Source organism: Scyliorhinus torazame, chromosome 4 (genome assembly GCF_047496885.1).
Source record: "Scyliorhinus torazame isolate Kashiwa2021f chromosome 4, sScyTor2.1, whole genome shotgun sequence".
Taxonomy (NCBI): Eukaryota; Metazoa; Chordata; class Chondrichthyes; order Carcharhiniformes; family Scyliorhinidae; genus Scyliorhinus; species Scyliorhinus torazame.
In genome coordinates this window covers 28,759,496-28,831,584 of record NC_092710.1, presented here as the reverse complement: position 1 = coordinate 28,831,584, position 72,089 = coordinate 28,759,496, and the positions used below count along the sequence as shown (strand labels likewise).

At 44.4% G+C, this 72,089-nt stretch overlaps 1 protein-coding gene across 1 annotated transcript; it reads right to left on the bottom strand.

Moving 5' to 3' along the window:
• Positions 1-24,909: 24,909 nt before the first annotated feature.
• On the bottom strand, positions 24,910-46,194 carry LOC140410162 (NAD(P)(+)--arginine ADP-ribosyltransferase 2-like). The gene is made up of 3 exons (XM_072498124.1): positions 46,133-46,194; positions 33,259-33,448; positions 24,910-28,737 (listed from the first exon to the last, which is right to left on the bottom strand). The coding sequence occupies exons 2-3, from the start codon at positions 33,326-33,328 to the stop codon at positions 27,941-27,943; spliced, it is 867 nt and encodes a 288-aa protein (XP_072354225.1). The 5' UTR covers positions 33,329-33,448; positions 46,133-46,194; the 3' UTR covers positions 24,910-27,940.
• Positions 46,195-72,089: the final 25,895 nt, after the last annotated feature.

Below are 72,089 nucleotides of genomic sequence, written 5' to 3'. Positions count from 1 at the left end.
TGCAATATCAGATCGGCTCCCAGTACGAAAAAAATGAACAAAAAACAGCGCTGTTATGAATACCCCCTCCCCACCATCATATCCGGCATATTCCAGGTTAATCTCCACCCCCCCCCCCTCCCACCCAACCTTGAAATTACCATCGTAAGCGGTCATTGCATTGCCGTTGAATCCCAGGCCGCAGTATCTAATATGGCGCCCGTCCCACCTAAATCGTAAAGCAGAGAAAGATGATAACTGGTCACTCTCAGTTCGCGCCTTCCTCCAGTCAACAGACAGCCTATCGTATGTTCTAAACTCTTCCATTTCCCCAGAGCCAACGAGTTTAAACAAACCAGCCTTGTTCGTTTCAGACCCATCCCCCACTCACCGGTGAATTCGCTTACATTCTGGTGCTAGTGAGGCGACCACTCCACCCTTGGTCCCATATATTCCTTAACCATCGCCTTCACTTCTGCCCCAAGCTCGTCTGTACCCCGCTAATCCTGTTTCCCGCCTATAATAAACATAAGCCTTAAACTAAGGAAAGGCACCCCCCCCCCACCCCCGCCGTCCCAGCAACGACTAAGCCCGTAAAGAAGCATAATGAGACAAACGGAACAAAGGAAACGTTCCCATTCAAACAACTCCACCATCACCTCAACTCGTTACAACATGAACAATAAAACAATTAAATAGTAAAATCACAACCGTCCAACTACCCACCCGTATCCCTCAAAACGCTGACCAGATCCCTGATCTCTGACGAAGTCCTCAGCCTGCTATGGAGATTCGAAGTAGGAATCGTTGGAGTCAAACGTGACTCTTCGCTTTGCTGTGTACACACGCCCAAATTGCACTCCTCGATAGAGCAGAAGCAGGCCTTCAGGACGCACCACAACCCAGAAAAGGAAATGTAAGCCAAGATTCGTACGCATGAGTACGGCTTCAACCACGACCTTGGATTCATGCCTGACTATATTTAACTGCATTTATCCCCCCCAGCATCGGACCTGGGGTTTGTAAATACTACCATATGACCTGGCTTGAGACAATTCACACCGACTTAACCTCCGATTATCCCTCTCTCCAATCGCACCGTCTGGACCTGTAAAGCGTTAATTACCTGCAAAGTCTCACATTCAAAGTATCATCTCGCATCATTGGCTTTTCTTTATCTGCTATGTTTGTAACCTACCTCTTCACTCACCTGTTGAAGATCTGCGTTCGTAACACTAGTGAATCCAAGCAAATCTGTTGGACTTTAACCTGGAGTTGGCAGCTCTACAGAGTCCGGAGTCCCAAGAAAAGTGATCTAAGCAATCATTCTTGTTTTCCTGAGAACCCTAACTGCTCCAGTGAGTTGCAAAGATCAGATTCAGAAGTAAAACTTTCACAAACTGTTTATTTATAACAAGATTAAAAGATGAACGTATAATAGAAATAATTAGCACTATGGTCTACTAGACGATCTATTCCCAACCCCACCCCCTCCTCCACCGTCTACCCCAGGCACACACAAGGCAAACAGATGGCAAAGGAAGTATAAGAATTAATGTGGAGATGCCGGCGTTGGACTGGGGTGAGCACAGTGCGAAGTCTTACAACACCAGGTTAAAGTCCAACAGGTTTGTTTCGATGTCACTAGCTTTCGGAGCGCTGCTCCTTTCTCAGGTGAATGAAGAGGTATGTTCCAGAGACACATATATAGCCAGATTCAAAGATGCCAAACAATGCTTGGAATGCGACCATTAGCAGGTGATTAAATCTTTACAGATCCAGAGATGGGGTAACCCCAGGTTAAAGAGGTGTGAATTGTGTCAAGCCAGGACAGTTGGTAGGATTTCGCAGGCCAGATGGTGGGGGATGAATCCTCAGACGAGGAGGAGCGTAACAGACATCTACAGACGTTGAAAGATGCCCTCGTACGAACGGGATATGACACTCGAGTCATCGATCGACAGTTCCAACGCGCCATAGCGAAAAACCGCACCAACCTCCTCAGAAGACAAACATGGGACACATCCCCTATGGACAAGTGCTCCGTATACACAGGATCTGCTCAGACGAGGAGGAGCGTAACAGACATCTACAGACGTTGAAAGATGCCCTCGTACGAACGGGATATGACACTCGACTCATCGATCGACAGTTCCAACGCGCCACAGCGAAAAACCGCACCAACCTCCTCAGAAGATAAACATGGGACAAGTACTTCCCCGGAGCGGAGAAACTACGTCATCTTCTTCACAGCCTTCAACACGTCATTGATGACGATGAACATCTTGCCAAGTCACCCCCACACCCACAACTCAATACGGGGCAACTCAATACGGGGCAAACATGTGGCCCTGTAGGCCATTCACAGCAGCAGAATTGTACTCAGTTGCAATCTGCAATCTCATGGCCTGCAGTCCCAGACATCACCATTACCATCAGTCCAAGGGATCCACCCTAGCTCAGTGAAAACAGTCGGGGGAATGTGAGGAGCAACGTCAGGCATACCGAAAAATGAGGTGTCAAACTGGTGAAGCTACAACACAGGACGACGTGCATGCCATAAAAAATAAAGAGTAAGTACTACGAGCTAAGCGAACACACCGCCAACGGGCTAGATTGTATCTCGGAAGTCCTGCCACATCCAGTCGTGAATGGAGGCGGGAAAGTAAACAACTCACTGGAGAAATAGGTTCCGCAACAAACCCCATCTTAAATGATGAAGGGGATGAGCATATCTGTGCAAAACATAAGGCTGAAACATTCAGAGTAATCTTCAGCCAAAAGTGTGAATAGATGATCCATGTGGGTCTCCTCCCGATGTCCTGCGCATTAAAGGTGCAATTTTTCAGACAGTTCGATGCATCCCACCTGATATCTAGAAATGGCTGACGGCACTGGATACTGCAAGGCTATGGGTTCTGACAATATACCGGCAGTAGTAGTGAAGCCCTGTGATGCAGAACATGCTGTGCGCCTGCCAAGCTGTTCCGGTGCAGCGACAACACTGGCATCTACCCATCAGCTGAGAAGGTGGTGGCTGCGTTTTTGACTCGCCGCAGTCCATGTACAGCTACTATGCTATTAGGGAGGGAGTTCCAGGATTTGTACCCAGCGTCATCAAAGGGACAACGCTTTATTTATCAGTCAGATTGGAGAGTTACTTGGAGGGCACCATCCAAGTGTTGGTGTTCCCATGTATCTTCTGTCCTTGTTCTTCTAGGTGGCAATTACTTGCATTTGGAAGATGCTGCCCAAGGAGCCTTCGCGAACTGCTGCAGTGTATCTTGAAGATGGTACACACGGCTGCTACTATGCGCCAGTACTGGAGGAAGTGATATTTTTTTTGTCGAATTTGCGCTAATCGTGCGGGCTGTTCTGTGCAGAATGGTGTCGATCTTCTTGAGTTTCTTCGTATTTGCAGTCATGCAGTCTAGTGGAATTATCCATCGCACTCCTGACGTACTGTGTAGGTTTTGGGGAGTCAGGTGATGAGTTACTACCCTCCGACTTGATCTTGTAGCCACAGTATTTGTATGGTTAATCCAGATTAATTTCTGGTCAATTATAATCCCAGGATTTTGATGGAGGACGTTTCCGTGATCGTAATGACGTTGAATATAAAGGGACAATGGATTCATTCTCTCTAATTGCGTATGACAATTCCCTCGTTTGTGTTAATGTATGAAAAAGTCAATGTACCGTTCTGTGTGTTTTACCTTTCCCATAACAAGAACTACACATCGACCTTCCGCAGAACTCTTGTTTGTGCAATTTCAACATCCTCCTATTCTGCATATTAACCATTGCCTTAACTCAAAAGAGGCAGTTATAAACATTACTCCCTCATAAAGTAATTGTATTAAGAACACAATGTGAATCAAACAATAGAATGTCGCGATATGTTTCTTTGACCTGATTATAGTCTTGCAGGCACATAGATTAGATGACCTTTGAAATGGGTCTCTCGTGCCTCTCGCCAGTGAAATTCTGGGGATGTATTATATTTGCCTCTCTCAATGGTCAGTTCTGACGTTGCGAATTTACGATTCCACAGGGCGGGAAGATAAGGTACTAATTTTTGCATTGATTAATAGTATTTGGTGTCTCAATTGATTACATTTTGGAATTTTTCATTCGGACGAGTATCTGACTGGCAATTTTGTTTGTATTTCTGAAATGCACTGGGGTGTACCGTGCACTAACAGGGATACAACTATCTGAAACTATCAGAAAGCAACGCTTCAACGAGGTGAGTTGCACTTTCAAAGAACATATGTAGATTGTTCGACTGTTTTACCGGAGCTGTCGCTCTCAGAAAAAGGAATAAAATAAACACTGAAAACGAACCACTCGGTATAGCTGAACCTTGCTGTTTGTGAACTGTGTGGTTCTGTGCCAACACGTCAAGGAGATGTCACTCCAAAACTGCAATGAACAGATTCTAACGAACGCATCTTGACTGCTAAAAAAAACACTTCTGCCTCTACGTTTTGCATTTTTATGAAGTTTTGGGATGTGCACCCCCGTGCAACATGAAGAGTTAGCTTGCAGCGAGCAGTCAATCAGAACGACACATGGGAAGTTGGACTTTATTGCGAGGGTAGAGGAGTAACGAAAAAAAGGCATGCTGTCTTTGTCCAGCTATTTGTTGAGACCACGTGCACAGCACATTTCTCTGTTTTGGTCTCCATGTTTATGGACGAAAACATTAATGTTAGAATCGGCTACAATTCACTAGGTTGGGATCAAAGGGCTGCCCATGATCTGAGGCTTATTTTCATTAAGCTTAGAAGAATGTTAGGTGACATAATGTAGGGGCGACTTTGTGCTGTTACTATCGTTACTTGGCTGATAATCCTAAATCCCAGCGACGTGCTCTGTCGAGAGGGGTATGCATATTTCTGAACATTGAATTCCATAAAAATATGGAATTAAATGCAAAATGATGACCATGGAATCATGTGGATTCTCGTTTAAAAAAGAAGCACCTAGTCAGCACGGTGGCACAGTGGGTTAGCCCTGTTGCCTCACACGCTGATATCCCAGGTTCGATCTCAGCTCTGGGTCATTGTCCGTCTGGAGTGTGCACATTTTCCCCGTGTTTGTGTGGGATTCGCCCCCACAACCCAAAGATATGCAGGCTAGGTTGATTGGCCACGCTAAATTGCCCCTTAAATTGGAAAAAAATTAATTGGGTACTCGAAAAAAAAAATTGTAATCACCTGATTCAACAATGTCCGCCAGGGGAGAAAATCAATGGGCCTTTCCTGGTTTGGTTGACAGGTCACTCCAGATACACAGTAAATGGCATAGTGTCTTAAATCCCTTATCAAATGTCCTTTTAAGATATTTAGTTCAATGGCAATTAGGGGAATGCTATCAATGCTTGCGCGTGAAATAAAAAATAAATAAAACCAAAATTTACCAACTGCACGTATAGCGTTTGTTCCCCCAGGCTGGAGAACACCAGAACACGACGGGGCAACACCAGAACAGAGTGCTAATAATTACTGACTTCGATGAGGAGAAATTCTTTCATTGAAAAATGTTTGCATATTTTGAAATCTCTGCAGAGGGTTTTGAATGGTACACAGTTGACTGTATTTGAAGTTCAGATGGGCGCAGTGTGGCTTCTCGTGCAATCACGGCGATCTGTTGTGAAAGTGTGAAACCGAAGATAAGTCTAGATGATTTTAAATGGAGGAGTAGTTTCAACGGCCATCTATATATTCATGTACATATGCAACATGGTTGAGGCGAGGTTAAGGGGGCAATAATGACCATCTGGCGTGTCGAGATATTTCTTGAATCACCCTGGCATAATTTTTGGAGGTCTCATCAAACGATGGATTGCATGTTACAGCGTTCATTTTATCTTAGGCTGAAATGGCTGTTTTGTTCTTCCAGGGAATCAAGGGCCACTCAAGTTGTGTTGAAGCAAAGATTCACCGTGGACGAATTGAATGGAGAACGGTAGGTGGACCACTCATGATTATGTACATCATGATCTTACATTTTATTCGCTTGGAAACGTGTTGTGGCCTGAAACCGAGATTATTTGGGACACAAGTTCTGATCAGGCAGATTACTACCTGAATGTTTTAAATTGGGAAACGGGAGTATGCAGCGGGATCTGGCTGCCCTTGTGCACCAATGGCTGAAATACGAATGCAGGCGCAAAAAACGGCAAAGAAGGCAAATTGAATGTTGACCTTCATTGCGGGAGGTTTCGAGTACAGAAACAGGGATTTGTTGCTGAAATTACACAGGGCCTTAGTGAGGCCAAACCTAGAATACTGTGTGCAATTTTGGTCTCCCTTTCTGAGGAAGGATGTTCTTGTTCTTGCAGCGAAGGTTTACCAGACTAATTCCAGGGATAGCGGGACTGTCATATGAGAAGAGATTGGTTAGGTTAGGATTGTTCTCGCTGGAGTTCAGAAGAATGAGGGGAAATCTCACAGAGACTTATAAAATTGTAACGCGACTAGACAGGGTCAATGCAGGGAAGATGTTCCCAATGATGGGTGTGTCCAGAACCAAGGGACACAGTCTGAGGATTCAGGGTAAACCACTTAGGACAGAGGTGAGGAGACATTTCATCTCCCAGAGAGCGATGAGCCTGTGAAATTCATTACCACAGGAAGTAGTTGATGCTAAAATATTGGCTATATTCAAGATGCGTCTAGACATAGCACTTGGGGACAATGGGATCAAAGGCTATGGGAAGCATGAAGGACGAGGCGATTGAGTTGGATTGTCAGCCATGATCGTGATAAATGGCGCAGCAGGCTCGAAGGTCCAAAAGGCCTACTCATGCTCCTTTCTTCTATGTATCTATGTATATATGTTGTCTGCAACAATGATTGCGAAATACTTGGTGAATAGACATCCCATCTCTCTTGCCCTAAATTAAATTTATAATTTTGAGCTACCGTTTAGTCACCAGTTATGGATGTCAGACTGTAAGGGGGATTGGCCGGGGCCCGGTGGTGGGGGAGGGGACCGGGTGATGGGAGCGGGGGGAGAGGGACGGGACCGGGGGAGGGGCCGGGGCCCGGAGGAGGGGCCCCGGGACGGGGGGTAGGGCAGGGAGGGGGAAGGGCCGGGCCCTGGGGGAGGGGCCGAGGCCCGAGAGAGGTGGCAGGACCTGTGGGAAGGGGAAGGGAACTGGGCCGGGGCAGGGGACCTGGGGGGAGGGGATCGGAGTGGGGTCGGGGGTAGGGGCCGGTGTCCGTGGAAGGGGCCGGGGGGGAGGGTTGGTGCCAGGAGAGTGGACGGGGCCCGGGGACAGGGCCGGGGGAGGGGCAGTGGAACAGGAGGAGGCCCTTCGGCCCCTCGAGCTGCTCCCCATTCAGTGGGCTTTTTCTGATCCGACTTTCCTCACCTTTCCCCGTAACCCGCAATGCCATCTCTCCGTCTATCCGTCTATCTTCATCTATCCGTCTGTCTCTCCATCACTCTGTCTAGCTCTCCATCTATCCGTCGATCTCCATCTACCCGTCTATTACTCCATCTATCCGTCTATCTCTCCGTCTATCCGTCTATCTCTCTATCTATCCGTCCATCTCCATCTATCCGTCTATCTCCATTTATCCATCTATCTCCATTTATCCACCTATCTCTCCATCTATCCGTCTGTCTCCTTCTATCATAGAATTAGATTATCATAGAATTTACAGTGCAGAAGGAGGCCATTCGGCCCATCGAGTCTGCACCGGCTGTTCGAAGGAGCACCCTACGGAAGGTCAACACCTCCACCCTATCCCCACAACCCAATAACCCAACACTAAGGACAATTTTGGACACTAAGGGCAATTTATCCTGGCCAATCCACCTAACCTGCACATCTTTGGACTGTGGGAGGAAACTGGAGCACCCGGAGGAAACCCACGCACACACGGGGGGATGTGCAGACTCCGCACAGACAGTGATCCAAGCCAGAATCGAACCTGGGACCCTGGAGCTGTGAAGCAATTGTGCTATCCACAATGCTACCGTGCTGCCCGTCTATCCGTCTATCTCCATCTATCCATCTATCTCGATCTCTCCATCTGTCTCTCCATCTATCCGTCTATCTCCATCTATCCGTCAATCTCTCCATCTATCCGTCTATCTCTCCGTCTATCTGCCTATCACTCCGTCTATCCGTCTAAAAAAAAAATGAATGTCAGACTGTAGCTCAATGTTACGTTTCTCTAGAAATGTGTCCTTTAAAACATTAGGGACGCTTTATTTTGTTAAATTTGCAAACGCAAATGCAAATTGTTTGGTTGCACGCACCTATATTTTCCAATGCGGCAGGTGGGGACTGTAGCTCGCCCCAGTGCCTCACAGCGCCAAGCACATGGGTTCAATTGCAGCCTTGTGTCTCTCTGTCTGGAATTTTCACTTTCTCCCCGTTGACCCATGGGTTTCCATCGGGTGCTCAGCTTTCCTGCAGCGGTCCAGAGATGCACAGATTAGATGAAATTATCAAGCTAAAGTGGCTACGACAATTGGGAGGACCGGAACTGATGTCCTTGGGGATGGGGGTTGGAATAGTTGCTGGAGCGGTTGGGGAGCGTTAAAACTAAAATGGCAGTCGAATGGGGAACTGTGTGATGGTTCAGTGCAGGGGAAATCAAGAACAAGACAGAAAGGAGAATAAGGTGAGTGATAGGCAGAGAAAACAAGGGCCTTTATCAGATAATGTCACTGTAAAGTTAGGTGCGACGTGAGAAGGAACTCTAGAGGGATTCGCCTTAAAGTTTTTTACCTGGACGTATGGAGCTTTCGCAGTAGAATGGATGAATTAGTTGCACAGATAGATTTAAAGAAAGATGATGTAGTTGGGATTAGAGAGACATGGCTCCAAGTTTATCAAGAATGGAAACTGAACATTTAGCGCTATTCAGTGTTTAGGAAGAACAGACATAAATGAAAAGGTTGTGGAGTTGCATTGTTAATTAAGTGAGACATTGATACAATATTGAAGAAATATGTTAGTATAAGTGATGTGCATTCTGACTGAATCGAATTAAGAAACATCATGGGGGAAGCATTTTGGTAGGGTGGTCGACTCACCACCAAATTGTAGTGGCACTGTTGGGAATGCAGTTAGACAGGAAATCAGAGATGTGTATGATAAAGGAGCATCTATGATTATGGGTGACTTTAATCTGCACATAGATTGGGTGACTCAAAAGATCCTCAGTACAAAATAGGAGGAATTTCTGGAGTGTATATGGGTTGTTTTCCTGGAGCAAAAGTTTGAGGAACCATTAAGGGAATAGGCCATTTTGGACTGGGTGTTGTGCAATGGGAAAAGAATAGTTGTCAATCATATTGGTGAGAGAACCGTTGGGATGAGTGAACATAATATGGTAGAATTATTTATTAAGGTGAACAGTGAAGTAATTGATTTTGAAACCAGGGTCCTGAACTTCAGTAAATGTAACTATGATCGTAATGGGCATGAGCTGGCTACAACGGACCAGGAAACATGGCTGAAAGGAAGGACTGCAGGCAGGCAACGACAGGCTTTCAAGGAACTAATATATGAACTTTTAATGTTGTTTTTTCCTATTTGGCGCAAGAGTAGAAAGGGAACTGTGTCTAAACCGTGGCTTACAAGAGAAATTAGAGATAAAATAAGATTTAAAGAAGAGGCATACAGCCAAATAAGAAAGAACAATAGTTTTGAGGAGTAGAAACAGTTTAAAATTGGCAAAGGAAGACCAATGGATTGTTTACAAAGGGTCAAATATAATTTGAAATTAAGCAAGCAGGGAACATAAAAATTGACTAACATTGTCTATAGGTATGTCAAGAGAAGAACACTGATAACATCTAATGTACGCTCTTACAGTTAGAAACGGGATAATTCCTAACAGGGACCAAATAAATGGATGATAAACCAAAGTTGTACTTTGCTTCTCTCTTCAGAAAGAAAGACATAAATAATGCACCTGAAGTTCTGTAAAATTCAAGTTTTAGTGAGGAGCTGAAGGAAATCATATTTAGCAAATAAATGGTTTGGTGGAAATCAATGGGATTAAAGACGGATTAATCTCCAGGGACTGATAATCTTCATCGTAGCGTACTTAAGATATTGGCCCAGAAATAGTAGATACATTGGTGGTCATTTTCCAAATTTATTTGGGCTCTGGAATCTTTCTTACAGATCAGGGGCGAATGTAACCCCACTGCTGATAAAGGGAAGCAGACCAAATACAGGGAAGTTGAGACCAGTGAACCTAACATTGGCAGTGACGAAGTTGCAAGGATTTCATGGCACAGCATTTTGAAATCAGTGACATCATCAGACAAAGCTAGCATGGATTTACGGAAGGAAAATCAGACTTGACGAATCAACTAGAACTTTTGAAGATGTAACTAGTAGAGTTGACTAGGGAGAACCGGTGCCTTGGTTTATTTAGATTTCCAGAAGGCTGTCGACAAGATTAACATAACAGATTAATATGTAAAGTTAAAGCACATGGGACTACGTGCAGTGTCTTGAGATGGATAGCAATCTCGTTATCAGTCGGGAAGGAAACGTTTGGAATAAATAGGTGTTTTTCCTGATTGGCAGACGGGAGCTAGTGGGTTAACACAGGGATCTGTGCTAAGGCCCCAACTGTTCACATTATATACTAATGATTGGACGACGAAGCTAAATGTATTATGTCTAAATTCGCAGATGATACAAAGTTGGGTGGGAAGGTGGGCTTTGAGAAGAATGTAGAGGTGCTTCATTACGATTTGGATAGACTGATTGGGTTGGTATATGCATGGCAGATGTAGTATAGTGTAAATAAATGTGAGGCTATCAACTTCGGTAGAACAAATATGAAAGCAGATTATGATTTTAATGGATGTAAATTGAGAGAGGTGGATACTCAGGGAGACGTTAGTGTCCTTGTTCATCAGTCGTTGAAGGTATGCGTGCAGTTACAGCAGGCATTAAAGTACGGAAATGGCATGTTGGCCTTAATAGCGACAGGATTTGAGTATAGGAATAGGGATATTTTACTTCAATTGTATAGGGTGTTGGTCAGGTCACACCTGGCGTATCGTGTGCAGTTTCGGTGTCCTTATATGAGGATAGATATTCTTGCTGTGGAGGGAGTGCAGCAAACGTTTACCAGCCTGTTTCCTTGGATACTGGGACTGTCAAATGAGGAGCGACTAAGTCGGTTGGGCCTATATTAATTGCAGTTTTGAAGAGTGAGAGAAGATCTCATGGAAACTTGCAAAATTCTAACAGGTTTGGACAGTGTAGATTCAGAAAGAATGTTCCCGATAGCGAGGGAGTCTAGAACTAGGAGTCATACTTTGAGCATAAGGGGTAAACCTTTTTGGACTGAGGTGAGGGGAAATTTATTCACCCAGATTGTGTTGAACCTGTCGAAATCGCTACCACAGAAAAGGGTTGAGGCCAAAACGTTGTGTAATTTCAAGAAGGAATTAGATATAGCGCTTCGGGCTATGGGGTCAAGGTACATTGGGGAAAGACATATCGGAGTATTGAACTTGATTATCAACCATGATCATAATGAATGGTGGAGCAGGCGTGAAGTGCGGAATGGCCTCCTGTTACTATTTTTTCTGTGTCTATGCTTCTATGTCCCTTTGTGTCTAAATATATGCAGGTTTGGTGAGGTTACAAGAATCGGGTGGGGAGGAGTGGGCCTCTAGTTGAAGTTGGCGGGTCCGTGCAGACTCGATGGGCTCACGGCCTATTTCTACACTGTCGGCAATGTGTGAATTTATGATCTCTTCCCTCATCTACTTTTATTTCTTCTATCGTTCTTAAACGTTCTCTTTGTTTCCTCTTTATAGTTTTTTTCCGATCACTTCATCTTCCTCTGCCCCTTTATTTTCTATCTTTCTTCTTCATTTTGTTTTCATTGTAATCTCGATCCTTCCTTCCCTCCTTCTCCTTCCTTACACTCCTTATCCTTCCTCTTCCTCATTCACACCCTTTTCTCCTGTTGTCTCTTTCAATTCCTCCTCTTTCTCTCTCGTTTGCCCTGGCAATCTTTCCTGGTCTTCTGCCTTTTCTTCGCTAGTTCCTCTCTATTCTTGCATGTTCCTTCTTTACCACTGTCTTCATTGCTTTGCACACTTCAGCTTCCTCAATTGCTTTCTCACTCACGCTATTTTATTTTCAATCTCTTTTGTTCTCACTTGATACACGCTCTTCATTTATCTGCCAGTTACCATTCCACCCTTCATGAGTCGCTTCTTTGAAATAAGATAATGTGGATCTCGAAGGCGAGTGTTCCATTTTCATCGATGATTCGATATTAACAAATGTTCCGACATGATTGCACACGAGATGGTGCTTGTTATTGGATCATTGTATGTTAAAGTGAAATGAGAGGCACACGTTTCATCTTACGCAGCTCAAGGTTCACATTCCACATATTGTTAAATCAAGGTTCAACGTTGATCTTGTCCTTGGCTATTGGGAACACAAAGAGATGAGAATCGAAATTAAGAGTGGGAGCTCAGAATCAGTCTCCTCCAAATGGACAAAGGAAATCGCTACCTCTACGTCTACTCTTCAACTCATCCATCTGTGTTTTCCCTTTATCCATTCAAACAGGTGGTTGAAAATCCTTTCAATTCCAGGTCATATAAAGCCGATCTTCCTGTTTATAGCTCCCATGTCATTCCGGGATTTATCAGTGGAAATCAACACATACAAATGAATTTATTGACCACTTCCTTTCACAATTTATGTAGCATTGCTGGCAGTGCCTGTACCTCAGTTCCGGTATGTCGTAAATGCACTTCAACTGAAAAGCGGGATACTGCAGATCTTGTTCACTGTCCTCAGCACTGCTCATTTTAGGCATTTAGGAAGTTCTACGTTGTTAAAAATCGACTTCAATAGAAGATTTATTCATGTATTATTTTGCTTTTCAACTTGTCTTCATTCGTAGTGCATCTCTCTCCCAGTCTCATGCTCTTTCCCCAACACTCCTCGCTATCCCACTTTCCACACTAACCAATTTATTATTTAGAACTAATCTTTCTCTTTAATTTCCCCTCTCATTTTAACTCTCTCCCACCTTTGAATCCTGTGTCCTTACATCCCCCTTGACTACCTCTCAATTTTCTCCGCCTGCCGTCTGTGTTATGGCATCTGACATCATATACCCGCTCTCTCGCTCATTCGGTCTGTCATTTTTCTTTCCCTGACTATGTCTACTTCAAAAAGGGCGACAGTACAAGGTACAGTGATTGAGGGGAGCTCTGTGAATAGGCCCAGTAATACTAAAAGGAATAAAATGGGAAGTCAAATCATAAATGGAAAGCAACGCAGCAGTTGTTACATGAAGATTTGTGTTCAATGACAAGGAAATGTTAAGAGGAAAAATAACTTAGGAGAGGTTACTCATCAAGATGTTAAGATTCAAAACAGCGTATAAAAGCCAACAGAAGTGTACTTTACCCGAATGCTCGTAGTATTCGGAATAAAGTAAATGAGTTGATGGTGCAAATCATCGTAAATGACTATGATTTAGGGGTCATTACTGAAACATGATTAAAGGATGGTCACGACTGAGAGTTAAATATCCAAGGGTATCAAATTATTCGGCAGGACAGAGTGGATGGTAAGGGAGGTGGTGTAGCTCTGTTATTTAAGGATGACATCCAAGCAATAGTAAGGAATGACATCGGTTCCTATGGAGGAGAAGGTTGAATCCATGTGGGTGGAAATCAGGAATAGTAAGGCGAAAAAGTCACAGATAGGAGTAGTCTATAGGCCACCAAATAGTAACATTATGGTGGGACAGGCAATAAACAAAGAAATAACCGATGCATGTAGAAATGGTATAGCAGTTATCATGGGGGATTTTAATCTACAAGTCGGTTGGTTTAACCAGGTCGGTAAAGGCAGCCTTGAGGAGGAGTTTATAGAATGTATCCACGATAGTTTCCTAGAACAGTATGTAATGGAACCTACGAGAGAACAAGCGGTCCTAGATCTGGTCCTGTGTAATGACACAGGAATGATTAATGATCTCATAGTTAGGGATCCTCTCGGAAGGAGCGAACACAATATGATGGAACTTAAAATACAGATGGACGGTGAGAAGGTAAAATCAAACACTAGTATTTTGTGCTTAAACAAAGGAGATTACAATGGGATGAGAGAAGAACTAGCTAAGGTAGACTGGGAGCAAAGACATTATGGTGAAACAGGTGAGGAACAGTGGATAATCTCCCAAGCGACATTTCACAGTGCTCAGCAAAGGTTTTTACAACAAAAAGGAAGGACAGTAGAAAGAGCGAAAATCGACAGTGGATATCTAAGGAAATACTGGAGAATATCAAATTGAAAAAAAAAACATACAACTTGTCAAAGATTAGTGGGAGACTAGAGGACTGGGAAATATTTAGGGGGCAACAGAAAGGTACTAGAAAGCTATAAAGAAGAGTAAGATAGATTATGAAATTAAACTTGCTCAGAATATAAAGAGAGATAATTAAAGTTTCGACAAATCGATAAAACCAAAAAGAATGGCTAAGGTAAATATTGGTCCTTTGGTGGGTGAGAAGGGAGATTTAATAATGGGAGATGAGGAAATGGCTGAGGAACTGAACAGGTGTTTTGGGTTGGTCTTCACAGTGGGAGACATAAATAACATTCCAGTGACTGTTGGAAATGAGGCTATGACAGGTGAGGACCTTGAGATTATTGTTATCACTAAGGAGGTAGTGATCGCAACATAATGAGGCTAAAGGTAGACAAGTCTCCTGGCCCTGATGGAATGCATCCCAGAGTGCGAAAAGGGATGGCTAGGGAAATTGGAAATGCACTAGTCATAATTTACCGAAATTCACTAGACTCGTGATCCCGGCGGATTGGAAATTAGCAAACGTGATACCACTGTTTAAAAAAGGAGGTAGGCAGAAAGCGGGTAATTGTAGGCCAGTTAGCTTAACTTCGGTAGCATGGAAGATGCTGGAATCTATCATCAAGGAAGAAATAGCGAGACAGCTGGATGGAAATTGTTCCATTGGGCAGACGCACCATGGGTTCATAAAGGGCAGGTCGAGCCTAACTAATTTAGTGAATGTTTTTGAGCACATCAGTGCGTTAGATAACGGGGAGCCAATGGATTTGGCATATCTGGTTTTCCAGAAAGCTTTTGACAAGGTTTCACACAAAAGGTTGCTGCATCAGATAAAGATGCACATGGTATTAAGGGTAAAGTAGTAGAACGGATAGAGGATTGGTTAATTAACAGAAGGCAAAGAGTGGGGATTAATGTTGTTTCTCTGGTTGGCAATCAATAGCTAGTGGTCTCCCTCAGGGATCAGTATTGGGCCCATAATTGTTCACTATTCACATCGATGATTTGGAGTTGGGGACCATGTGCAATGTGTCCCAATTTGCAGACGACACTAAGATGAATGGTCAAGCAAAAAGTGCAGAGGGTACCGGAAGTCTGCAGAGTGATTTGGATAGGTTAATTGAATAGGCTAGGATCTGGCTGATGAGATACAATGTTGAGAAATGTGAGGTTATCCATTTTGGTAGGAACAACAGGAAAAGGGATTATTATTTAAACAATGAATATTAAAACATGCTGCTGTGCAGAGAGACCTGGATGTACCATTGCATGAGTCGCAAAAGGTTGGTTTACAGGTGCAACATGTGATTAAGAAGGCAAAGGGAGTTTTGTCCTTCATTACTCGAGGGATGGAGTTTAAGACTTGGGAGATTATGCTGCAATTGTATAAGGTGTTACTGAGGCCACGCCTGGAGTATTGTGTTCAGTTTTGGTCTCTTTACCTGAGAAAGAACGTAGTGGCGCTGGAGGGTGTGCGGAGGAGATTCACTAGGTTAATCCGAGAGCTGACTGGTTTGGATTACGAGGAGAGGTTGAGAAGACTGGGACTGTACTTGTTGGAATTTAGAAGGGTGTTTGGGGATCTTATAGAAACGTATAGAATTATGAAGGGAATAGATAGGATAGATGCGGGCAGGTTGGTTCTACTGGCGGGTGAAAGCAGAGCTAGGGGGCATAGCCTCAAAATAAGTGGAAGTAGATTTAGGACTGAGCTTAAGAGGAACTTTGTCACCCAAAGGGTTGTGAACCTATGGAATTCCTTGCCCAGAAAAGCAGTTGAGGCTCATTCATTCAATGTTTTTCAGATAAAAATAGATAATTTTTTGAAGAATAAATGGATTAAGGGTTATGGTGTCAGGGCCAGAAAGTGGAGCTGACTTCACAAAAGATTAGCCATGATCCCATTGAATGGTGGAGCCGGCTCGACGGGCCAGATGGCCTACTCCTGTTCCTAGTTCTTATGTTCTTATGTACTTCAGACAGTTGTTGTTTTCTCTGTATCTTGTATTATCGAGCGCACTTCCTGTTGTCTCTCATTGAGTCTCCCATTTCCCCTTCTTTTCCTGTTTTCCTCTCAGTTTATACTGCCTCTTTTGCCGTCTCTTTCCTGTACTCTAGGCCTCTTACTCTGAAATCCCTCATTTACCCCCTCGTCTTCATTCATATACTCGCATAAAGTTCAATGTAATTAGCATAATCCCGGCAGCCATAAATGCAGTATAAAAAGCCAAATGCCCATGTAAATATTAGGTTTAGTACGATTGTTGAAATGTCCTGTAGATACAAATGAATTTAAAATTAACTATGAATTTTCACCGAATCGACAGAATTAACCATTTGACAAATATCCCTGTTTTAAATCTTTTAATTTAACAAACATGGCAAACTAAAGGTTAATTAAATCTCGATATGCCAACTTCTACATTCGGCTTCACAAAACGTTATTTTCCATTAACATGTGATCACCTCCAAAAAAAGATATCCACTGTGTGATGAAGCAACGCTCTCAGTAGATATATAACCAGCAAATTAAGTTCAACACTTTTACAGTTTTTCCAGGAAACTCCCCTGCCTGCCTTGCGAGAGTCCACCTGCCTGTGTCGTTTCAAAATCTCTCATTCAGTCTCCTGGCGCGATGCCCACTCTCGTGACGCTGTGTTGCTTAATTATATATCTCCTTAGTTTCCTTCATTCCAAACGGAACAAAAATTGCTCCCAAAGCAGAATCTTCACCCAAAAGAATAACTCCCTCTCTCCCTGCATTGTGCTTCGACTCTGAGAGTCAGTTGTCCAGGAATTCCACTTTCCCCATAGAATAATATACCTTTATTATTGTCACAAGTCGGCGATCATTAACACACTGCAATTTAGATTCTGTGAAAATCCCCCAGTCGCCACACTCCGGCGCCTGTTCGGGAAGACATTGGGAGAATTCAGAATGGCTAAATTACCTAGCAGCATGTCTTTCCAGACTTGTGGGAGGAAACCGGAGCACCCGGTGGAAACCCACGGAGACATGGGGAGAACGTGCAGAATCCTTGCAGACAAAGACTCTAACCTGGAAGCGAACTTGAGACGCTAACGTTGTGAAACAGCACTGCTCACCAATCTGCCACCATGCTGTCCATATTGTGTGAAGGTAGGAAAACATACATTTCATTCCCCGTCTGATTTTACTTTTGCCGGTTTGCCGAAACAAGCATTGAACAGAGGGCAATAGGAACAGGAGGAGGCCATTGAGCCCCTCAGGCCTGTCCCGCCATCTAATGGTATCATGACTGATCTGTTTACTAACTCGATCTACCTGCCTTGGGCACAGATCCCTTAATATCTTTGATGAACATACATCTGTCTATCTCAGATTTAAAAGTAACAACTGTTGTGGCTTCAACTGCTGTTTGTGCGAGATCATTCCAAACCTCTGCCACCACTTGTGTGAAGAAGTGTAAGTTAACATCACTTCAGAACACTCTGGCGCTCATTGTTCGACGATGCCCCCTAGTTTCAGAATCTCCAACCAGTGGACAGTGTGTCTTAATCTATTATGTATTTTCCTGTTAATACTTTGAATATTTCGATTAGATCACCCGTTAACTTTGTAAATTCCAGCGAAAACAAGTCTAATTTGTGTAATCTCTTGTCGTAACTTAACCCCGTGAACCACGTATCATTGTTGTGAGCTTACGTTGAACATCCTCCAAGACCAGTAGACCGTTACTACTGTGGTGCCCAAGCCTGCTCCCAGTACTATACTTGGAGTCTAACTAGGGATTTATATAGCTACAGCATAACTTATCCGACTTTATTTTCCAGTCCTCTTGTATAATGGCTAGCATGCCTTTGTCATTATTTTCTGCACGTGTTGATGGAATTTTATCGATGTCTAAAGCTAAACCTCAAGTATCTGGACATCCACTGTACATAATCTCTTCCCAGTTAGAAAGTAAGCTGCTCTTTCGTATTTTGGTCCAAAATGGATAACCTCACAATTCTTTACATTGAATTGCATATGCCACAAATTTGCCAATACTTCTGTCAATATTTATTTGCAATTTTATGCTATCAACTAGACTATATACAATGCCGTATAACGTTGTACAATCAGCCAATGTGGATATTTGCCTTTCTATGCAAGTTGATCCGAGTTGATAATGAATAATGCAACTATTTGAGGCCGATACCTGTGCTACACGTAGTGCCAATCAGAGTATTTACCCATTACCCCCACTCTGTCGCCTGCCAAGAAACCAATTTCCTGATCATGTCAATAATGTTCAATCGACTCCGTGCACTTCTATCTGAGTTAACTATCTTCATTTGGGGCTTTATCAAATGCCTTGTTGAAGTGTCCATATAACGAGAATCCATAGACATTCGACTGTCCACTACAGTATCATTCTTAAAAATATGCAATGCTGTTTGTCAGGCATGACCTTCCATTGAAAAAACAATGTTGGCGCTTCCTGATCGACCAAGATTTTACGAGGTGTTCAGTTACCTTACCTCTGATTATAGACTTCAGCAATTTCCCCGCCGTGGATGTTAGCATAACGTGGCTGTAATTTCCTGGTTTCCAGATTTCGAGCTTCTTACAAAGTAGAATAACATGTGCACTTTTCCAATCCAAAGCGTCTACTCCTTAATATAGGGAAATCTGAACGAGGATTATAGTTAAGGCATCTACAATGTGTTCATCTCCTTCCTTTAACATCCTTAGATGGAAATCATCAGTTTCTGGGGATTCGTCGCTACTCTGTTTCCTTAATTTTCTTCTTACTGATGCTAAATAATGCTTAACATAAGTTAAATGTGTTACGTTCCTGTCCTCTATCGACTATTAAATTTCTCGGAAGTTCTGGACATTTATCTTCCATTTAAACTGACAGTACTGAGCCAAAATAATTGTTGAACATGTCTGCCACTTCCCCCTTATCGAATCAGTATTTCCATTTTCAGCTTTGAGTGGGCTTACATCGCTCTTGCCCACCGGATTTTCCTTTAGAACATTTCTACACATTGATCTTGATGTCTCTTACGATTTTCCTTTCATACTCCCTTAGTAGCTGATATACATTGCTTTGTAGCCTTTTGCTGATCTTTCTATCTGTCCCTCTCGTCCTTATCTGTGCTGAGTTTCGCTTTTTTTGTAAGCTTTTTCTTTGTGTTTCATGCTGCACCTAATCTCCTTATTGTCCTTGGCTGTTGCCTTTTTCTGAAGTGGAGTATTTTCTTCTCGGGCACATGTGTGGTCGCTCTGTATTTCGGAAATGATTTTTATACATTCGCCATTATTCTTCAGTCATTTGACCAAACAGCAGATCCTGCTTGTTTACCGTGGACAGCCTCTGTCTCATTCCGTTAGAGTCAGCTTGATCCAAGTCTAAGATTCTACAAGCTGATTCGTGCTTTTCACGTTCAAATGCGATATTGAATTTGATCGCTATTTGATCAATATTCAGACACGGTTGGGCTGCTCATTAGAACATAGAACATGCAGTGCAGAAGGAGGTCCTTCGACCCATTAAGCCTGAATCGACCCACTTAAGCCCTCACTTCCACCCTATCGCCGTAACCCAATAACCCCTCCTAACCTTTTTTGGTCCCGAAGGGCAATTTGTCATGGCCAATCCACCTAACCTGCACGTCTTTGAACTGTGGGAGGAAAGCGGAGCTCCCGGAGGAAACCCACGCAGACACGCGGAGAACCTGTAGACTCCGCACAGACAATGGCCCAGCAGGGAATTGAACCTGGGATCTTGGCGCTGTGAAGCGACTGTGCTAGCCACTTGTACTACCGTGCTGCCCGATATTTTTTAAGATACATAGAACATACAGTGCAGAAGGAGGCTTGACGGCCCATCAAGTCTGTACCGACCGACTTAAGCCCTCAATTCCATCGTATCCCCGTAACCCAATAACCACTCTTATTCTTTTTTTGCTCACTATGGGCAATTTATCATGGCCAATCCACCTAACCTGCACATCTTTGGACTGTGGGAGGAAACCGGAGCGTCCGGAGGAAACCCACGAAGACACGTGGAGAACGTGCAGACTCCTCACAGACAGTGACCCAGCAGCGAATCGAACCTGGGACCCTGGCGCTGGGAAGCCATAGTGCTATCCACTTGTAATTCGTGCTGCCAGATAACTATTTGGCTCAGTACTCATATAGAATTCTAATAGCGCCTGTCCCCTTGTTGCATTTGAACATATTTATGTTGGAAACTATACCGGACACATTCCAGAATTTCAACTTCTGCCAAGTGCTCGCCTGCCTCTCCCATTCTATGTGTAGTTAAACACTAATACTCCTCAGTGCCACACTTGTGTAATTTCTGAATTGATAAAATCTCACACATCAGAACTGCTACCAGGTGATCGATACACAACACCTATTACTGTTTTATTTCCTTTTCTGTTCCACAGCTTCACCCAAATGGACTCTGTTGGATGCTTTCCCCTCATGAAAACTTCCTTCGCCGTTGAGATGGTATTTCTGATCAGATAGTTTACTTCACCCAATGTATCATCTTCCCTCTCCCTCCTGTAAACGTTATAACCAGATATATTTAGTTATTTTCCCCTCACTACCCTTCAGCTATGTCACAGGACAATCTGCTGCATCATAATCTTCCATTCGAATTTGAATTTACAGTTTGAAACGAAATCAAATAGGTCTGCAAATGGAAACAGTTTCGTACGAATTTGGAAACGGCATTCCAGGTCATTCTATTTCAGCCTAGTTAAAATAGAGAGTCACTGACACGATAACCACATGAAGCCTTCCATGGGCAAAATGTTGTGAAGAAACACATACTACGTATCAGCATGATGTTGTGTGCTGCATGTCACGTTCACCTTGAGTGAAATCATAGGGAGCATTTCCTGCTTGATTCTTAGATCACCAATCAGAGAAATTACAGATTTTAAATTCCTTGGGGCGAGAGGATAAGGATCCTCCTTGGTTGATCAGGAATCATTTTCCTCTCCAAATTGGCAAATTTTAGAGTTTGGCGGACATTCCTGTGCCTGCGTTGGCAATATAGTTTACATTTCAGAAGTGTATTGAGGAAGGCACATCACAATCAGATGTATAACTGTCTAATTAGCAATGAAAGCTGTATTTCCTCGAGTTGAAACACGGTATTTCAAGTCAAAGAAATTAACGAGTTGTCCAAAAGATTTTTTTCGATTTTTACCCCTTACCGTAGGCATAACCTCAAACTAAGCAGTAGCAGATTTAGGACTGATTTCAGGAAGACGTTATTCATCCAAATGGTTGTGATTCTGTGCAATTCCGTGCCCAGTGACGCAGTGGTGGCTTCTTCGATCAACGTTTCTCAGGGAAAGATAGATACAATTTTGAACAGTAACGCAATTAAGCGTTATGGTGATCAGGCGGCTAGGTGGACCTCAGTCCACAAAAATATCAGCCATGATCTCATTGAATAGTGCTTAGGCTCGAGGGGCCAGTGGCCTACTCCTGCTCCTGGTTCTTATGTCCAGAAATTGAACTTAACAAAACAAACTTTGAAACCACACCACTGTGTTGTCGTGGAATATTGTTGTCATACAATTGCATGGACATCTGCCTGATATGTAACTGGAAGTATCTGAAAATGTGGCAGCAATTTTGTTCGGTCGCACGACACTTCTCTGAATAAACACAAAATCTGATTTCCACGGGGTATCTTTCCAAGTAATTGTTGTGTACTCACATAAGGAGCACAACGTAAGGAAACTTCCTGTTGGCAGCCAGACGCCATAGACTGCCGACTTTGGAATAGAAACGTGTGCACTAAGCTGCACTCCGATGTTAGAATGAACCATCCTCTTTGTTCGGCAGCCTGGGGACTGCAGCGCCCCGGTATGTTGAGACTCCTTCGCGTCACGAAGGAGTCCAGCCCCACCCAGTTTTGACGCGACCAGCTTGGGTACGCCAATTGGGGCAGGCATTTAAACAATAGATTTAGGTTCAAAACATCAGGCAACTATTTTATCAAGTGTTGTAAAACTATGTAAACTTTTTGTCACAGTTTTGCGTTTTTTTTTTCAAACTGGTATTATTATTGTTGCTGACTCTTTCAAAATAATTTTCAAGTTTATTGTTTTATGCTTATTTGTAAGTGAACATCGGTAAGGCCATTTGTTTCAAATCTGTGAAACGATGTAAATCTATACGATAGTTTTGTATAATTTTCCGTGTGGCATGGTTAGAACTGTTCGGGCGTTTTAATTTAGATTATGATCATACGATTTTAAATATGCCCCAGGGCTTTTTTTCTGTCCCTGTCCTTATAACATCCGATGTTTTTGTGGTCGTGTTTATAGAATCACTGAAACACAGAAGAAACCCTTAAGGCCCATAATGCCTGCACTGACACTCTGAAAGTGTACCCTACCCAGGCCCATCACCACGCCCTATCCCCATAACCTCACCTAGACTTTAGACCCGAAGGGACAATTTAGCAAGGCTACCCAACAAACATGCACATTTTTGGAATATCGGATTAAACCGAAGCCTCCAGAGGAAACGGCGACAGCACGATGGCACAGTGTATGGCACTGCTGCCTCACAACGCCAGGGAACTGGGTTCAATTATGGCCTTCTGTGGCTATCTGTGTGGACTTTGTACGTTCTCCCCCTGTCTGCGGTTTCCTCCGGGCGCAGTGGTGTCCTCCCACATTCCAAAGGTGCATTGGCCATGTTAAGTTGTCCATTAGTGTCTAGGGATGTTGAGGTTCAGTTTCCAGGATAGGGCAGCGAAGTGAAGTAAGGGAGAACACCCTCAGAGGTCGGGGAAGGCATCATGAGCTGAATTGCATCCTTCGGCGCTCTATGAATTATGTTGTTCTGTTCTATTGTTTAGGACGGTACACACATCACAGAGTCACCCAAGGTGCGAATTGAACGTGGGTCCCTGGTGTTGTGTCGCAGCCGTGCTAACTATTGTGCTACCGTGTTAAACATGTCTCTCTGCCTCGTTAACTTCAATTATGTACTTCATTTCATAGTACCTCAATTAATCGTTGTGTTCTGCTGTAAGACATGTGTTGACACTTGTAACGTTTAATGCAAAACTTTAATAATGAAAATGATTTTAGAAATGCAAAACGTCGAAACCAGTTAGCATTGGTCTTCAGCTGCTTCATCAATGACCTGCCTTCCAACAAAAGGTCAGCAGAGGGGATGGTCGCAGATGACTGCACAATGTTCAGCACAACTCGAGACTCCTCAGATAATGAAGCCGTCCATGTCCAAATGCAGGAAGACCTGGACCAGGGCCAATGTTATACTGACGAGTGTCAAGCGACATTCGCGCCACACAAGTGTCAGGCAATGACCATTTCCTCCAAGAGAAGATTTTATTATCGCTACTTGACATTCAATGGAATTATCATAGAATTTACAGATTCACAGAATTTACAGTGCAGAAGGAGGCAATTCGGCCCATCTAGTCTGCACCGGTTTTTGGAAAGAGCACCTTACTCAAGCCCACACCTCCACCCTATCCCTGTAACCCAGTAACCCCACTTAAGCTTTTTGGACACTAAGGGCAATTTAGCATTGCCAATCCACCTAACCCGAACATCTTTGGACTGTGGGAGGAAACCGGAGCACCCGGAAGAAACACATGCACAGACGGGATGAACGTGCAAACTCCACACAGACAGTGACACAAGCCGGGAATCGAACCTGGGACCTATCGTGGGGGTTACAATTCAGCAGAAGATGAACTGGACTAGCCATATTAATACTGTGGTTACCAGGCAGATGAAAGGTTAGGCATGCTCCGGGTTGTAACTCACCTCCTGATTCCCCAAAGGTTACTTAGACAACACGTTCCAAACCCCCGACCGCGTCCATCTAGAAGTGCAAGACAACAGATAACTGTGAACCCCACCGCCTGGAAGTTTCCCTCCATGGTACCCACCATTACTTGGAAAGATGTCCCCATTAGTCCATTGTCGCTGGTGCAAAAACCTGGAGCACCCTACATAACAGAACTTTCCGTGAACCTACCCATCAGGGACTCACCCCCATCTTCTGACGTACAACTAGGAATGAACAATAGATGCTGACCCAAATAGCAACGCCCAGATCCCTTAAATGAATTAAAAATAAACAAACCAACTCCCGCACTATCTCACCCTACCTACAACCATATTCCCCGCTGCCTCCTCCACTCCAATCAACACCCACCCACACCCACCCATCCCCATTCGCTTGACTCGAGGAGTTCTGCAATCAATTCTGTGGAAAGAGTATACGATTCTCAGAGGAGAATGAATGCTCCTATCTTCAGGACTTTCCTGATACCGATCTATTTGTGCATCACAGGTGCAATCAATTTCAATGATGCTCGGGGAAATCTTGCAGTATATGGTATGCGCCCATTAGTGACAACGAACAATATTATGTATGGATTGTATATGCTGCAGCTCATTTACGTTTAGCGTGCTCATTGTTGAGCGAAATAAATCATTCTTCATTTTTGAAGATACGCTCAGAATATTGGGGTATGTTCATTCTCAATACAAAACAAAAATATCATGACACGGAATATCAGTGGGATTGTGCTTAAAATCATTTAATGCATAGGTTCCGACCAATCTACTTTTTGTTGTCTTTTTAATGAGTAACAGCATCATGAAGCGTATTGCAAACTTATAATATTCGATATAATTCCCTGTAATTACGCAAGCACGATAATGTAAAAGGTACAATTATAACGTTTTTCCAAAGCTGACTGCTCATGTGTACAGGTTGTCGTTGACATGATATTCTCATAATTCAAGTTAAATATGTACTGAATCATCGGTTTCCTAAAGATTGTCAGCGATTAGTAAATATAGGAAGTGATGATGAAACGGTATAAAACATTGCTTTGAAGTATTGCATCTAGACTGGGCAGCATACTGTAGGAAGGGTGTGAACACTTTAGAATGGGTGTGGAAATGAACTCGAGAATGTTTTATTGGATAATACAGCTCGCTTGGCGTGGTCGTGCTGCGTTCTCCCGTTTGAACCGGACTATTTGTTTCACGTCTTGCTCCAAGGCGTCGTGCCTGAACTGTCAAACTCTCTCGTCCTTTTGTAGGTTCCACCTGTGCTATGAACGCGCGCGTAAGTGTCTAAATCAGACACAACAATGCAGTATCCGCTGAACAAATTCCTTCTCATGTCAACGAGCTCTCGAGCAATCACCAGTTGATATGGTAGAGTCGTATCAGTGCATTTTGACCGGGGTGTATTATGCACATTAATGACATTGTGATTGGATATTTGACGTTTGATTTTTGAGTTTGTTTTGTGTATGCGGTGGCCCTTATAAGTACCTGTTCTTTCTATTTGCCTCTTTGTTTGTTGACTTTAGTTTGTTTACCTGGTTACGAAAAAAAAATATCTCGGTTTGAAGGTACCGGGCACATGAAAGGGCTGAAGAAGGCGGCTTTGTTCCTCCTAGAGAGTAAATTGGTGGAATCTTCCAATTTATGATGTGGCTGACCAGAATAAATAGGGAGAAGAGGTGACTCTGTTGCAGTTTGCAGGTTTTCCCGTGTCGACATGGGTTTCCTCCAGATGCTCCGCTTTCCTCCCACATTTCAAATATGTGCCTGTTAGGTACATTAATCATGGGATTTTATGGACTCAACAACTGTTTCTAACCGTAATGCACTGAATGCCTTTTGGTGGCCTTAGGTTCAATCATGGCATTCAAAGGGACACTCGACAAGGGCACTATGAAAGAAGTGTCAGTGAAATTAGCCACCGAGGCTTGTACGGCGCCAGCAACGACACGACTCCCCGTATGGTCCATTTCGATAATCTAATCATTCTATGACATGTTTCCCAGAATTTTTACACGAGTTCTGAAACATAATTCAGTTCCAATATATTCGAACTGGAGACACACAATAGGAAAGGCTGCCTAATGAAGGGCCCGGCAAGAGAAAAATAAGACCAGTACATGTGTTTTGCAGATCAGCCCCAACAAGCTACCTTTCCATGGCAGGATAAGCGATTTGTGCAATTGGATAGATATATTTGCCATCTATTTCAGATATCCGAAATTCAATTATTATCAACAGGCATCAAACATCTTAAGTGCCGTGGAGCAAACCATCTGTTTTGAAAATATTTGTCATCTGATCAGGAATATTTCGAAGAGCTCGGGATCTGTTAGAATTTAAAGTTTAGGATGAAATCCTGATGCAGTTATACATCGACCATAAGACATCGGGGCAGGATGAGGCCACTCGGCCCATCGACGCTGCTGCGCCTTTCAATCATGGCTGATACTTTTCTCATTCCCATTCTCCTGCCTTCTCCATATACGCCCTGATCCCCTTAGTAATCAACAGCCTATCCATCTGTGTCTCAAAGACACTCAGTGATTAGGACTCCACAACTTTCAGCAGCAAAGAAATCCACAGGTTCACCACCTTCTGGCTGAAGAAACTCGATTGAGTGAATCCATGAAACATTGAACATGTTTCGTTCTCTGTCGCTTTCCTGTTCCTGCAGCAAGTTAATCATACATTTTTTCATCTCTATTTCGTTCTCGATATTTCAATCTTTCTTTCTCTATCCATCGCTCTCCATTTCTCACTTCTCCATCACTCTCTCATTTTCCATATGTCTTCCTCTCTTTTTATCAATGTCACTGTTTCTCTATCTCTTCTTCTCTTTATATTTATCTCTCTTTCGTTTCCAACTCTAGCACTCATCTCTCTGAATTCATCCTGACATGCTATTTCCCTTTATCTTGCCGGTCTCTTTGCGTACATGGCAGGCAGAGGAGAAAATTCTGGAATCTACCTAAACGCACAAGAACAAGCACACACATGCACAGAAAACGTAGACAGAAAAAAATGAGCCATATATTGACACAGACACATGGCCGTGTAAGAAGGATAGAGAATCACACGTGGAAGTTAGGGACACGCGTTCACATGTACACACAACATGAGGGACTGTATTGGCATATGCAGTAAAATCAAAGGAAGTAGAATTACATACTCAAGGGACGGTGCTGGCATAGGGGGACCAATACTGTCAGCTATGGGAACAATAGGTGTCTTTCCCTGACATCAAGAACGACAGATTGGAATATGTACAATCATGCAGCAAAAGGCCTAGTACCAGGCGACGTCTTACACGGGATTATTTGCGACGGTTACAAAGGAACGTAGGGCCAGGTATTGGGATGCACACTACAGGTGCTTGCACAGAGAGATACTGGGATGCACAAGACAGGTGCTGGCACAGAGAAATCCTGGGATGCACATTGAAGCGGCTGGCAGTCAAAGCGACAGAATGATTCATTTATTGGAATGCAAACGGCGAAATGCGAAGAGATGATTGCATAAACAGTAAGCTGGGCAATGCCATGCCAAGCATGGGAGAATAGTGACGTTCGCATGTCGATGAGGGACAGGAGGAGATACACACAATGACAAATTATCTTATGCACAGGGAGAATCATCAAGCATGCATTATCGATTATCATGCATATTTTACAAATTTTGAAACGTATGGTATCAATTATTAGCTGCGATTGATGGTTAGCAAAGCGTATGCGCTTGTTAGGCCGCAATAGCTTTTAGGCCGCAAAGCATTTGCAAAAGATGGGGCACTTTTGTTTTTCGCGTTTCACCACAAATTTACCTTTCTGCATTCTTACGGTCACAGCCTTTCCCTGGCACCCTGCAGCTTCCAGATGCATGACCCGGTAGTGCTTATGGCTGGTCTTATCCACTTTTGCGACCTTAAAAACCTCAATAGGTGGGATTAGAACCTCGTCTTCATTTGGGAGGGCGGAGTATTTACTAATTGAGACCCCAAATTTCGTTTTTATTTCGAATAGCGTATTATTCGGTGAATTGCCGTTCAGGAATCCGATCGCTACTGCCTTATTAATTGTGCTTGACGAGAATTGTCCTAGCCGTACATTTGTTTTCTCCTTGGCGTTGAATAGACGCGAAGCTCCTCTATAGGTGCTGAACATTGTATTCTGTCTTAGATTTGCCAAGGCGACAGATATTAGGTAATGAAAACTTTTGAAGTGGAACTTTTTCTTGTAGACAGAATCTGTTTTGCCATAAAGTCTGGTTGCTTCGTTAAAGTCCAGGTACAATTGAGAGACTTGAGTATATGCGTGAATGGCCATTAAGTGCTCTCTTCGCAATCCGAAAGGAATTGTAGTGTTGCGTCCGACACTTATCCGTGCCTCATTCCAAACGGCGAGGTAAAGTGGTTTCTTAGCCCATTCCGTTGTAATGAAATCAATCGCAGCCCTGTCGGCTTCTGGGGTCTGAAAGAATATGTAAGCGGCTGACTTAACGGCCATGTCCAGTTGGATGTCTTTTCCTCCATTTCTAAAAGCTAGCGTTCCCGGATCTGTGGATATGAATAGGGTGGTTATGTCAACTCAGAAACACTGGAGGCAGTGCATCACATCGCTATGCGATTTTCCACAGCCTTCTAACCTCGATCACAAAGAAGCGCAAAATCGGTAAATGCAGAGGAAGTCATCTGGCAGCCGGACGTGGAATAACACAACCGGTTTTTAAGAAAGGTCCTGCCTAATATCATTACATTATCTGTCCAAAGTCTGCAAGTTCAAGAGAATGCACAATATCGTATGTTCAGTACTGATACATCACCGTGTGTCTAATTCGCCTTCAAATGCCTCCATGACGTTACCATCACCAGGACCACTATTAATTTACAGGGTTCATATAGATTAAGGGTAATGATATTGCTAAAAAATGCTAGTCAAGACGAGCGAATGAACATTATGAAAATTACACAATTCAATTTGAGAGCTAAATAGCGTAGTGTGTAAAAACAGCGTGGAAGAGCTTCATAAAGGATCACTAATAGGACAGGTCCATTCCTTCCAAATTCAGGTAGCCCAAAATATCAGAGCGAATAAGGAGATTAAAGCGGCGTTAAGGAAACACATTGGATTTGTACTTGCAGTTGAGTCGCGAAATAGAGCCCATGATTACTTGGGAAACAGGGGAGAAATGAGCATTATAGGCCGAAATTAATTAATCTCAGTCGTGGGAAAGTATCCAAAATACGAATTGTGGTGACGGCCAGCAATCCAGTGGAGTTGACACAGTAGATCATGTACTTTGAAATAAACTGGCGGCAGATATATGGCGTACATTGGTTCTGATCACCGAATTCACCTGACAGTTTAAAATTGTCAAACGTGGTTGGAAATGTACAGCCGCCATTCAGAAGAGGAGAAGACGGTGAAGCTAACTCGACCATAGTTTTCTTGCCATCGTTAGTCGCTTAAATGTTGAAACCGATTTTCAAGCACGTATTTGAACAATCGAAATATGTTTAGGTAGAGTGTTTGTGGATTTAGTTAAGGCAAATTCTGTGTGAAGAATTTATTGAAATATGTTTGGATGTAACGAAAAGGTTAGATAATTTGAACAAGTAATATTATTGGATTGCAAAAAGAAAATCGACCAGGCGCCAATTATGTGCATCAAAGAACAAATGGGTTCTTGTGTTGAACAATACTTTATTTGCATGGATAGATAATTGGTGAAAAAGCGAAAATGGAAAGTGCACATTTAAAACTGACATTTTAAAGTTGATAGCTTCTACCCAGTGGAGTGATGCAACGATCAGTGCTCGGCACCAACTATTCGCAAACTATATTTATGACATAAAAGCGGTGCTTAGTATGATTTTGTCCCTGTTTGGCGACCATATGAAACGAGGTAGGAAAGAGAGTGGTGAGAAGGACGCAATGGCAATGCACTGGGCGAACGAAATGAACGAAAGGGTAACAGATAAGTTTGAGTGGGCCAAACCCAAGATGATTCGAAAAGCAGAGCTTTGTTTCACTGATAACATATTTCAAATTTTAATGTTCAGAGAGATTTAGATGTGGTATGCAAGAAGATTTGCACAGCGACACTTAATGCAACGGGGCTGAATAACACAGTCAGGAAACATTATTGGAACTATACACGGCCCCACCTGCACTACCGTGTACGATTTGGGCATATTTACGCAGAACAGGACAAATGTGCCTTGGGAGTAGTGTGGACTGATTGCTGCGATGCAAATTGGATGATTATTTGAATCATAACCATGGGACGTTTCATTGGGAAAAAGCACAATGATGGCACTTCAAATCGCAACTTAGCTTATAGGAAATGTTTTATGCGGCTTTTGCATCTTGACCTCGGCAGCAGACTCCCAGGATAAGACTAATTGTTCGAGACTGGGCTGAGGAGCAAGTTATTCAATCAGAAAGGTGTAAGTATTTGGTACACTAGCGCTGTGGGTTCCCATTCTTTGAACACATTGGAACGGGCGACACTGTGGCACAGTAGTCAGCACCACTGCCTCACAGAACGGGGTTCCATTCAAAGAACAAAGAACAAAGAAACTTACAGCACAGGAACAGGCCCTTCGGCCCACCAAGCCCGTGCCGATCATGCTGCCCGACTAAACTACAAGCTTCTACACTTCATGGGTCCGTATCGCTCTATTCCCACCCTATTCATGTATTTGTCAAGATGCCCCTTAAATATCACTATCGTCCCTGCTTCCACCATCACCTCCGGCAGCGAGTTCCAGTCACCCACTACCCTGTGTGTAAAAGACTTGCCTCGTGCATCTCGTCTAAACCTTGCCCCTCGCACCTTAAACCTATGCCCCCAAGTAATTGACCCCTCTACCCAGGGGAAAAGCCTCTGACTATCCACTCTATCTATGCCCCTCATAATTTGTAGACCTCTATCAGGTCGCCCCTCAACCGCCGTCGTTCCAGTGAGAATAAACCAACTTTATTCAACCGCTCCTCATAGTAAAATGCCCTCCATAGAAGGCAACATTCTGGTAAATCTCTTCTGCACCCTATCTAAAGCCTCCACATCCTTCTGGTAGTGTGGCGACCAGAATTGAACACTATACTCCAAGTGTGGCCTAACTAAGGTTCAATACAGCTGCAACATGACTTTCCAATTCTTATCCTCAATGCCCCGGCCAATGAAGACAAGCATGCTGTATGCCTTCTTGACTACCTTCTCCACCTGCGTTGCCCCTTTCAGTGACCTGTGGACTGGTACACCTAGATCTCTCTGACTTTCAATACTCTTGAGTGTTCTACCATTCACTGTATATTCCCTACCTGCATTAGACCTTCCAAAATGCATTACCTCACATTTGTCCGCATTAAACTCCATCTGCCATCTCTCCGCCCAAGTCTCCAAACAATCTAAATCCTGCTGTATCCTCTGACAGTCCTAACCGCTATCCGCAATTCCACCAACTTTGTGTCGTCTGCTGCAAACTTCCTAATCAGAGCAGTTACATTTTCCTCCAAATCATTTATATATACTACAAACAGCAAAGGTCCCCGCACTGATTCCTGCGGAACACCACTAGCCACAGCCCTCCAATTAGAAAGGCATCGTTCCATTGCTACTCTCTGCCTTCTATGACCTAGCCTGTTATGTATCCACGTTGCCAGCTCACCCCTGATCCCGTGTAACTTCACCTTTTGTACTAGTCTACCATGAGGGCCCTTGTCAATCGCCTTACTGAAGTCCATATAGACAACATCCGCTGCCCTACCTGCATCAATCATCTTTGTTACCTCTTCGAAAAACTCTATCAAGTTAGAGAGATAAGACCTCCCCTTCACAAAACCATGCTGCCTCTCACTAATACGTCCATTTGCTTCCAAGAATTCTTTCCAGTAATTTCCCTACCGCTGACGTAAGGCTCACCGGCCTGTAGTTCACTGGATTAACCTTGCTACCCTTCTTAAACAACGGAACAACATTGGGGACTTATCTACCTTAATATTTTTCAAGACGCCAAACACCTCGTCTTTTTGGATCTCAATGTGCCCCAGGCTATCTGCACACCCTTCACCAGACTCAACATCCACCAATTCCTTGTCTTTGGTGAAGGAGTTGGTGGATGTTGGATTCGGACCTAGGTTGACTATCTGTGTTGAGTTTTCACATTCTCCTCGTATCTATATGGGTGCTCTGGTTTCCTCCTACAGTCAAAACATGTCCAGATTAGTTGGATTGCCCATTAATGTCCAGAGGTTAGGTGGGGCTACAATGATAGCGCAGGGGAATGGGCCTCAGTGGGGTTCTCCTTCGGACGCTCGGTACAGGCTCGATGATTCGAATTGTTTTCTACAAGTTGTATCAATTGATCGTTCGACTCCAGATGAACGATTGGAATCAGGGTACCAAGGGTAACACAGATCCAATTTCAAAAGTAAATACTTTCCATTTCAGGAATAATCTATGGTTGAAAAAATTCTATAGATCGGGAATGCTATTTATGTTTGTTGCTTTTTGATTTTATCAAGTTTAGAACAGAATACTATTGAGGACAAATTGAAACAATGGAGTATATATCTCAGTGCATAGCAAGCTTGACCGGCAGAATTACCGCTTCTTTATGTAAAATTCTGAAGTAATCCAGTCGTCTACTACTGACCCAAAGCAGCAGATTTAGGGATGAGCAAATTAGCCTCTTTCCATCAAAATCCAGACGACAATTAAGTTGTCTTTCATTTCTACTTCCAAAGCAGCAGATTGAGGGATGAGCAAATTAGCCTCTTTCCATCAAAATCCAGACGACAATTAAGTTGTCTTTCATTTCTACTTCCATGATGTGGAGATGCCGGCGTTGGACTGGGGATGTCAAAGTAAGAAGCTTTATAGCACCAGGTTAATGTCCAACAGGTTTATTTGGAATCAAGAGCTTTTAGAGCACAGCTCTATTAGGCTTCAACCTGGTGTTGTATGATTTGTACTTCCAATTGCGGCTGCAGAATAAGAATTACATGAAATCAAAAATGTACATTAAGGAGTAACGTTCCTATTGGTGAAAATGCAGAACTAAAATACTTACTATCCACAGACAGCGTAAGAATCACAATATAAACCAACAGGTTTATTGGTTTGTCATTCTGGCAACTCATGGCGGAATCTTTCAACCAGATTTGTTCCGGTTCAGGTTTTGGCGCTGTAGGTTTATTTCACTGTGGTGTTAACCCGCAGTTTGAACACGTGAGTTCCGTAATCAATGGATCCAAGTGACGCTGAAAGAAAATAAACAAGTACATCGGGTTTTCCATTGGCTGAGATAGAATCATGAAAATGTGGCACAGAAGGTGGCCATTCGAGTGCTGCTGTTCTTTCAGAGCTATGGGGACTTTTCCACATCTCCCCTGTTAATTGCTATATTCTGGTATTAATATCTTCTTTTAAGTATTTTATAATATACTTGTCAATCTACTTGTGGAACTTTCCATAATCCTTCCAATTCATGGATCCCAGATCACAATCAGTCACTGTGCAACGACATACTTCTGTCCTGACACATTTGACATTTTAGCCAGTTGTCTTCAACCCCTGTCCTTTCCTTTTCGATACTTTTGCCAACGGATCGATTTTTTTTCTCTCTAACTCCAACAAAGCACATCTCCCTTCATCGTTTCTGACATTCGAAAATTAAATCTATGTGCCCTCCTCACAACACATGTTCCCGCAAATCCATGGATCTAAAGCAAAGTTCGCTGCAATACATACCAGTCGCAAAGAACATGCCAGTGATATAGATTGTCAAAAGGCCATTGCATTTTTAACTATGACATTCCTCCAGTTCCAATTTACAATATAAACACGATCATCTAGCATGACTCCCGTGTCCTTTTAGCTAACCAATCCTCTGCCCATGCTGACATCATGAACTCTGATATTATGCTCTAACCTTTTGTGTGGCAACTTAGCAAATGCCTTCTGGAAATCCAAGTCTTGACAGTTACTGGCTCTTATTTACCGATCCAAATTATTCAATACTCAAATAAATATAACATGCTTATCCTTTAAATGTGACTTCTCTTCAATTAAATGTTGAACTGTGCCTAATTGGATTCCGATTTTCTAAATTTCTTACTACTTCTTCCTCACTAATAGGATACAGATTTTTAGCAACGACAATTGTCGGGTTAACTAGCCGAAAGCTTCCTGGTGTCTGTCTCCCCCATTTCAGTATAGAAATGGCACATGTGCCTGCTTTGTCAATTCGCGGTGGGGTTTCCCGATTACAAGATTACAAATGCTGTTTCTCATAAGTTTGCCGCCATTATATTGGACACCCAGGATGCAGCCCAACAGGTCCGAGAGGCTGTTCAGCCATTACTCTTTTTAGATTTCACAGTAATGTTATTTTTTCATGCAGTGACAGTACAAAGAACAAAGAACAAAGAACAAAGAAATGTACAGCACAGGAACAGGCCCTTCGGCCCTCCAAGCCCGTGCCGACCATACTGCCCGACTAAACTACAATCTTCTACACTTCCTGGGTCCGTATCCTTCTATTCCCATCCTATTCATATATTTGTCAAGATGCCCCTTAAATGTCCCTATCGTCCCTGCCTCCACTACCTCCTCCGGTAGTGAGTTCCAGGCACCCACTACCCTCTGCGTAAAAAACTTGCCTCGTACATCTACTCTAAACTTTGCCCCTCTCACCTTAAACCTATGCCCCCTAGTAATTGACCCCTCTACCCTGGGGAAAAGCCTCTGACTATCCACTCTGTCTATGCCCCTCATAATTTTGTATACCTCTATCAGGTCGCCCCTCAACCTCCTTCGTTCCAGTGAGAACAAACCGAGTTTATTCAATCGCTCCTCATAGCTTATGCCCTCCATACCAGGCAACATTCTGGTAAATCTCTTCTGCACCCTCTCTAAAGCCTCCACATCCTTCTGGTAGTGTGGCGACCAGAATTGAACACTATACTCCAAGTGTGGCCTAACTAAGGTTCTATACAGCTGCAACATGACTTGCCAATTCTTATACTCAATGCCCCGGCCAATGAAGGCAAGCATGCCGTATGCCTTCTTGACTACCTTCTCCACCTGTGTAGCCCCTTTCAGTGATCTGTGGACCTGTAAAGTTTCCTGCATTTCCTATTGGCATTCTTGTGTCTTGGTTTTCTAAGACTTCTGGGATGATTTCTGTTCGTTCTGTTGCTACAACATTTGCAAAATACATATTCACCGTTTCTGTCATGACCATGTTGACCATTGCAACAGCCTCAGAACTCGTCTATAACAAACCAACGCCTATTTTAACTCCCTTTCCTTGTATATGTTGCTGTGGATTTTTGTAGTTCTTGCCAGTTTACTCTCATACTTTGAATTCATTCCCTTTAATATCTTCACCGAATTATCTGTACCACTATAATCATCCCTGCATTGTACATGTATCTTTAATGCCGTACCATTCATGACCAGCGATTAGCCACGGAGGATGCACCATTGGCCGGGATTCACTTGTGGACTGAATATTTTGTTGACAAAGGATTGATAAATCCTCTAAGCTGCCGACCACTGCATCTCTATTTTTTGACCTTTTAAAATTTGTCTCCTCTCCTTTATAGCCAACTTTGTTTCCCATAATTGTTATTGTAATTTATCAGATTAGGGAACTTATTTGGGACCAAGATGTCTCACCCTCAAACTGATTGCAGCATTGCAAACAGTGCTGTGTTAAATTTGCCAAACGAGTTGTTGTTTGTGTAATTGAAATGTACAATATAATTTTATTCAAACTTGAATAGGTGGTGAGTGCTGCATATCAGTTATTATTAAAAATCGGTGAAGGAGATAGCAACATCGGCACATAAAGTGGTAAATAATGCTAGCCAATCATCAGGGGAGGAAATGGTTTCGGCGATACTGATATGTGTTGAAGATTTAATGGAAAATCGAGGGAATACAATGATATCAAGTGAAAAAAACAACGCAGAAGCCACTGGTATGAATAGTGCGTAGGTTTGCTCAGAATGACTTACATAGATATGTAAGCCCAAGGCTGAGTAAATATATCAATTCTACCACAATTTAGGTAAGGTATCAAGACCTTCGAGATTGTGCAGATTTGATCTACGTGACTGTCAGAAATGAGACATCAGTTATTTTGAAATGATTGGAGGGATCTTCATGCTGGGGCAGAGTATGCTAGCAGAAATTGTGACACAGGGTTCAAAATCATGAACGATTTTGATGGGAGAAAATAACGAGCAAGTGTTTCCTGCGGCCGAAGTGGCAGGAACAAAAGAACAAAGATGGAAGGCAATGAGCGAAAACAATCAGAGGAAACATCATAAGAAGAAACATGCGGGAAGTAATTGAGAGATGGAAAGTGCTGGAATATTTTCACAGGTGATTTCGATGTCTGTGTGAGGGGAAAACACATGAAGAGATCTGAGACGATAGCAGACCTAACCAGTAAAATAGCTATAACACGGCTGTGGTTTGTAGAACGGAATGGACTTCATAGGATTATTGAATTTCAAGTGCAGAAGGAGGCCATTCGGCCCATCGAGTCTGCACCGGCCCTTGGAATGAGTGCGCTACATAAGCCCACACCTCCACCCTTTGGCCATAACCATGTAATCCCACGTAACCAAAGGGCAATTTAGCACGACCAATCCACCTAACCGGCACATCTTTGGACTGTGGGAGGAAATTTGAGAACCCTGAGGAAACCCACGCAGACACGGCGAGAACGTGCAGACTCCACACAGACAGTGACCCAAGTAGAAATCTAACCTGGGACCCGGGAGCTGTGAAGCAACTGTGATAACCACAGTGCTACCGTGCTGCCCACAACATGAAAGTTCTTGAATTATGAAATAGTGCAGCAAACGACCCGTGTGCCGGTGTTGGCATTTTCGTGGGAACAATGCATTGCCTCCTGACAACTTTGTGGGAATCTCTGTCGATCAGCATAGAATGCAATTTCAACATTCACCGGAATATTTCTGAATTAAAAACTATAATACGGCAAAGGATGTACAACTGACAATGAGTGCCTTTAACCAGAGATTCGTTTCAGGACGACCCATTTCAATTGGAAATGAGGGCCTGCAATCTGTTTATTTGCAAGCTGATTACGAACGACATTGGGAAATGACGACCAAATTATGATTTGAAGAATTAGATATCGAAGTTCCTGTGTGGCTTTTGCTTTTCTTTTAAGCTTCTTTCAGGGTCTCGCTCTTCCAGATTCTGCTATATAACCAGTCCTGCAAGGCTCCATGGCACCATAGAATTACGCCAGGCCATTCATCCCATCGGGTTTGCACGTACGCACTGAAAGAGCAACCTGATTAGGCCCATCCCCCCCCCCCCCCGCCGTATGCTCGTAACCCCACCTAAGCTGCATATTGTGGACACTAAGGGACAGTTTCACTTGACCAATCCACCGACGCTGCACAACATTTGAACTGTGGGAGAAAATCTGAGCACCCGGAGGAAACCCTCGCGGACACAGTGAGAAAGTGCAAACTCCACACAGTTAGCCTGAGCCGCAATAGAACCCGGGTTTCTGGCACTGTGGCGCAGCAGTGCTAAACATTGTGCCGGCAGAAGTCAATAGGCTCCTATACTTTTAGGATGTTAATGAAGCCACTGGTTTTCACCACAGCATCATTGGTTCTACAATCCCCTGACTCAGCATGTACTTGTCTCCACCGTTTAGCCGGGGATGACTTTGATCGCATTTCTAATCACCTCACCTAATATGTCCTGATAAGATATTGCCAAATCTTGTCTAAGTAATGCACCTGCGAAACTGCTTTGCACGATTGACTATCTTGGACTGCAACAAAAATGCGAGTTATTCATTTTGCCAATCCACTTGAACCACTTTAACCACTTTCAGCTGCTCTGAATAACAAATTTACTAATGTAATTTCCCCCATGTGGCCTCCTCTCTCGCTCTCTCTCTCTGAAATGCAATCCCTTCTTCAGTCTTGCCCACCATGCTATAGGTATCACCATTTTCTTGGACCACCAAGATCCACTTTACATTCCCCTATACCTGAGGAAGTAAATCTCTGCACTGTTGAACGATTATTATTTTTTTTAAATATGAAGTATACCCAATTGATTTTTTTCCAATTAAGGGGCAATGTCGCATGGCCAGTCCACCTACCTTGATCATCTTTGGGTTGTGAGGGCGAAACCCACGCAAACACGTGGAGAATGTGCAAACGCGACACTGAGTGTGACCCAGAGCCGGTATCAAGCCTGGGATCTTGGCGCCGTGGGGCAGCAATACTAACCACTGCGCCACCGTGCTGCTCACTGTTGAAAGATTAGTGACCTGAAAGTTTCGCTCTGCTTCTCTCTCCATAGATATATGGGTGTCGGGCATTGTTTGATCCGATTTCTACTTCCACGCGTTGCCAGATGGAAATCTAAGATATCCTGGTTGAGTACATTGTGAACTTACGGGAAATTGAGAGTGAATTTCGCGCGGCTGCTAAGTCAAATAGAAGGGAGGTTCTCCCAATGTTAACATAATGCATAGAATCCCAAAACCTCAGAAGGTGGTTTTGGCGTGTGAAAGGAAAGCGCAACACCAACGGTATCTCTCGCATACCTGCAAAATTTGCAAAATCTACACACATCCAAGACCCGAACTGTACCCGGGTCTCTGGCACAAAGAAATAGCAGTGATGACCACAGTGCCACCCTGCCGTATGTATGTGTGTGTATGTGTGTGTGTGTTTTTGTGCTTCGGTTTAGATCTGCTGCTGTTAAACTTGAAGACAGTGAACGATCCCAGGCAATGAAAAGAAAAATGCATAAGTCACTCTTTTAGCAAAATCTACGCGTATACCTGACTTTTACATTGATGGAGCTTTTGCGCAATGCTCTCCAGCTCCATACCGTACTATGATTGCGCGGCCTTTGCTACTGACTCTGTTAAATTTATGTTTTTTATTGACAGGCAGTTAATTTCCCTGTGTGGATCGTCAAATAAGAATTATGCGGCTCAGAAGCAATTAGTCTCAAATTTTCTGAGGGGATGTGATTAACTGTGGTTCGTGTGTAAGTGTCAATGATCCAGCAGCGCCAGGTGTCAGGAAAATGATCATCAACGGTTATGCGTTCGCAGTCGAGAACTTTGCAATAATTCAGTGTTTCCTAAAATACAGAACGTTAGTGAAATAATATTTATTTAAGATCAATTAGCACACCACAGGGATTTTAAAGATATCATCAGAACGAATGCTGCATGGCGTCCCTTTGAAGGTACACATGCGTAGGAATAGGATAACCGCATTTCGCGTGGAATACGTCCAACGTTTGAATTACCATAGCTGACCAGAATGCTTACTTTCTCGATCGCACCTCTGACCGATATCTCCAGTCGCATTGCCTAACAAAAATGCATTCTCACATTTGAAGAACTTCAACTCTCAGACACTTCCACATACCTTCGTTTGGCCATCACCACGGACTATCAGTCCATCGATTTCCACGACCCCCTCATCTTCAAGATCTTCAGACCGTAACTTACAACCTCATATTTCCTCAATACGCGTCTACCTCCTAGCAATACGTCACAAACGTGTCTATCCTGATTAGCCCATTTTATCATTCTGCGCCAGGACCCGCCGAACTCATTTCGGCCTTACTTGATAGCATTCTCAGTTTTCTTGTCCAGAATCATCTGTCCTACATTCGCAATTCCTCTAATGCCCTATGTCACCTAAATAATTTATACTTTCCCAGATCTAACCCCCTGCACTTCAAGATGGAAATCCAATCTATCCACAGCCCCATTCTCATAAGGAGGATGTCAACCTCGAGCAGATGCCCGAAAAATTCCCGTCTGCCACTATTCTCCTACGACGAGCCTGAACTTGCTTTCCCAATTAAAAATGTATCCTTCAACTTGTCTAACTGACTACACATAAATGGCGTGGCAATGGGTATTAAGACCATAAGACCATAAGACATAGGAGCGGAAGTAAGGTCATTCGGCCCATCGAGTCTACTCCATCATTCAATCATGGCTGATTTCAATTCTATTTACCCGCTCTCTCTCCATAGCACTTAATTCCTCGAGAAATCAAGAATTTATCAACTTCAGTCTTAAAGGCACTCAACGTCCAGGCCTCCACCGCCCTCTGTGGCAATGAATTCCACAGACCCACCACTCTTTGGCTGAAGAAATGTCTCCTCATCTCTGTTCTAAAGTGACTCCCTTTTATTCTAAGGCTGTATCCCCGGGTCCTTGCCTCCCCTGCTAATAGAAACAACTTCCCTACGTCCACCCTATCTAAGCCATTCATTATTGAGTAAATCTCTATTAGATTTCCCCTCAACCTCCTAAACTCCAATGGATATAACCGCAGGATCCTCAGACGTTCATTGTATGTTAGGCCTACCATTCCTGGGATCATCCGTGTGAATCTCCGCTGGACCCGCTCCAGTGCCAGTATGTCCTCCCTGAGATGTGGGGCCCAAAATTGCTCACAGTATTCTAAATGGGGCCTCACTCGTGCTTTATAAAGCTTCAGAAGTACTTCCCTGCTTTTATATTCCAAGCCTCTTGAGATAATTGACAACATTGATTTTGCTTTCTTAACTACGGACTCAACCTGCAAGTTTGCCTTCATAGAATCCTGAACTATGACTCCCAAGTCCCTTTGCACTTCAACATTATGAATTTTGTCACCGTTTAGAAAATAGTCCATGCCTCGATTCTTTTTTCCAAAGTGCAAGACCTCGCACTTGCCCACGTTGAATTTCATCAGCCATTTCTTGGACCACTCTCCTGAACTGTCTAAATCTTTCTGCAGCCTCCCACCTCCTCAATACTACCTGCCCCTCCATCTAATTTTGTATCATCGGCAAACTTATCCATAATGCCCCCAGTCCCCTCATCTAGATCGTTCATATATATAAAGAGAACAGCTGTGGCCCCAACACTGAACCCTGCGGGACACCACTCGTCACCGGTTTCCATTCCGGAAAAGAACCTTTTATCCCAACTCTCTGCCTTCTGCCTGACAGCCAATCGTCAATCTATGTTAGTACCTTGCCTCGAATACTATGGGCCCAGCAGTCTCCCGTGAGGCACCTTATCAAAGGTCTATTGAAAGTCATGATAGATAACATCCATTGGCTCTCCTTGGTCTAACCTATTTGTTATCTCTTCAAAGACATGGGCTCCAGTTATCTCTGTGTTTTTGTGCGGAATGAGCAACATTTCTTGCTTCAGTCCTACTCAGGCTCTCTACCACAACTGTTTCTCCATTGCATTGATTACCATATCTGTGCCGCTTCAAACTCTAATCTGGATCTGCAAATATTTATACATATCGCTTCCAGTCCCACCCAGTCCTTTCTTTTTAAACTTGGCGTACGCAATTCATGTTTTCCAATTAAGGTACAATTTGGTGAGGCCAATCCACCTAGCCTACACATCTTTGGGTTGTGGGGATGAAATCCATCCAAACACAGGAATGTGCAAACTCCACACGGAATTCACCCAGAGGCGGGATCGAACGTGGGACATCGGCGCCCTGAGGCAGCAGTGCTAACCACTGCACTGCCGTGCTGCCCTTCCACTCAGTTCTAACATTCACACGGACTCTTTCAGGCAGACCACTTCCCTTCCTTATCTCTGTCTATATTTCTAGCGACGGATCGAAAATTAATATTCATTATTATCCCATCGACTCCGAAAGCTAGATGAAATACAAGCCCTTAAACTCCACAATCTCAGATGATTCTCTTCCATGCTCCTAATTGCGTTGTCACATCTTTTTTGATGATATCAACTGCGAATAAAGCATTTTGGAAAGTCTATATTTTCTCTGAACCTAGCTCCCTCCACCCCCATCCACCCCTCTCCCGCTGTTTTACACTCGACACTCAAAACAGTCCGAACGATCTCCGGCACGTCTGCCCTCAGCCCTCCCACTACCTCCCGGAATCGTAACGGGGTCGTTCTTGTCTGCACATTTCAGCACACTGGTCTCTGCATTCAAATGACCATTCTCCACAATCTCCACCAAATCCATCATGATGCCAACATGAAACACCTCTTCCCCTGAACTCACTGTAAGCTTTCTGCATGAGAACACTGAATCCACGACACCCTGGTCTAATTCTCCATGGTCACAACCCTGACCCGAATCCCACGGCACCTTGATTTGCAATCACAGATGGTGCAACACCTGCGTCTCGAGATTGTCCCTCCTCATTGGCCTCTTTTCGGTGAAGCAGCATTTGCTTGCATCTTAATTGAAGTCGACTGCAGTTGCGGTCTCTACTGCATTCGGGAGACGAAATGCAGTCTGGGTGAAAATGTTCTTGAACACACTCACTGCGTCTGCAAACATGACACCCAATTTGAGGTCAGTTACCATTTGAACACATCCCCTTGTCACATGTCCGTCTTTGGTCTACTGAAATGCGTCATTGGTATACAAGTCAAAAGATAATGACGGCACCTCATATGAAGAGTAAACGATTGAGGAAGGCAAAAGTAGGTCCATTACAGTCAGAAACAGTAGAATGTATACTTGGGAAGAAAGAAATAGCTGAGCAACTAAACACATACTTTATTGTGTCTTCAGAAATGATGACACAAATCAGACACCAGATATGTTGGTGAACACAGGGTTGTGTGAGAGGAAGGAACTGCAGATCAATATTAGTCGTGAAATTATGTTGGGGGAAATTGGTTGAGTTGAAGGCTGATTAATACCGAGGTCGTGGTAATCTACATCCTGGAGTACTTAAGGAATGGCCGCGAGAAATAGTGGATGCGTTGCTTGTCATCTTCCCGGATTCCATGGACACTGAATCAGCTCTTGCAGATTGAAGGGTAGCTAATGTAACGCCACTAGTTAAAAAGGGGGGGGGGGCAGAGAGAACACAGGAACGAGAGATCACGAAGCTTGACGTCGGTAGTGGGAAAAAAAAACCAAAATTCAGTGTCATAGATTTCACAGCAGAGCACTTAGAAAATAGTGGCAGATCGGACAGAGACAGCATGGATTCATGAAGCGGAAAACATATTGGCAATTCTGCTGGAATTCTTCGAGTGTGTAACCAGTAGAATTGCTGACTGGGAGCCAGTGGATGTGGAATATTTAGATTTTCTGAAGGCTTTTGACAAAGGTAAGCACAAGGGATTAGTGTGTAATTTTGAAGTGCGTGGGATAAGGCATAGTTTACTGAGATGCATTTGAAGCTGTTTGGCAGACAGGCAACAAAGAGTAGGAATTAATGTGTCTTTGCTTTTAATTGGCTGGCGGTGACTAGTGGGGTACTTCAGGCATTGGTTCTTCGGTTCACCAATATATATTAACGATTTAGATGATGGAACAAAATGTAATGTCTCCAAGTTTGCAGATGACACGAGTTGGGTGGGAGGGTAAGCTGTGAGGAGGTTGCAAAGGTCCTTTCGTGTGATTTGGGCAAGCTGAAAATGAATGGCAGATGCAGTATAATTTCTAAAATGCGAGGTTATCCACTTTGGTAGGAAAAACGAGAATGGCCAAAAATTATCACAATGGCAATAAATTAGAGAAAGGGAATGTCCAACGTGACCGGATGTCCTCGGACACCACTCACTGAAGTTAAGCATGCAGATCCAGCAGGCGGTAAAGAAGGAACATGGTATGTTGACCTTCGGGTTCAGGAGCACTGATGACTAGCTGCAATACTACACGACCTTGTTGAGGCCATAACTGGTCTATTATCCAGTTTTAATCTCCTTGTTGAGGAAGGATTTTCTTCCTCTAGATGGCGTTCAACAAAGGTTTACAGATTAATTCCTGCAGTGACCGGACTGACGAACGAGAACAGTTTGAATCAGTTAGGATTGCATGCGGTGGAGTTCAGAAGAAAGAGCGGGGATCTCATAGAAACCAATAAAATACGAAGAGATGAAGGAAAGATGTTCCGATGGTCTCGAGAATCAGGGGTCACAGTCTGACGATCCGTGGTAGACTATTTTAGACAGAGGTGAAGAGAAACATCTTCATCCAGAAAGTGCATGGCCTGTGGAAATCGTCACCACAGGAAGTTGTGGAGGCCAGAACATTACATGTTTTGAAGAAGCAGTTAGATACAGCACTCAGGGCGAAGAAGATCACAGAAAAGGGGCAAAGCGGTATTAGGCTATTGAGTTGGAAGATCCACCATGGTCATAATGAATGGCGGAGCAAGGTCGAAGGGCTGTGTGGGATCCTCCTTCTCCTATTTTCTATATTTCGATTTTTCTATTCCGAGTAGGCAAGTTAGAGCCTTTTAGACAGAAAGTTGAGTTAAGCAACTTTAGGCATTGACATTACCCCGCCAGCTTGCTCCTTTTTTTTGTTTCCCTTGTTTTGTTCTAATCAATCGACATCACCACCACCGGTGGTACACACAGACTTCCCATTCAAGCAGGATTATCTACTCTTTCTTTTCTTCAGTTTTGCTTCCACTGAGCAATGACCTTTGTTTCTCTATTAACACATTCTGTTTCTTCCCCTTATGCCAGCGCGAGGCCTTCGTCACACATTAATTCCATGATTAACACATTTTTTGTCAACCAGCCACGATATTCTTGGCTATCAATCCTTCGCTCCGACCTATATTTGGCTTCCATTCTACTCCACCCCACTCTGCAACCATATAATCATTACATTTCTATCTCTACTCAGTTTTGTACTCGGTCATATGGAATCACAACTGTGTTTCTCTTTCCATCGATGCTGCCAGACCTACTAAATTCATCAATTATATTATGTTTTATGTCAGAAAGATATTCCAAGTGGTTTTGTGTTTTTCAATTGACATCCCCACCCCCGCCCAGCCTATGTCTTTCTGTAAGCAGTCTCGGCAGCCTTGTGGGCTTGGGAATTCTTGATATCCTCTGTTATTTATCTGAGGAAGTGTTTGCTGACACCATGAGAACAGATATAATATTATTTCCAGGTGATTGCCTCTTGTTCTGGACTGCCAAACCAGTACAAATAGAATTCTGCCTTCTAACAGTTCAGCTACTTTGACCATCTTCTATTATACCATTCAATATGTCATCTGATCACATTCCATATTCAAGGAAATTCTATTTTAGACTTCAGTTGTTCCCAAAACATTTCCCTGCAGCTCCTACACTCTTTACTCTACATGATTGATATGCAAAAAGTGATTTCACCCTGCAACATGGAGAATATTCAATGGTCTATACAGCTGTTTCTTCATTTTATAGTACGAACGAGATAAATGGCAACATTACATTCATAATATTTCTTGAACTTGTCCATCAGGTTTCCCTGGTTTCTATTGTCTTGCCACGTGTCAATAGTAAATAGCACATCACAATTTCGGCTAGACATTGATCTATATTAAAGTGGATAGCGCCACACTTTCTCGCTTTAAATTCAGTTCGAAAAAGTAGTTATTCGGCCGACAGTGCCTGAACATTCTGTTTGATTGAGCAGTTCTCCTACTGCCTATTCTAGTCCTTCTCCCTGTAACCGTGCACACCATTTATTTTCAAATGCCACGCCGACGCCCTTTTTATTTTTGCAGAGTTGACACGTGTTCTAAATAGTTTTCTTGCATTCTCTCCAAAGCGTGCATTTCTTTCCTAAAATGCTCTGCCGTGAACAGGGAACCGAACTTCATTTGAGTCCTAACCATCATCTTCTGAACGTTTCTGATGAGCATGGTGCATTTCGAAAGGCCAGATGCATGTTGCTTGTTAATTGTCGCTTGTCTATACATTTTATTTTATAATCTATGCTCTGCGTCAGTCCTTTATAGGATAAAAATATTGGCAATGTTTCCCACGCCATTGACTGAACCAATATTTGACACTTTCTCCTTCATTAGTATCACTAATTTTGACAACGTAGCCAGCACTAACACCAAGCGATGAGTCGAAATAAACAATGTAAACTTACCACAGTGCAGGATGATGCAAATCTTCAGAATAGTCTTAACGTTCAAATTCAGAACGAGTCTGCTGCAGCCCCTGTGTTACAGTCAGTGGAACATCTTAAATACGGAGAATTAAAGCAGCATCAGAGATTTTCTGATAAGATATCCCTTGTTGTCGTTTGCTGATTGGCCACCAAAAAAATGATTGGCAGAAAAACTGGAGGGTTTTCTTTACGGGTAGGGTGCAGAATGAGAGGGAAAAAAACACTGGCAGTCCCAGCAGTCTAGTGGGAAAACGTACAGGTTTAATGTCATTATCATTAGTGGGACCAGAACTGGAAGTCCTATAAAGTAGTAAACATAATGTTTGCTTGAGAATAACAGAATGAAGAACAAAATCTAATTACGATCTGTTTCAGGCTAATGTGCAAGAGCTGAGGATTTCCAAATGCCATTCTAAATAAGGACGATTTACTCGTATGGTTCAGAAGAACATTTCCACGTATAGGACCAAATCCAACTGCATACAGTACCAAATCCAACTGACAGAATTTAAGCTATTAATTCTTCCATCCAAATGTTCCACATAACATTTTGTGGAAGGGTTATTGAAGGCGGTCAATACTCCAGCCTAAAATTGTGGACACACATTCAACTCCAGTTTTAACTGCTGGTTTTATATGTTGCAAACTCCTGCAGTCACTATTATTTCACTCTGGAATTGGGTGAAACATATGTTGGATTCAGGGGCTAAAACATCTTCACTTGGGGATGGGGGTTGGGGGGGGGGGGGTTGCTGATGGCAGCATAAGAGGATACGCATCCCCCACTCACGCAAATTGAACACATTTGTTTCTGAATTGCACAGAAGGAAAACTTAACACACAACAGTTTCAGCGATTTGGACTCCCAATCCTTTCTCAAAAGGATGCTGTAGAAAGGGGTCGGTGGTGTGGATGGGGAGCAGTGCCAGTTTGAGTGCGAATGAGAAATTTCTTGTTATGTGGACAGAAAGGCACAAAATGGAAGGAATCTGAAAATATTAAATAGATTGTAGAACTAAGTGGGGAAGTGTAGGAAGATACAAACGACACTGCGAATGAAGATTGGAAGAAATTATATTACACATCAAGGAAATAATGGTAGCAGCATGTGGAGAAAGGTAGAATGATGCAAGATAAAATGAAAATGTAAAAAGAATGACGAAATACTGAGGAGGACCATTGAAAAATGTTGGAAAAAGAGGTAATATATAAAGACAGAACATTGTTATCAGCTAAGTGGTTTTCGTTTATTGCCTCATGCCACACTTCGAGTTAGTTTCCATTCCTTTTTGAAACAGGCCCCAAAACGTATCACACAGCTGTTGATATAGTTTCGAAGTTTATGTGGGTTAACACTATATTCTGAGGGCTAAATATCGTCAAATTACCTGGAGATTGGCATGATTTATTTAAAAGTGTTCATTTTATCTCACCTTGATGAAAGCGTCTTTAATGTTTCCTTCAAGTAGTTCCATCGGAGATTGTGCAGTGACCTCCTCATTACACTTCTGAAATACAAGCAGGATTGCCGGGTCAGATTCTGAATGGAGCGACCAACTCCGCAATCTTCCGATTTAATGATGGAACATTTTACTGTTTGTTACAGTAAAAGTCTTACAATAAACCTTGAAATGCTGTTATTTTTCTTGCTTGCTGGCAAATGTACGCTCATTTGCAAAGTTCGTGGTTGGTTTAGCACTGGGCTAAAGAGCTGGATTTTAAAGGGGACCAAGGCAGGCCAGCAGCACCATTCAATTGCTTTACCAGCCTCCCCCGACAGGCGCCGGAATGTGGCGACTAGGGGCTTTTCACAGTAACTTCATTTGAAGCCTACTTGTGACAATAAGCGATTTTCATTTTTCATTTCATTTCATAGTTCATTTATCTCTGTGTAGGCTGTAACAATTTTCACTAACATGGTGGCACAAACACCAATAGCTTTCTGTAGGTTAGGTGGATTGGCCATGCTAACTTGTCCTTAGTGTACAGAATGTGTAGGTGGGGTTGCGGGGCTAGGGAGGTGTGGGTTTGAGGAGGGTGCTCTTTCCAAACGGCCGATGCGGACTCGATGGGCCGAATGGCCTCATTCTGCACTGTAAAGTATATGATGTGGAGATGCCGGCGTTGGACTGGGATGAACACAGAAAGAAGTCTTACAACACATGGTAGAAGTCCAAAAGGTTTGTGTAGTATCACTCGCTTCCGGAACACAGCTCCTTCCTCAGGTGAATGACCTCAGGTTTCATCACCTAAGGAAGGAGCTGTGCACCGACAGCTAGTGATTCGAAACAAACCTGTTGGACTTTAACCAGGTGTGAGACTTCTTACTCTAAATAATATGATTCGATGATTTAATTCTATAGGATCGTATTAGCTACAGGAGATCCTGTGCTGATCATGCTGGACTGTCATGCTGAACTTGGATAATCGATCAGAGTGAAGGGGTGAGATTGCCAATGTGAGGGCAGCACGGTGGCACAGTGGTTAGCACTGGAACTACGGCTCTGAGGAACTGGGTTCGAATCCCGGTCCTGGGTCACGGGAACTGGGTTCGAATCCCGGTCCGTGTGGTGTTTACACATTCTCCCTGTGTCTGCGTGGGTTTCACACCCACAACACAAAAGTTATGCGAGTTAGGTCGATTGGCCACAGCAAATTGCCCTTCAATTGGAAATAAAAATTGGGTACACTAAATTTATTAAAAATAAGGGATTATCAATGTGACTGAAATTGAGAGAGCAGTAGAGATATAGCGTAACAGGAAAAAAGTGTGAAAGAGATAGATAAAGAAACATCGAGAAAAATGTCTGGCAGCCAGATGTTGAAGCAATAAACGGGAGCCTGAGTGACAGAGTGTCAGATAGAGCAGGATAGAATAATTCACATGGGGAAACGCCCATGGTGCAAAAGAGCTAGAATGATGGACTGAGAAAGCGGCATGGAAAATGAATGGTGGGATAAGGGATTGTATGAAAGGGAAAGTGAAAAACGAAATATGAAATCGCAATGTAGAAATAAAATGATCGAACAATCAACGCTCAGAAAGTGTCAGATGGAGACACGAGAAGCAACAGACAGAACTAGAGAGGATTATATAGAATGCGAGAACGTCAGACAAAAGTACTGCTTGACAAAAATATCCTGGAGCTCTATCCCTAGCATCAGGCGGCTGCCACTTTATGAAGGAGAATTAGAAATGTGCAAAAATACGGGGGGGGGGGCGTTGTAAAGGAAGAAGAACGGCGAGAGAAAGAGGTGCACACATCGTCAGGACTAGGGAGACATTCTGATGAAGAGTAGAGAAAGAGGGTGAGAGATGCCGATAAGTGAATAGGACGAGCTATAAAGGGAAAACGACATCCAAAATTCCAATCGGGCAAGGTAGACGGATGGGAAGAAAGCGAGGGAAAAGTACGCAGAAGAAAATAATGAAAAAATGGAGAATGAGCAGGTGTTGACATGCCATTACGTTTTAATTCAAAGCATTGTACATTCATGTCGGATCATTTTATTTCCCCAATTGCTTCAATGGACTATTCACGCCAGGCCTCCACAATGAATATTGTGACAACTGATCACGTGTTTAGTAAAAAAGGTGAATATAAGTTCAGAGTTATTTTCTTTAAATGGTGCTCACAGTGGACAGAATTTATATTAAAATAAAGCTTTGTTCCAGACTCCAGCACTCTTAAAGTAAATTTAAAAATAAAATTTGCAAAATATGAGCAGGAATAGAGCACTGGCTTTCCCACATGATCCTCCGTTCAACATTGTAATGACGTATCTCAGCTTTCAACAGCACGTTCCCATTGGTTCCATATGATTCCCCACAAAAGCATAAATCTGCCCATCTCAGCCTTAAATATATTCTGCGATGTTGCAACCACACTCCTCTGGGATGGTGTATTTCACAAAGATGCAGCCCTTTCGACGAAGACATTACCCCTCATCCGTGTCCACAATTTTTGGTCTATTTTCCCGAAACTGTCTTCATTTTAGGATTGGACATGCAGGGTAAATGGCTTCCGTGCTTGCCTTGTCAAGCCCCTTCAGAGTCTTACATCATTCCTGGGAATAACCTTTCCTTCTATTACATCGCCTATCTAACTTACCAGCCCGACCATACAATGAAGCCCTTTCATCCCAAACTAGACAATTTTCTTTGTACTAGCTACAGTGTTAATTTATCCTCCAAGACTGTGGAGTCGAATACTGTGCACAGCATCGAAGTGTGATCTCAGCAAAGCCTTGGAATGTAGTGCAAGACGTCTATATGCCTGGACCCCAATGCAATTGCACTTAAGGTCAGTAAGCCATTTGCTCTCGCAATTACTTGCTCTTCCTCAGTGTTACCTATTTTGTGTTCCTTTTATGGGTGCAGTGAAATAGCTCTTAACCAATCACATAAAGTCAGAAATATTTCTATCAGGGAAGTGATTTTATTGTAATTGTTTGACCCCATTTTTCTACTTACTTCTTGTCCTTTCTGCATGGAGGTCAATATACTTATGAGCCAGCAAATTGCAGCTCTTTCCAAATGAAATTGACTTACAGCTTATATTGTTGATACAATTTCTGGAATGGGAATATATCGACAAATCATCTAGATAATTGACTTCAATTCTTCGATAGGATCCAGTGTAAATCACTTCCATCAAACACAATTTTCGTCATTAAAACTTTTATGATTCTTAGCGGTTTATACGGATTAAGTGTTGGGATGATGTTTCCTCTCATGGGAGAAAGTAGGACAACACGGCACCATCGCAGAATCAGTGAGTTCTCAATTAATACGGATTTCAGGAAGAATTCCGTCTATCAAAAAGTCATGAGTCTTTGGAATTGTTTAGCACAGGAAGCTGTGGAGGCAGAGGCCTTGAACATGTTTAAGGCTGAGATCGAAGATTGTTAACAAGTCGGGGAATTAATGCTTAAGGGTTCAGGCAGGAAAGTGATCTTTGTGAATCTTAGATGTGCCACGATCCTCTCAAATGGCAGAGCATGTTCGACGTCCAGAAAAGCTTACTGCTGTATCGATTACTCATGGCTGAATGGTTTAATGTTCTTAGTTTTAAGATAATTGTTTCTCTGAACAGAAGAACCATTCTCAGTGCATTTCGAAACTGTAGGGTAGATTTTCAGCGAAGAACCTGGAAAGAGGATCCACTCCGCAATCTGTTCATTTTCAGATCACAAATGTAACCAATGATTCAGGGTTTAGGACCTCATTCTCTCGTCCAATGAAATATAAATGCTCTCATTTCAGTAAAAGGGCTGTCTGCGACACAAGTCGAAATGCTCCCGATAATTTAAAAAAAAGTGAGCATCAGAAATATGGTGCAATGTTCTCGGAAACTATTCAGTGCTTCAGTTGTAGCACATGGATCTCAGCACCCGTAGTGCGACATGTGGTGCAGTGGTTAGCATTCGGACTGCGGAGCTGCGGACCCGGGTTCGAATCCTGGCCTTCGACGACTGTCTATCTTGAGTTTGCACATTCTCCCCATGTCTGTGTGGGTTTCACCCCCACAACCCAACGATGTACACTTTAGGTGGATCGGCCACGCTTAATTGGTCCTCTTACCTCATGACCAAAATTTAGTTCAAAAGGACAACATTTGGTCGTCTCATTAGGTGCATCCCTAATTGCAAACAATACGAATGGGATTCCTTTCCTGATCATAGAATTTACAGTGCAGAAGAAGGCCATTCGGCCCATTGAGTCTGCACCAGCTCTTGGAAAGAGGACCCTACCCAAGGTCAACACCTCCACCCTATCCCCATAACCCAGTCACCCAACCCAACACTAAGGGCAATTTTGGACACTAAGGGCAATTTTGGACACTAAGGGCAATTTTAAGAGGACCCTACCCAAGGTCAACACCTCCACCCTATCCCCATAACCCAGTCACCCAACCCAACACTAAGGGCAATTTTGGACACGAAGGGCAATTTGATTGGTTGATGGCCAATCAACCAAACCTGCACATCTTTGGACTGTGAGAGGAAACCGGAACACCCTGAGGAAACCCGCGCACACACGGGGAGGATGTGCAGACTCCGCACAGACAGTGACCCAAGCCGGAATCGAACCTGGGACCCTGGAGCTCTGAAGCAATTGTGCTAACCACTGTGCTACCGTGCTGCCCAATCCCAATCATCAGGATAATCTTGACAATACGCCCTCAACATTGTCTTTAATGTCTGATGCCACCTTTCTAACGCTCCCTGCGATTCTGGATGGTACGCAGTTGATTTAAATTGTTTTATTCCTAAGCTATCCATAACTTCCTTGTATAACTTTGACATACAATTTGATCCTTGATACGATTGAATTTCTGTGGGTAGTCCATATCTAGTAAAGAATTTAAGTAACTCCTCCACAATCCTTTTAGCTGTAATATTACGTACTGGAATGGCCTCTGGAAACCTAGCAGACACATCCATTATAGTCAAAAGATATTGATTCCTACTTTTTTTTTTAGGAAGCGGTCCTACACAGTCGATTAGGACCACTGTAAAAGGTTCCTCAAATGCTGGAATGGGTATTAAGGGCGTTGGTTTTATCACTGCTTGAGGTTTCCCTATCACTTGACATGTGTGACATGACTGACAAAATTTAACAACATCTTTATGTAGTCCAGGACAATAAAAATGTTTCTGGATTTTAGCTTGAGTTTTCCTTATTCCAATATGAACTCCCTCTGGTACCTCATGTGCAACTCGCAACACCTCCTTTCTATACCCTACCGGCAATACTACTTGATGAACTTCTGCCCACTTTTCATCCGCCTGCATTTGTACAGGTCTCCATTTTCTCATCAAGACATCATTTTTACGATAATAACACTCTGGTATACTCTCAGATTCCTCTTCCGTATGTGCTTTCTGATGTATCCGTTTTATTTCTACATCTGTCTGTTGTAACTCCGCCAATTTTGCTGAACAAAAAATATCCGCCTCATCCTCCACCTGTTCTTGTTCTTTTTCAACCATCTGATCAAAAATCGTTTCTGATAATTGCACTTCATCTTCATCTTCACTCTTGATTTCTCCTCTTGTCTTAACCTGTGACTTTGCGACCTTGTTACTACAGAATCCGGAAAATTCCCAGGATATTCGTCTTTCAACACTTCAGTTGACTGATTTTCCACGGGCTTAGCAACCACAGTAGGCGTCACTCCCACCTGCGATCCAGCTATATCATTACCCAACATAAACTATATTCCAGGACAATATAGTTTATCTATTACTCTACTACCACTTCACCACTCTTCACTGGACTTTCCAACCTTACCTTATATAATGGAATGCTACTTCTCTCACCCTAAATTCCACATGTCACCACCTTTTCTGGCAACATTCTTCCTAAACTACATAATTCCTCATCTTAAAGATTGACTAGCCTCTGTATCTCTTAAAATTGTGACTTCTTTACCTGCTCCTCCTGATACACATGAGTAAACGTTACCCACACAAGTAAATTCTTTAAAGACATCTGGCACCTTCTTAACAATTACTTCTTGAACAGGCTGTGCAATCGTTTGCACCTCCTTCGCTTCACTTGGGTTTTCCTTTACCACTTTAACAAACCCCACTGTCTTATCCTCTTTTGCCACATCAGCCTTCCCAGTGCTTTTCTTCAACCCCCAACACTGTGACTTTACATGGCCTTGTTTATTACAGTGAAAACATCTGAATCTTTTCATTTCTTTTCCACCCTCCTAGATTTATTTTTTAATCTGAGGTACACTGTCTTTATTGTCTCCCATCAGATCACCTTTACCTTTATCACTTGAGTATTTCTCATGTCCCCAGTTTCCATCCCTCACAGGCTGAAACTGATGTCGGAAACCAATCTTTGATTTATGAACTAATTCATAATCTGCTGCCATTTCCGCTGCTAATCTCGCAGTTTTAACCCTCTGTTCTTCCACATGAGTTCTCACTACATCAGGAATTGAATTTTTAAACTCCTCCAAAAGTATAGTTTCTCTGAGAACTTGATACGTTTGGTCTATTTTCAAAGCCCTTATCCACCTATCATAATTACTCTGCTTGAGCTTTTCAAACTCCATGTATGTTTGACCAAATGCTTTCCTTAAATTTCTAAACCTTTGTCTGTAAGCTTCAGACAATAGCTCATATGCACATCAGATGGATTTCTTCACCTCCTCATGAGTTCCAGATACCTCCTCTGGTAGTGATGCAAACACTTCACTAGCTCTACCTACCAGCTTGGTTTGAATCAGTAACACCCACATGTCCTGTGGCCATTTCATTTGTTTAGCTTCCTTCGCAAATGAAAAGAAAAAGGCTTCCACTTCCTTCTCGTCAAACCTTGGCAATTTTTGGGCATATTTAAATAGATCGCCACGCCTTAGGCTATGACGCTCTTTCTCACTATCCTCATCACCATCATCCAACTGTACGTTTCCCTTTACGTCTGCCAATTTTAACTGATTGTCATGTTCAATGGCAATTTTCTGAAGTTCAAACTCTCTCTCTTTATCTTTTTCCCTGATCTGTATCTCGCTTTCTTATTGTTTTTGTTCTGCTAGGTCTATTCTTTCTTTTCTCCTTTCTTCTCTCTCCTGTATGCCACCCGCTTTAATTCTGTCTCATTTTCCATTTGTTTAATTTGCAACTGAATTTTTGCCATTTCTGATGAGTCAAACGCTATCTCAGGCAACTTTAAATGCTTAACCACCGCCATAATTACCTCACCTTTTCGCATTTTGTCAGATAATGTTAACTGCAATGTTCTTGCCAAATCTAACAGTCTGCTTTTCGTTTCTGTCCATAAAGTACTACGTGTGACATTCTCCACCCCCAACAACGTTTGAGCCTCTGAAAGAGCCATTATTCACAACATTCTCCCCACTTAAACTAAAATACCACACTGGAAAAGCAACAGTCCTGCACTGTCTTTAAGTTCACAAAAGCCAATCCAATAGATAGATTTTTATCCCCCTCGAGCCCCCGATTGTTATGGGCGAGGCTTTTCAGAACCCCAAAATGTATCATGGAGTTCAACCAACCTCTCCCTTTAATGGATTTGTTGCTATTCCCAGCACACGGCTTCTTCCCTAGTGTAGTATTTCAATTTTGGACACGTGGGCTTTTAAACACAAAACACTGTTTATTCCATGAACTCGACTTAATATCTGAAATAAACATTGGATCTTTTAACACCCCTTACTTCAAAGATAACTCAGAAAATATTGTAACAGTAAATAGTTCCTTAAATGGTTCCTTCAAACATCCAAGAGACTTAACACCTATAAACAAAATCACATCAGGTTAAAGGCTTTACTTTAAATCACCCAAATGATCCAGAGATAGTCTTTCATGGCAGATATCCAGTTCACTGCAAAACACAGACACACACCCAGCTCTTTTCAAAACTGAAACTAAAAACCTGCAAAACTAAACTGCAAAATGGCTGACCTGATCTCAGCGCCACCCACTCTCTGACATCACTTTTTTCTTAAAGGTACGTTGCTTAAACATCCATGTCGTAAAAGTACTCTCACATGACACTTTATAGAGTGTTTATGCTTAGAACTGTCGCATTTAGGCATGGTAAGACAAACATTCCTGTCGTGGATGACGATGCTAACATCTGCAATGAGAAACGTTCATTTGATTTGGTTGCCATCGTTAAAGAGGCCAAGCCAAAACCTCCAGAAAAATGAACGGCCAGACTGCATACGTCAAAACTATTGATGGGCAACCCACCACTCTAAACCCTAACTTTGGGAATTGGAGAGAGAAATGCACCGAGATAAAGTTGAGGCAAACAACGAAGACGGACTTAGTCCTGGAGCAGTAGATTTAGGCAAATGATTTTGTGATCAATACGATGTGAAAGAGCAGCGAGTAAAACCCAACGAGCCCCGTTTTATGACTACTATTCTCCATAAGCAAAGATACATTTCTGATATTGTTTGTGTTTGTGCTTTATCGATGCAGAGCAATTCCAAAGTCGTACTCAAGTGTATGCCTGCCTTGTTAACTAATCATTTGCCACATGTGCCTGTAGCCTGAGCTACAGGCACAAACTGCAACACCAGATATCGTAAGGAACCTGCTCAATCCTTGTCTGTTCATGCCTCTCTTTTTCATTCCGTCCCTGCAAACGTGCAGATTTCGTTTTAAACTGCAAATAGCCCTAATATTTTGTTGTGTCCCAGGACCACTCTGGATGCTCTGCGGCATAGTTGGAGATGTTATTTTAACTCATGTCAAATGTTTATCATTCTTGTCATATATTTTCTTTTTTTCCAACTTAGAGCACCCAATTCATTTTCTCTAATTAAGGAGCAATTGAGCGTTGCCAAACCACATTCCCTGCACATCTTTGGGTTCTGGAGGCGAGGCACACGTAAAGACGGGGAGAATGTGCAAACGCCGCATGCTCTGCGGCCCGAGTTCTGGATCGAACCTGGGTCCTAGGCGCCGTAATGCAGCAGTGCTAACCACTGCACCACGGTGCTACCGTCTCGTGATGTCAATGTTGTGGACTTGGAAATCAACCAATCGTTATCTGTGAAATTCTGGAATCTGTTCTGTTCTTGATTGGGATAGGGAGCCTAGCCCTTTCTGCTTGGCGAATGGAATGCTTCCAGCTAGCTTCGGGAAGTTGCTTCTGCCATAAATGTCTCCAGCCAGGTCGGTAAAAGTGTAAAACTCCATTCATTGCGATTTAAATGCTTCCAGCCAGCAAATGGAAGTGACCAATGAGAGGAGTTGTCAGCAAGTAGTCATTTTATATCCTGATAAAGAATTGTGAAGCCAGAGCTCCAAATTCTTAACACTAGTATTGGGAGATTCTTCCTTCGGGTTCAGGATAAAACGAGGACCTGTTTAAAACCCCACTTAAAATCCTGATGATGAGAATCGCAGTGTGAAATGAGTGAGGCTAGCAATCCTTCTGTTGGGCACAAGCTAGGATTACATAGACCTATGTGTATCCATTGCTGTGACACTGAGGGCAGTCAAGTGGCAGAGACCCTCAGCGAAAATTCTACCGTCTGATGGTTCAAATTTAAACCAGAGATTAGAATGTCCCAACAACCGATTATTGCAGCGCTCCACGTCACTGGAAGATCGCTAGCTACAAAGACTCCTATCTCAGCAGCAAAGAACCATATCACACCCTCGCAATCCCTTTAATTTTCAATCCTTTTTCTACCCCCAAAATATGCCTATCTATTGTGCGTCTGCACGAAGGGTGGGGTGATCTGTGGGGGATAGTTAGATTAGCAGACGATTGTTCCATTCTTACCATTATATGTGCATAGCTTTCCTTGTTATAAATAAGCAGTTTTCAAATATTTTACGTATGGGAGAGGCACGGTGCACAGTGGTGAGCACTTCGATCGCGGTCTCGGGTTTCTGTCCGTGTGGACTTTGCACATTCTTCCCGTGCCAGTGTTGGGTCTCACTCTAATAACCCAAAGATGTGCAGAGAAGGTGGATTGGCGACGCTAAACTACACCTTAATTGAGAAACATAGAATTGGGTTCTCAAAATCTGTAAAAGAAATATATATTTTACTTACACACATGGTGCCTGCAACTTAATTGAACAGCCACAGGTCAAGGACCTCTGGAAAATACATTAATTGTTTGTTCATTCATTTATGTTGGGTCGCCGGGTTCTGTGGGGCTTGAATTTACCGTGCACTGGCCCACGGTGTTGCAGCAATATATCTGTGACAGGAAGGGATCAGGACGTTTCAATAAGTTGATTTCCTCTTTACAGTCCAGGATCAACACTGCTGCCTCACACCGTCAGGGCTTCGAGTTCGATTCCGACCTCGGGTGACTGTGTGGAGTTTGCCCGTTATCCCCGTGCCTGTGTGTGTTTTCTTCAGCTGTTCCCATTTCCTCTCATTGTTCCAAGAAATGTAGTTTAATTGGATTAATCATGATCAATGCACGAGGTTACGTGAATGAGGCGGGCGGATAAGTTGAGGCAGGGTGCCGATTTGGAGAGCGGGCACAGATTCGATCGGCCTCTTTCTGCATCTCCGGATATTATGAATTATAGTACATTATTATAAGCAGCTGTAAAAATCGGCCCCTTGTTGTTCTGAGGCGAAACATGATTCAATTAAGACGGTAAAATGGTAATGGAAAGGCTCAAAGGAAATATGTCACTTTTGGGGCAACTCAAAAGACGGGAGCAAACTGACAGTTATTCTTAAACTCGTTCAGAATAAAAACAGGAGGTTATTTTTCACGCAATGCACAGCCTAATCTGGAGTTTCCTTCACCAGCAACTCCTATGGACGCACCTTTATGGTGACACGGTGAAATGATGGCTGCCACTGATTGCACTGATCACACATGACTAAATGATTAAATTATGAGGATAGAAAATACGAGCATGTCCCGTAGCGTCTGAGAGTCCATTGCATGGCTCACCTGTCCATTGACCTTGTGCAGGTCGTTTTGAATCTTATCCGTCTGAATGAAATCAGACCTTATTTTTCTTCAGTCAAGAAACTAAACCTGTAATTTCGTGAAGTTCTTTCAATCGGCAATACCTTCTTCTCCAGATCGAGAGGATTTTTGTTCTACTGGCTCCATTGTTAGCTTAATTGAATATGGAGACCAAAATACAGATACTATTTCAGGTGTGATCCAGATGAAACAATGCACAACTGTAAGGGTGTGTATTTATTCCTCTATTGCCTTGAAATAAAGGCCAGCATTCCATTAGATTTCCTGTTTGAGGGTAAATCTACACGAAAACATTTGTTTCTTCCATGAGTACACACAAATTCCTCTGAACGATGCCACGTAGAAAGGCTCATTAAAAGAAAATCAGATAAGGGCCTTTCTCTCGAATTGCTTTGCTGATACATTTTGAGATACTGCCCGTTATAATAATCGTTATTGTCACAAGAAGGCTCACGTTAAAACTGCAATTAAGTTACTGTGAAAGGCCCCGAGTCGTCACATTCCAGCTCCTGTTCGGGTCCACAGTGGAGAATTCAGAATGTCCAAATTACCAAATGCTGGTGACCTCAGTCGCCAGTGCACCCAGACATATTGGCCGGTATCGGTGTCGATCTGTGGGGCAGTGTGCAGGTTCGGCTGCCCTCCGGGTTTTGGGGGAGGGGGGTTAGATTTATGTGTGTGTAGGACGAAGAATATTGCCATCGCCACAGTGTCAACTACTCACCCTGGCCGCGCTGAGGAAGTCACACAGTTTCTTCAGTCACTGTTAACCGGCTCGGAAAGTGTTACTGGCGGCACTGACCATCTCTGCCACTTGTGGCCAGGTGAGACAAACAGCGGCAGCTGGCAGCCAACTTCCCGGGCTGGAGTACAGGGTTGCCCTCCTGTCCACCACGGTGTGCAGGAGGATGTCCACCTTGGCGAAGATGAAACGATGAGCTGCCATCTTGGTGGCCGGATGATGTGTGTTGGGAGTGGCATGTGCATATGCAGCTGCAGCTTGTCAGCCCACTGAATGTCAATTCTCGAACCGGCGAATCCGGCACCTCATTAGAATCTATTGCGGTCCACATGGCGCTGGTGCTAGCACCTTAACGGTAGCAGAATCTGTCAAGGTGCAGCGGCATTTTTTTGTTATGAAAGTCAATGAATTCTGCATTGGAATCAACACTTCGGCTGGATTCTCCAATGCCGTGACTGTGTCGCAGGATCCATCTGTTATTATGAGCAAAATGTCCGTGTCTCACCCACACCAATCCTCCTCCCATTGGCGGGTTAGCAGCCACGCCACATAAAGACCCCGGGCTGGATTTTCCACTCCGGTACCACCAAAATAGTGCGCACGGCGGTGGCCTGCAGCTGCCACTTTGTGCTCGATGGCAGACTCAGCTCGCGGACCAAGACCGCAAACGAGGTGCCCCTCCGCACCCGGCACCACCAGCGAAGGGGCGGAGAATCCGTTTTGACACCCATATCGGTAGCGGCGCTAGAATTGAATTCTCTGGCCCCAGAAAAGCTGGGTACTCCAGGCCAATGATCCATGGTTTCAGCTCATTTCCCGACTGGACTAGTTTCCAATGGTGCCGGGCTCTCATGGTCTTACCCATTAGGGAGCCTCGTGTGGTGGCTTTGGCCTCAGTCTGGGGCCGCCACAGGCGAAGGAGGGCCAATCTGCGTGCAAGGGGGTCTTCATTCGGTGCTGGTGGGCACTGCGGACGGGCGGTCCCGGGTGCGCGAAGGGCAGTACTTTTGCGGTCTGGGGGTTGAATTCTCCGATCGTCGACTCCAAAATCGCATTCCGCCATTCGCCGGAGAATGCGTTTTAAGCATTCTTAATGGCGGCGCTGTTTATCCGATGCTCCGCCCCCTCATAAACGGCGTACTCGAGGAGTATGCCGCACGCTATCGGGAAGGCCTCAGTGCCGCCACATTTGGGGTGGGGAGTAGCCGTCCGTTGGCAGCGGGATGCTTCAGCGGGGGCTGGTAGGACTTCTGGGGGGAGGTCCAAGGGTTGCGAGGAACATTACAGCGGAACAGTTTTGGCAGGTCGGGTCCTGGTGTGGCCGGCACCATGTTGCACAGTGCAGGGCGGCCACGGACCCGACCATTCTGCGGCCGTATCCGCAAGTCAAACCAAGGGATTGGATTCTCCATTTTTGATACTGTGCCCACGGCGGCGTGAAAACGAAGTTTTTTTGCGCCAGGAAAATGGATGCAAAAATGGCCACCCATTCCCCGTTTTCCAGGTGCTCGCAGGGAGGCAGTGCAGCGCTCGCAACTCTACCTGCCGATAGTGCTCTCAGCACTTCCGTTTCCGAGGCCGTGCAGGCTCACGGCGTGGTGGCCTGCATCCGCCACATTGTGCTCCATGGCAGACTCAGCTCGCAGACCCAGGGCGAAATTCTCCGGAAACGGCGCGATGTCCGCCGACTGGCGCCCAAAACGGCGCCAAGTAGACGGGCATCGGGCCGCCCCAAAGGTGCGGAATGCTCCGCAACTTTCGGGGCTGAGCCCCAACATTGAGGGGCTAGGCGGAAGCCGGAGGAATTTCCGCCCCACCAGCTGGCAGAAACGGCCTTTGTTGCCCCGCCAGCTGGCGCGGAAATGACATCTCCGGGCGGCGCATGCGCGGGAGCGTCAGCGGCCGCTGACAGTTTCCCACGCATGCGCAGTATAGGGAGTCTCTTCCACCTCCGCCATGGTGGAGACCATGGCGGAGGCGGAAGGGAAAGAGTGCCCCCAGGGCACAGGCCCGCCCGCGGATCGGTGGGCCCCGATCGCGGGGCAGGCCACCGTGGGGGCGCCCACGGGGTCAGATAGCCCTGCGCCCCCCCCTCAGGACCCCGGAGCCCGCGCGCACCGCCTTGTCCCGCCGTTAAGGTAGGTGATTTAATTTACGCTGGCGGGACAGGCAATTTATCGGCGGGACTTCTGCCCATCCGGGCCGAAGAATCGAGCGGGCGGGGGGGGGGGGGGGGCGGACCGCTAACTGTCGCGGCCCGATTCCCGCCCCCACCGAATCTCCGGTGCCGGAGACTTCGGCAACCGGCGAGGGCGGGATTCACGCCAGCTCCCGGCGATTCTCCGACCCGGCGGGGGATCGGAGAATCTCGCCCATGATTCGTGGCGAATCTATGCCTTTGGCACCAGTTTACCACAGCACATTCCATGGGAGACCAAAACTCGGCCTCCATGAGTCTACCATACTGGGTAGAGAACTCCGATAATTATGACGAGATCGAGCAGATATAGGGCGAAATTCTCTGGAAATTCGGTCCGCCGGGGATCTGTGGGCCCCGATCGCGGGCCAGGCCACCGTGGGGGCACCCCCGGGGTCAGATCGCCCTGCGCCCCCCCCCGCCCCCCCCAGGACCCCGGAGCCCGCCCGCAACGCCTTGTCCCGCCGTTAAGGATGGTGATTTAATTTACGCTGGCGGGACAGGCAATTTATCGGCGGGACTTCTGCCCATCCGGGCCGAAGAATCGAGCGGGGGGAGGGGGGGGGGCGGCCCGCCAACTGTCGCGGCGCGATTCCCGCCCCCACCGAATCTCCGGTGCCGGAGACTTCGGCAACCGGCGAGGGCGGGATTCACGCCAGCCCCCGGCGATTCTCCGACTCGGCGGGGGGTCGGAGAATCTCGCCCATGATTCGTGGTGAATCTACGCCTTTGGCACCAGTTTACCACAGCACATTCCATGGGAGACCAAAACTCGGCCTCCTTGAGTCTACCATACTGGGTAGAGAACTCCGATAATTATGACGAGATCGAGCAGATATAGGGCGAAATTCTCCGGAAATTCTGTCCGCCGGGGATCTGAGGGCCCCGATCGCGGGCCAGGCCACCGTGGGGGCACCCCCGGGGTCAGATCGCCCTGCGCCTCCCCCCAGGACCCCGGAGCCCGTCCGCACCGCCTTGTCCCGCCGGTAAGGTAGGTGATTAAATTTACGCCGGCGGGACAGGCAATTTATCGGCGGGACATCGGCCCATCCGGGCCGGAGAATCGAGGGGGGGTGGGGCACAACCGGCGTGGTGCGATTCCCGCCCCTGCCGAATCTCCGGTGCCGGAGACTTCGGCAACCGGCAGGGGCGGGATTCACGCCAGCCCCCGGCGATTCTCCGACCCAGCAGAGAATGTCACCCATAGTTCCTCATCTCAATCGGCCCTATCTCTTCTGAAACAAGCAAAGTTAAAAAGCAAAGAAATTGTTTGTCAGTTATGGACCGTTCGTTAGAATTGCTTCACTACTAATAGTTGAGTTATTTCCCGCAGATATTGATCTATACTGTTATCACACAACAACCGTCTACTGTTACCCAATTGCAAGGATTCAGTATTATTCCATGGCGGACTCAGACCGTGGAGCTGGACCTCCCAAATAGTGCCCCCGATTGGCCATACGCCTGACCCTCAGCATCCACCCAAAATAGCCCGGTCCCGTATGAGGCACTCCCTGCCCTCCGATCGGCTAACCCCGACCATGGCGGCCATGAATGGAGTCCGCAGCCGCTCCACGAGTATCCCGAATGGCAGGAAGACATTAGATCCACGCCGACGGGACTGCGGCCCGTCGGGGAGGAAAATGGTGTGGCGCGACCCAGCAATGGCCGCAGTTAGGGGATAAGTGGTGCGGTGTATTCTTCAAGTATGCCGTGTTTTGGGGCCCGGAGAATGGCTGAACCGGCGCCGGTCCCGATTCCATGAGCAAAAGTGCATTCACCGCCCCGGCACTGGACGCAATTTAGGCATAGGGGTGCGGTAAATCTAGCCCCATGCCTTTCCCAATCTCGTCCTCTAATAATAGGCTTTTCTGTAGTCCAAGTGGGCGCCAGAATTGGGAACAAACCAACCTCCGTTCTCAGATAGGCCCGACGCTGACTACCTGAACCAATTTCCTTTTGGTGAACCTCCACCAGCTCAGTCAAGTCCGCAAATCTTCTTCCAGGAGCAGATCCGCAAAGCATTTAATCCCCAACCACACCCACTCCCTAAACCAAGTGTCTAGTCTTGCCGGGACAAATCTATGGTTATCACAAACCGTTGCCTACATATTCATGACCTCCATCCAAAAGTGCTGTCGGCACTTGTTTCACCCACTCAGTGTAGTGATTTCCACCAAATTCGATGAATATCTTCTTGTAAGGCCGGCTGAAGGGCCGAAACCAGTGCCCTCAAGGTCGTCCTCTTACGTGAGGCGTATTCTACTCTTCCCCATACCGACCCTTGGTCCTCCATCCACTTCTGGACCATGATAATGTTTGCAGCCAAGTATCAATTTTCTAAGTTTGAAAGCGCAAGGCAACCTCTCTTATCACTTTCCATGAACACTCTCTTGTCTCGAAGAATGCTCCGTGCCTACACAAAGCTCAGGAACCGGCTGTTAACCTTCCTAAAGAACGTTTTGCGCAGGATTACTGGGAGTCTCTGGAATATAAACAAGAATTGTGGCAGAACCAGCATTTTTACTGTTCTGTCTGAACTTTCCCCGTCAAGGACATTGGAAACATACGTCCTGAAGTCCTCTTTAAACCTCTCCACAATTCTCCCCAAATTTCGCTTCTGGAATTCTGGATGCCACATGTATCCCCACAGATCGGAAACTCGACATCACCAATCAGAACAGAATATTGATGGAACTATCCTGCTGCCCTGAGGGTCAGTCGCCTTCGGAGCCTTGTACAAAATTCTGACCCAATATACAAACCCCTGTCTAAACCCAAACCATTCCAGTACATGAAACAATCCTCCAACACCACCTGGTTAAGTACCTACTTTGCATCCATTGACACAACCTATTCCACGCCTTCATCCCTGTAGGCATCATGTTCACATCCAATAGCCTCTGCATATTAGTCGATAATTGTCTACCCTTTATAAATACCGTCTGGACTTCCCCAACAGCATGCAACACAGAACCCCAAACCGTGTGCACAAAATTGTTGCCAGGCATTTTGCATCAATGATCAATAGCGCGATCAGCTGGTAAGATCCACACAGTTCAGGGTATTTTTGTTCTTCTTTAGAATAAGTGAGATAGACGCATGTGATGGTGTGGGGGCAGTTCGCCTAACCCAGTGCTTCGATATATATCCGCACCAACAACGACATCAGCATCCCAAATCGCCAATTGAATTCGGCAGCTAATCCGCCTGGACCCGGGGCTTTCCCAGACTGCATCGACTCTACACGCTCCATCACCTTCAATGGCCCCAATCGATGTTCCTTCCTCTCCTCTGTTGCCTGTTCTACCCTTGGAAACTCCAAACTATCCAGAAAGCACCTTCTCTCTACATCCCCATTTGAAGGTTCGACCGGTATAGTCTCCGATAGGATGTCCAAAAATTGTCATTAGTTAACCTTCGAATCTGTTACCTCTTTAATCTCCTCGCCCCTCAATCTATCTAGCTGCCGCCTGTTTCGTCAATTGATGAGCAAGCGTCCTGTTGGGCTTGTCCTCCTCTTCACGTACCACCCATCTAGGTTTATGCAATTGCCTCATGGCCATTTCGGTAGTAAATAAAATAAACACCATCTGGAGCCGCTGTCGTCCTTAAGTAGCTCCACCTCGGCTGATCCCGAGTGTTTATGGTTAACTGTCAACATTGCCTCCATAAGACATGACTGCTCCGCTTGTTACACCCTTAGCATATGCGCATGGATCGAGATGATCTCTCCCCTAATCACAACTTTCAGTTTCTCCCACAACATTCTGGCGGAAACCTCACCCATATCGTTCTGTTCCACATAATCATGTAGCCGCTTTCTCCTAACACAGGCCCCTTTATCTCAAAGAAGGTATACGTCCATCCCCCAATGGGGCCTTTTACGGGACGCACTCTCTGCCTGTAGATCCACCCACTACAGTGCATGCTCAGCGAAGGCATCGATGGCCGAATATTCCGCCCAACGCACTCATGTCCATTACAAAATATTCTCTACGGGAATAGCCCTTATGGACAGGAGAGAAAAAGGAAAACTCCCTCGCCATAGGTCTCCCGAAGCACCACGGATCTACTCATCCCATAATGTCCCTAGACATCACCGACATCTTTCCTGGTCGAGTGCAAGATCAGTCTAGCTCCGGGCCGGGCACTGTGTATAAATGTCCCCCAAGAATGTGTTTGCGTGTATGCTAACCGGGAATATCGCCAGAACCTGACTCATGAAATCCACATCATGTGAGTTTGGGGTATTGATGTTGACCAACATCACCGGGGAACCTTCCAACCTCCCTATCACAAGTACAAATCTGACACCTGGATTTATCGCAATCTATCCCGTTAAGCCACTTTCTTGCTGATCGACACAGCCACGTCTATTGACTTCATGCCAGGCCCCGAGTGGAAGACCTGACGGTGCCAGCCCTTCCTTAGTCTCGTTTGATTCGCCCCTTTCCAATAAGTTTACTGAAGAAATATTAAGTCAACATTTAGATTCTTCAAATGGCCAAACATGCGCAATCGCTTAACAGGTCCATCTAGTCCCGCAACGTTGCAAGCAACCATTCGGGTAAGGGGGTAACCACCCCCTCTCCTTAAATCAACAATATATCTGTCTTAGCCAACTCGCCTAAGTCGTCGTTTCACGTCCAGTGAGGCCTCCATAAGGTATCCACAGCCATCAATTCTTATACAACTGCACCGGAAGACCAACTCAAAGTCAGCCCACCAACTCCCTCCCACCATAAACCCTCGCCATCCCCTTCGCCAATCGATGCGAGGAGAAGGAAATAACTTAAAACCCAACTCCCTCTTTTTATCTGCATGCATTCCCCCACATCTTTTTCCGTTTGATAGCTTTACTGGCAGTCTTCAAGCACACAAACAAGGAGCTCAGCTTCCCCGGTCTCATCTCAACACCATGACACCTGACGCATCATAAGGCCTGTCACGCCCTCCGTATGCAACCAAACCTTAAATGAACAACTCCTAACATTGGGGGGGGGGGGGGGGGGGGGGGGGAACCGGGAGGAGAATAATCAGAAAAGGTCAACGAGAAAGACGAATAAACATGTGCCTCAACCAGCAACAACGCAATTCAAATCCAGTCAAATATTTTTACAAACTCCCGATCACATTGCCACGTAAAAGCGTGTTCGCTTTTCTGCGTGTCCATGAAATATACCTGATTCAGAAACGTGACCCACAATCGAGCCGGACAAAGTATCCCAAATTTCTCGTCTTCCTTATGTAGGATCGCCTTGACCCTATTGAATCCGGCCGGATTCATGGTCAGTTCCTCGCCCCAATCTGGAAATCTCGGACTACCTTCCCCGCACATGTGCACTTCTTTGTCTGTCTTGCCAAGTGCAAGATTTTCTCTTTGCCAGGAATCGATGCTCGCCACGTCTGCTCACCAATCTTCGGCTTTATTCTCACTTCTCTATACGCTCGGCCAAACTAGAGGGGATAGTAAACGGCTCTCTCTCTCCCAACAAGTTCTTCAACATCCGTTCAACATATTCCATGGCCGGCGAGCCCGCGATCCCCTCCGGCAAGCCCGCTATGCAACGGTTTTGGTTTTGCTCAGGGTTTACAAGTTCGTTCACCTTGCCACGCAGCTTCTCTTGACTGTCTGCCACCAAGGAAAATGTCGCTTCCAACGATGCCAACCGGTCCTCATGGTCGGCCACAGCCTCCTCTTTTTATTTTGCAGCGATGCATATTTTTGCTCGTTTTTATTCACCGCCGCCCGGATCTGATCTCTTACATTGGCCAGACATTCTTAGGTTTCAAGCCTCTTTTTTTCAGTGGTTGGTGGCCCACTTCGCAGGAAGCGCCGCTTCTGAGCTCGCAGCCAACGCGTCTTGAAGCAAACTCACGAAGGCCTCCCGAACCGCCTGCAGTCGCATTTTGTAGCCCTTATCTTGGGAGGATGAGTGCCGGGCATTCTGCAGTACGGAATAGCATTCACTGCACAATGTTTTCCTGCCGACGTTCGGCAGACTGATCCGGCTGAACGGGTCGAAATGTGGTACCTCGCACGGAAGCCAACATGTTTCCGAACGTCTATTCGATGGTCGACACTATGGTCCCAATACAACTTTTGATATAATGTGTGAAAGGATCCAGGATCGCTCAACTGGATGAAAGTTTGTTTTCCTTGCAGGTTCCCTTTTTTATGCAACCTATTCCAAAACATCCTTCTCAGTAGACTTTACATATATAAACTAGATTGTCAACTCAGATGTTCAATTGGATGATCAACTATACCGTCTAGTAACCTGAACTTGACAGATATTATTGATCAATCTCGGGTCCAGATCCTTACCCAGTTGATCCAGAGAATGGAAATTTTACATTTCTGTGACTGCCGATCCAAGACAAAAGTAGATAATATTCCCAAGCTTTCCATTAAGTACAAGCATTCGAGATCTGGCGCAGAGCTCGACACTGTTTTGATTTCTGCTATGCTATTGGTGGCGCTCAGAATCCTATATATGTGTGATATGTTTGATTGAACAATCTGTTTCTAATGGAATAATGTATAATGCATTTAGGTTTGTAACTGTATATTCTCAGTTTAGAGAAGTTAGAAAGTGCTGACCTGCAAAATTGTGAAATCTTACTAAAATCTGCAAGGTTACTCGGACCCATGTGATTTCCTTGTTGTAGAGGAAACTTCTACAGACAAAATGAACTGAAAATTGTGCCACAGTTTTTAAACCGAGGCGCAAGTGATGGGGAGCAGCTCTTTCTGGGTCCAGAAACTCAGACACCCCGAGTGACAGTTCGGGAGGTGCTGCTGGATGCAAAAATAAGAGAATCAACTGATTTGTGAGCAGGGATCTTCAATGAATTTATTGAATTCACAGAATTCATAGAATTACTGGTGCAGAAGGAGGCCATTCGGCCCATTGAATCTGCACAGATCGTCTGAAAGAGAATTCAGCCAAGGCCCAGAATCTACACTGTCCCCATAACCCAACCGAGAGCCAATTCAACATTGCCAATCTAACTAACCTGCACATCTTTGGAGTGTGGAAGGAAACCGGGGGACCCGGACGAAACCCAAGCAGCCACAGGGAAAAGGTGCAAACACCACACAGACAGTGTATCGTGGTGGCCTCAGGTATCATGCCTTCTTCAGCCCTCAACGCATTTTTATCTAATTTGAACGTAAGAATAATTGAAATATGAATATGATTTGCCCATGTGGCCATCGAGTCGACTCCTCCATTCAGGATCAAAATGGTGGGTTCTTGACGACAATTTCACATCAACTCTTCCCGAATCCACGAAACGTCATACTGCACCCATCTCAACTTCGAATATAATCAACGATGCGCCATTCAAAACCCTTTGTAGATAATCCAATAACGTGTACAGAATTTTAAATGGAAGTCTTACTCCTCGTAGATGTCAGAAATTAAAACATACAACATAGAAGGATGCAGCACAGTACAGGCCCTTCGGCCAACGATATTGTGCCGACCACTTATCCTTATCTAAGATCAGCCTAACCTGCACCCTTTCAATACACTGCTGTCCATGTGCCTGTCCAAGAGTCGCTTAAATGCCCCTAATGACTCTGACTCCACCACCTTTGCTGGCAGTGCATTCCACATAGCCACCACTCTCTGAGTAAAGATCCTACTTCTGCCATCTCCCCTATACCTTCCCCCAATTAACTTAAAATGAGGTCCCCTCGTGACAGCCATTTCTACCCTGGGGAAAAGCCTCTTGCTATCCAATCTATCCTTGCGTCTCATCACCTAATACACCTCTATCGTCAGCTCCCCTCATGTTCGCTGCAGGGAGAAAAGTGGTAGCTCCCTCACCCTTTCTTCATAAGCCATGCACTCCAGGTCAAACAGCATCCTGGTAAATCTCCTCTTCGCCCTGGCCAAACCATCCCCATCCTTCCTATAAAGAGGCGACCAGAACTGGGCATAATAATAATAATATTAATAATAATATAACAATAATCCAATATTCCAAGTGTGGTCTAACGAGGTTCTATAAAGCTGCAGCAAAACCCCGCGCTCCCTCAATCCCCCTTTAACAAAAGCCAACACAACATACGCCTTCTTTTTTATATACACTTAGAGTACCCAATTAATTTATTACAATTAAGGGGCAATTTGTTGTGGCCAATCTCCCGACCCTGCACATCTCTGGGTGATGGGAGCGAAGCCCACGCAAACACGGAGAGAATGTGCGAACTCCCACAGACAGTTAACCACTGAGCCTTCTGAACAATCCTTTCAACCTAGGTGGCAACGTTGGTGGAGCTATGTACGTGGGCCTCAAGATCCCTCTGTTCCTCTACACTTCCCAGAATCCTGCCTTTAACCTGTATTCAGCATTCAAATTCGCCCTTCCAAAATGAATCACTACACATTTATCTAGGTTGAAGACCATCTTCCACTTCTCAGCCCATTTCTGAGTCATGTTAATATCCTGTTGTAACGTGCAACAACCAAAGAACAAAGAACAAAGAAATGTACAGCACAGGAACAGGCCCTTCGGCCCTCCAAGCCCGTGCCGACCATACTGCCCGACTAAACTACAATCTTCTACACTAACCCTCGACACTATCTACAACTCCTCCAATCTTCGAGTCATCGGCAAACTTATGAACCCACCCTTCCACTTCCTCATCCAAGTCATTTATAAAAAACACAAAGAGTAGAGGTCCCCGAACAGATGCGTACGGGAAACCACTGGTCACCGATCTCCAGGCGGAATACTTTCCATCCACTACCACTCGCTGTCTTATTTCGTCCAGCCAATTATTTATCCAGACAGCCAAATTTCCCTGCATCCCATGCCCCATAACTTTCTGAATGAGCCTAAGATGGGGAACGTTCTCAAACGCCTTTCTGAAATCCATATACACCACCTCCACTGCCCGACATTTATCAATATTTCTCGTCACATTCTCAAAGAGTTCAATGAGGCTTGCGAGGCATGGTCCTCACATTGTCATGAGAACTATCTTTAATCAAACTACGTTTTTCTAAATAATCATGAATCCTATCTCTCCGAATCCTTTCCAGTATTTTGCTTATCAAAGACGTAAGACTAACTGGCCTGTAATTCGCAGGGATTTCCCTATTCCCTTTCTTGAAGAGGGGTACAACATTCGTCTCCCTCCAATCATCGGGTAATACTCCAGTGGAGAGTGACGTGCAAAGATCATCGCCAACAGCGCAGCAATCTCCCATCTCACTTCCCATCGTAACCTTGGGTGTACCCCGTCTGGCCCAGGGGACTTATCTATGCTGATGGTTTGCAAACTTTCCAGCATATCCTCCTTCTTAAGATCAACCTGTTCGAGCATATTAACCTGATTCACGCTGTTCTCACGAGCAAGAAGGTCCCGCTCTCCAGTGAATACTGAAGCTAAATATCCATTGCTGGCCTCCCGTACCTCCTCACACTCTAGGCACAAGTTTCCTCGGCTTCATCGGCCCTACTCTGACTCTGGTCATCCTCTTATTTCTGACATAACTGTAGAACGCTTTGGGTGTTTCCATAATCCTTCCTGCCAGAGGTTTTTAATGACCCCTTCTAGCTCTCATGAGCCAATTTTGGAATTTCTTCCTGGCTACCTTGTTATCTTACGGAGCTGTGCCAGATCCTTGCTTCCTCAATTTGATGTAAGCTTCCTTCTTCCTCTTGACTATAAGCTCAACTTTACTTGTCACCCAAGGCTCCTTCATCTTACATTCCTTTCTTGTCTCAGTGGGCAAAAATATCCAGCACTCGCAGCAAGTGCTACTTAAACAATCCCCACATTACTGTTGTGCATTTCCCTCAGATCATCTATTCCTAATGTATGCTCCTCAGCTCCTCTCTAATAGCAGCATACTTTCCCTTCCCTCAATTAAATACCTGCCCATCCTGTTTGTTCCAATCCCTCTCCATGATTATGGTAAAGGTCAAAGATTTGTGGTCATTGTCACCAAAATGCCGAACCACGAGACATCTGATACCTGGCCTGGTACGTTGCCATGCACCAAATTCAATATGGACTCCCCACTATGATCATATTGTGTCAGGGATCCTTCCTGGGCATACCTGACAAAATCTGCTTCATCAAAACCAGTTGCACTAAGGACGTTCCAGTCAATATTAGGGAAGTTTAAGTCATCCATGACAACAACATTGGTAGTTCTGCACCTTTACAAGATCTGCCGCCCTATCTGTTCCTCCATCTCTCTGCTGCTATAGGGAGTTCTATAGAAATCTCCCAATAAAGTAAATGCGCCTTTCTTGTTTCTGGCTTCCACTTAGTAGAAAAACCCTCCTCGACTACCTCCATTTCTGCAGCTGCGATGCACTCTCTAATTAATCGTGCAACTCCCGCTCCTCTTTTAACTCCCTCCCTATACTTCTTAAAACATCTAAGCGCCGGAAATCTAACAACCATTCCTGCCCCTGTGAAATCCATGTCTCCGTAATGGCCACAAAATCGTAGTTCTAAGTACTGATACATGCTCTAAGTTCATCTTCTTT

Bases quoted from the DNA above. Each gene is read 5' to 3' on its own strand.
- LOC140410162 (XM_072498124.1), bottom strand. From the start codon at position 33,328: ATGAGTTGCCAGAATGACAAACCAATAAACCTGTTGGTTTATATTGTG. The intron at 28,738-33,258 runs GTAAGTATTTTA...TCATATCCACAG, and splicing joins TCTTACGCTGTCTGTGGATA to ATCCGGGAACGCTAGCTTTT.